This window comes from Lygodium microphyllum, chromosome 26 (genome assembly GCF_053477565.2).
Source record: "Lygodium microphyllum isolate KBCC chromosome 26, Lygodium_microphyllum_v1.1.10, whole genome shotgun sequence".
Taxonomy (NCBI): domain Eukaryota; kingdom Viridiplantae; phylum Streptophyta; class Polypodiopsida; order Schizaeales; family Lygodiaceae; genus Lygodium; species Lygodium microphyllum.
The window spans coordinates 57,964,012-58,036,100 of record NC_141160.1 but is presented as its reverse complement, the minus strand read 5'-3'; positions in this window follow the sequence as shown (position 1 = coordinate 58,036,100).

Genomic DNA, 72,089 nt, shown 5'->3' with positions numbered 1-72,089 from the left:
GCTATAAAAAGCAGAATGACATCATGAATGGAAAACTGCAACAAGGGAATTATGCATCTTCTAGTAGACAGGGTGATGACAGAAATGAGCATTTGTTCATGGTGCAGCACATGAACAATTCTATGACAAGTGCAGAAGAAAGCAATGATGTATGGTATGTTGACTCAGGTGCATCAAACCACATGACAGGTCATGCAGAATGGATGGAGGATGCAAGGAAAATGGAAAAACCAGGATTTGTGGAGACTGGTGATGATACTGCACATCCTATTGTGCAGATTGGAAAAATTCCCTTGTCTATGCAGGGTGGGAAAAAGAAATACCTGTCCGATGTATTTCATGTCCCGAATATCACCAAGAATCTGGTTTCAGTTGGTCAAATGGTTGAACAGGGCTTGCAGGTCAGATTTAATCATCATGGATGCTTTGTTGAGGATATGAAAAATAAAGGTCGCTTGATAGCAAAAGGAAAGAAGAAGGGCAGAATGTTTACATTGGACGCAGACATGTCTGAATTGAGTGCAGCAATGTTTGCACATGGGACCGGTGTAGTTGCAGATATTGATATCTGGCATAAACGCATTGGTCATGTTAATGTACAGCGACTTAAATCAATGCAGGCCCAAAATATTGTTGCAGGATTGCCCAAATTCAAGGTTGCAGAAATGCATAAGGTATGTGAAGCCTGTCAGTTTGGAAAACAGGCAAGGAAACCATTTCCTAGACATGTTCAAGAGAGTGAGAAGCCATTGGAATTAATTCACTCTGATGTGTGGACAACTAAAGCTGCATCTCTTGGAGGCTGTCATTATTTTGTCAGTTTTATTGATGACTATAGCAGAAAAGTTTGGGTGTATTTTATGAAAAAGAAAAGTGAAGTTTTTGGGCATTTCAAAACTCTTAAAGCTATGGTTGAAAAAGAAACAGGCTTGCAGATAAAATGCCTAAGGTCAGATGGAGGGGGAGAGTACCTCTCAAATGAGTTTGCAAAGTTCTTGCAGGAGCATGGCATAAAGCAGCAATATTCATGCAGTTATACCCCACAACAAAATGGAATTGCAGAAAGGAAAAACAGGCATATTGGAGAGGTATCTCGTGCCATGCTCAATGAAAAAGACTTGCCAGATTTTTATTGGGCTGAAGCAGTTGCTACAGCAGTCTACATAATGAACAGGACTCCCACTGCAGCAATACATGGAATGACTCCAGAGGAGAGGTATACTGGTAGGAAACCAGATATTTCTCATTTGAAAATTTTTGGTTGCATTGCCTATGTACATGTGCCAGATGAGCTGAGATCCAAGTTGGATCCAAAAGCTGAGAAGTGCATCTTTATTGGTTACTCTCTGCAGCAAAAAGGGTATAGATGCTATAACCCTTCTACTCGTAAGTTTACAGTGAGCAGAGATGTTGTTTTTGATGAGATGAGTAGCTGGTATAAACCAGTAAATGTGATTGATGATGAAGATGCACAAAATGGTAATGCTACACAGAATTCACAGCAGCAGTCACAAAATATTAGTGGACCTGGAGCGTCCTCTAGCAGTGGTTCACATTCTTCGCCATGGACAGGCAGATTGAGATCAGGAGAATCTTCTCAAAGCAATGCAGATAGTGGTATGCAGGTATCACGAAAAGGAAAAGAGAAGGTTGATCAGCCCATGTTTGATGTGAATGCAGGTCACTCTTATGTGGATGGTGAATCCAGTGGCTCAGAACAGAGCATTGATGATGAGTTGGGTATTCCTTCTATTGTTACACCTGGAGTAAGGAAGACCAGGGATGTTTTGAGAGCACCTGGGAGTGAACCTACTTTGCGCAGGTCTACAAGAGCTAGGTATCCTGTGGATAGGCTGAAATATGATGGATTTACAGCCATTCACTATGCATATATGGTCAAAGTGATACAGGAACCAGAACCCACTTCTTTTGAGCAAGCCATGGGAAAAGAAAAATGGGAGAAAGCCATGGATGAAGAAATGGATGCCTTGGAAGCAAATGCTACATGGGAGTTAGTACCTTTGCCTAAAGGTAAGAATGCAATTGGCTGTAAGTGGGTTTATAAGGTGAAGCACAATGCTGATGGTTCTGTGAACAGATACAAGGCAAGATTAGTAGTCAAGGGGTATGCACAAACATATGGCATTGACTATGAAGAAACATTTAGTCCGGTTGCAAGGATGGCAACCGTAAGAGCAGTCATTGCTATGGCTGCATCAAAGGGATGGTCTTTACATCAGATGGATGTAAAGAATGCCTTCTTGCATGGTGATTTGCAAGAAGAGGTCTATATGGAGCAGCCACCAGGTTATGTGCATGCTGTTCATCCTGAGTTTGTTTGCAGGTTGAAGAAAGCCTTGTATGGCTTGAAGCAAGCACCTAGAGCATGGTCTGACAAGATAGGACAGTATCTTGTCACTATTGGCTTTCAGATTTCCAAGGCAGATTTCTCACTTTATGTGAGAAAAACAGAGAAAGGTATTATGCTGCTTGTCATTTATGTTGATGATTTGATTATGACAGGTGACAGTGATGAAGATATCCTTCATGTGAAAATGCTATTGAAGCAGAAGTTTGAGATGAAGGATTTGGGAGAGCTGCGTTATTTCTTGGGCATTGAGGTGATTAGATCACCAAGTGGGATACAGCTCTTGCAGAGGCAGTATGGATTGGACATGCTGTCCAAATATGGGATGACAGGTTGTAAGCCTATTTCAGTTCCTTTGGAGCAAAATGTGAAGCTGAGCACAGATGCAGGTGACCTTCTAGAAGACCCTACTATGTATAGACGCATAGTAGGAAGTTTGATTTATATGACTATTACCAGGCCAGATTTGAGCTATGCTGTTGGATTGGTAAGTCAGTTTATGCAGGCTCCAAGGAAACCACATTTGGATGCGGCTAGACGCATACTTAGGTATGTGAAGTCCACATTGCAGTATGGACTATTTTATGAGACTGGGGTTCAGATACAGTTGCATGGATACACTGATGCTGATTGGGCTGGTAGTATTTCTGATAGACGATCTACCAGTGGATATGTATTCTCTTTTGGGAGTGCTGCAGTCACTTGGAGCAGCAAGAAACAGCCTACAGTTGCCTTGTCGAGCACAGAGGCTGAGTACAGGGGTGCAGCAATGGCTGCATGCGAGGTAGCTTGGTTGCATAAGCTACTTTATGATATGCATCAGTCTACAGATGGGCCAGTTGTCATTTATTGTGACAACATGAGTAGTATACACTTGGCAAATAACCCAGTCTATCATGCTAGAACAAAGCACATTGAGGTGCATTATCACTATGTGCGAGAGAGGGTTTTACTAGGTCTTATTGATCTAGTTTATGTCAGCACAGAGGATCAAGTAGCTGACATATTCACGAAGGCATTGGGCGCAGAGAAGCTGCGCAAGTTCAGAGACCTGCTTGGTGTGCAGGAATTGGGATTGAGCTCGAGGGGGAGTGTTGAGATATCGAGCTCCACTCGTGATACGCCAGGGTGACCGTTGTATATTTATGTCACCGACTTGTCAGTTGCAGACGCGGTTGGTACACCGCCCATGAATAATAGCTACATGATAGCTATCCTTATCTACTCTAGTTCGTGGCTCAGTTAGTATGCCACCTTAGTTAGTTGAGTTTGGTTTTGAGACCCATATATAGGGTTCTTCTATTTCTTTGTACTTGAGTTCTTTTGGCTTACACAACTAAGAAGAGGAAAACTGTTTTCAGCCTCCACCCTTGTGTGTCTTCCCCCATTGTGCAAGCAAGAAAGCTTCAAGCGAGACTCCTTCCTTCTCTCCCACAATCTTGACAATCAGAACATGGAAGATTTTATGGCTGAACATTATCTATCGGAACCAACAATGGAGCAAAAGTTGGACCTAATTATGATGCAACTTCAAGAGGAACAAAGAGCACATCAAAATTTTCAACCTCATCTAGCTACTCTTCAACGATTCATTGTCGATCAAGATAGACCCAACCCAAAGACATTATACAACGTACAATCGATGCGACACTCAAAGCACAAACTCTCAGAACAGAAGCCAAGATAAGTAAAAGATAAGTAAAAGAAGTCAGTTTGATTATTATTTCCATGAAGAGCAATATGCTACAAAAGATAAACTCAAATGTGTCACTAACCATCTAGTGGACAAAGCATCTTACTACAACTTCGAATGCTTGAAGATGTTCCTGAGGCGATCCACAAGCACAAGTATATATCTGGTTTGCTTGGTCACTTCTATGCAAAAGTGAACATGTTCAAGCCAAAGACCTTGGAGGATGGGATTTCTTTGGCTAATGATGCTGAAGACAAAATTCATGGACGAGAGAAGCAACTGCAATAATTTCCAACTAACGGTAACTTTGGTATAGAGCAATTCAATTCTAACTTTTGAAGATTCAATCAAAATCGCTTTGTTCCTTCTTCTTTCCATAAACCTTGGACTCGACCTCCTCCTTTACCCCATCAAACACAAATTCAAACTCTAAGCCATCTCTCCAACCAAATCCCAACATACCCAAATTTCCAGCCATCACCAATAACGCTTCCAAAGCAAAGTCTATAGTTTGCTACAAGTGTCATCAACCTGGACACTTAGCGGTGAACTATCAATCCAAGAAGCCAACTCTTCAAATCAACTACTTGGGAGCGACTGAAAACGAAAACTGTGAAGATATGCTAAATTTCATGGAAGATGATGATGATATCGACGATGCTTCAGATACTTTACCAAATATAAAAAATCATTATTCATTATTAACAATGAAATGTCTTGTGCATAGTCACGAAAAGATTGTTTTACATGATGATGGGAGCACACATGATTTTATTTCTGCAAAGGTTGTAAAGAATTAAATTTATATACTCTTCCAACTCATTATCACATAAAAGATACATTCCTAGGCACTAGATATAATGGTACAAAAGAAGATCATGATTTAGAAATTAAAATTGGCGATTATATTGAGTGCAAAAATTTCTTGGTTGTGCTTTTGCAAGCTAGAGATATTATTTTAGGAATGCCTTGGTGTCACATGGAACGCACACCTTTGATAATTTTCCATTGCTTAGTCACATACAAGTGACGAAGGAGATTTGGTATGGCAGCCTCTATACTATGCCAAACTCCCTTCTGCCACAAAGTGAATGAGGTAAGGGCACCACCTAGTCATGGAAGAGCGGACTAGGACGCTATGCAAGAGGGAGAGGAGCTTGTGAGGGAGAAGAGAGGAAAACACACACACACACACACACACACACACACAGAGAACTACAAAAAATAGATGAATCAATAAAACTTAAGAGGGCACAAGAGATGGAGAACCCTCAAGACATAACCAATATACACAATATGGACACTAATAGCATGGGCTTATTACACTTTAGAGCATGCATAAGCTATAGTAAGGGAATGAACTGCATAAGCTCATGAGAGAGAATGGGGAAGGTTCAATAGGGCTGAAGAAGGCCTCTTGGCTCTCTCTTTCAAATTACAAAGGAGATTGCCTCCTTATATAGGCCTTGAGGGTGTTTAGGGAGGAGGTTAAGATAGAATAGGAATTAACACCACCAAATCTGCATTAAGGCGGTTCTACCAATATGGAAGCTCCATCTAGATGTTTTGTTGGCCAATTTTGTACTTAATCAAGTTCCATCATAGGTGAGTTGTCTCCATTCTCCCCCCCATAGCTTGAGTCCAAGAGCTCTCCTATAAAAAAATATAGAGAATCTTCATAAAATAAGATCATATCTAGCAATAATGGAGAGAGAGTAGTGAGAATTCATACATTACTACTACAATCAAGGATGATTTGAGGGTGATTTAGGAGGGGAATTCTAATGGTTTATTAGCTTGAGAGAGAGGAGAAGAGAGGGGAAAGCGTTGGAAGTTTAATGAATGATATTTTATGGAAGTGTTAAGTGTGGGGAAGAAAGTGTGGGTGTGTATAAAATTGAGAGGTGGTCTCCACCACAGTTGGAAAAAGTTGGCGTCCACTGTTTTGGCCATATCTCCCGACTCGTAGCTCCAAAAAATTATTAAAAAATACCAACCAAAACTTTAGCTCACGCGCTATAACTTTCATGTTGAAATTTTTTTTTGGATGAAAGTATTTTTTAAAAATATTACAAAATCATGTGCCTAATTTTTCTTCCACTAATGCTTCTAAGAAGGGTCCCATTTGGTTGAATTATCATAAGGCTCCAAAGCCATGACATTATGAGCCTCACATGCCCTTTGGATGGCTCCAAATCTATTTCATGTCTTTTCTTTTCACATTACACATTTTTCCTTCACCTTCCTCCATTGATCTTTACTCTTCACCCCCCCTTGGTAAATCGGTCCATGAAATATTTCCATCCAGTGATTTCTTGGATTTTCCACGAGGTTGTTCCCACCCTCTTCTTTATTTCAAACCTCCAAATGTATGAAAAATCAACAAAGTGTTAGACAAATATTTTTTTGTGATTTTCTCGGATCATATAGCCCCCCCAACCTGGCTAGAGGTATTTTATGCCTCTAGACACTCTTTGGTATCTTGAGCTGACCCCACCCTGATGTGATAGGGTTTTAAGCACCATCCATTTACCCTGGTCGAAAGGCAAAACAGCCCCATGGTGTGATGAAAGTGTTCTTTTGATCCTCCTCTGCAATGTGAATCTGGAAGTAGTCAAAGTAGGCATCACACACTATATACCGCTCATGTCCCGCTGCTTCATTCAAGATTTCATCCTGAAATGGGAGAGGGAAGTGGTCTCTCTTTGTTGTAGCATTTAGTGGCTTGTAATCTATGCATACTCACCACTTACCATTTTTATTTGGCCTCACTACTACTGGGGAGACCCATTCTGAATATTCCACTGGGTATATGAATCCTACATTCAAGAGTCTCTTCACCTCCGTCAACAGTGCATCCTGTTGTCTCAATCTTTGTACTACAGGTTTGCTTCCTTCTTTGAGTTGGATGTGATGCTTCACTGCAATGACACATGTAATGTGAGTATAATAAAAAATAAACAATGATGTATGCTTCTTGAGAACATCACATAACCCTCCCTTTCTTCATCCTTTATATCCTTGGATATCATCTTCTCTAGGCTAGCATCCCACACATCTTCTCCTTGGATTCTTGGGTTGCCTTCTAATGAGGTAGGTTCCTTTAAGGTGATGCCCATAACTTCGAGAGTGCTATTACTCTCTCCACTTGAACTCTCTTCCTCTTCTACCGATGAGGAACATCCACTTGAGCTCCACTCATTGGCAGACGTTTCTAGTTCAAGGTTATCTTGATGCCCACTCTTCAAGTTTTAAACCACCTTTTGATCGTGGCCACCCACTTTACGTGGCCTCAACTCCAGATCCCCTGTTGCCCAATCTTGCCTAGCTCCGATACCCATAAGCCAAGGTCTCCCTAGGATGAGGGGATATCCTTCTCTCTTTATTGGCATCACATAAGCATCCACTCCTGCAGTGATTCTAAAAACAGAAACTCTCAAAGCTTTCACTACACCCGCACATGTGACCGCATCATTGTTGGCCATCTTTGCCCTAAAGGTTGAGGATTCTATTACTTCTAAGCCTAATTTATGTATAAGTTTTTCTGTCATGACACAAACCTTTGCTCCACTATCGATGTATGTTTTTCGAATCTGTTGACCTTTGATTTGAGCCTCCACTAAAGGCACTATATCTTTGAGGCCATACACCTTGATTGCACTAACCATTTTACCTTGCCTTGCCCTTGTGCTTACCATTTGACCATTGTCGTCGTAGCTTTGAAGAGGCATGAAGTAGTTATGGCCAAGTAATTTTTGGCCCTTGAGAGCTCACATCTGCTATCAGATCATAAGGTTGTGTCCGAGAACCCAAAGGGAAGTCGTAGATATCAATTTTAGACCTAGTTCGAGTCTTTCTCTTCTTCCCTTCATCTCTAGGTGCCCGTGATGTACTTGCCTCATTGATTGCTTCCTTACTTGCCTCAGTTTGGACATGTACCCGCTTGATAGGCATGGTCTCTACTACATCTACCTTCATCTTACCTCTCGCTATTTCTTCTTGGAGCCTTCTATCCCTATTTTTATGACATTAACATTTGGTTGAACAGCAGGGGTTTTAGCTTGAACATAAGGTGGTTGTAAAATTGCAGGTCGTGACTGCTCTTGCTCTTGAGTCCTAGCATGAGGAGGGCTTACTTGTTGTTGAGGACCTCTGGCAGGATGATCATATCTTCTAGGGTGAGGACAATTGTACATGCCATGTCCATTTTCTCCACAGTTGTAACACAACATCTCCCTTGCTTGTTGCCGCATTGGTGGTCGATTCCCACCATTCCCCTCGATAGGTCTTCTTGCACCTTGCACAAGATTCACTCTCAAACCCTCTAGTTGATTAGTAAGATTGTTTATTTGTTGGATCATGTCTTCTTGACCTCTAACAAGGCCTGGTGCATTAGATACATTTGGGGGAACTTGAGAGGCCTCCATAGTTGTGATGTTGTTTCCCAAAACTGCTTGGCTAGCTTGGGCTTGGTAGAGAATCTTTCGATTCATTTTCCTAGTGATTCTCAAAGCATCTTCAAAAGTGTTTGGAAATTTCACCTTTACCTTCTCCCTGAGCAAGGGGTACAAACCTGAAATAAATCGATCCTTTTGAAGGCAGTTTGGAGCTCTCTCACCAGGATTCAGTGAGTCTGACCATTGCCCCCAAAGCTTCAAAAACCCTTCCTCATAAGTTGCATAACCATAAGGATCACTTTGATGGAGGGCCAAAAGTCATTGCCATAACTCTTCAACTGAGTTAGTTTGTTGAAATCTCTGCAAAGAAAGCTGCCTTAAATCCCTCCCATTCAGCTCTTCGGGCCGGATTTAGAGTTTGGAACCACATTCTAGCTTCTTCCTTAAGCACCAAAGGAAAAGCCCTCAACTTTGATGCTTCATCATCCCTCCCAGAGACAAGGAAGGCCATCTCAAGGTTGTCCAAAAAATCCACTGCATTTTTTCCATTGTGCCCAAAGAAGCTTGGAAATGCCATGTTGCCTTAGTAGAGTACAAAGATGAACACATCTAGACTTAAGTTGTATTTTATGAGGAGAAGGATGAATGGGTTCACAATTGCATTAATTTCAGCAAGATGTCTAGGCCCCAATATGCTTCTAATAATGCCTTGGAATCTAAGCTTTGTGATGGCTACAATATGCACAGTTTGCATAGCAAGAGATTGGATTGGTCCATACAACTCGCAGTGATTCATGAGAAATTATTATAATAAAATAAAGACACATACATTGAAGGATGCATTGTAGTCTAGCATTGGGAAGATTATAGGTTCTGGTGATACAAGAATCTCCCTTAATCTTTCAGCCCCAAAGTACATGACAAGATGCTACTGGAAGAAAATCTTCCTACTGATGCATACATTAACTTGGATATTTTGTACAGAGTGGAAGGTGTAGAAATTCGGGCCATTATTATTATTTATAAGTGGAGACTACTTAAGGGAGTAGAGAGAATGCACTTTCTTGAATTATAAAGTATTTTCCCCAGAGTGTTTCTTTCTGGAACCCACCATCTTTGCTATACAGAGAATTTACTCACCAGTGATTGTTCTTGCCTTAGTGTATCCATCCTCGACGACATATGTTTCATAAGGTGTGATGGCCACCTTTTCAACCACACCCAACCTTCGAGCTAGCAACAGTTGAAGGTAGTCTCCATACTTTGCACCTCTACAAAACTCCACACTGTTCATACATAGTTGTCCTCCTTTGATGTGGATTAGGCTAGAGAGAGAGAGGGATTTGATGTTTTGGAGATGAGGACCTCCCGAAAGGACCCTCGCTTTGTTTGCAAAACACTCACCACAATTATGAGAACCTAGAAATTGATGGCAACATGATTTTTTCTGTGAGAGAATGGAATTTCTAAGGTGAACACCTCTTACCCGCATACGTGTCGTCATTCGATAGGCATACTTCCTTTCTTGGGCTTCCTTGGGAGACCCTTGTGGGAGACGTGGACTTTGACTAGCTTCAAAAAGAGTTGGTGAAGGCGTTGGAGAAGAGCCACTTGGAGCACTTGTTGTAGAGGATGCACCACTATGTGTTGTATTGTCCCGCATAAAAAGGTAGAGAATTGTGGATGAGAATGTCCTCAGCGGGGGTACCAATTTATGACGAAGGAAATTCAGTATGGCAGCCTCTATACTATGCCAAACTCCCTTCTGCCACAAAGTAAATGAGGTAAGGGCACCACCTAGTCATGGAAGAGCGGACTAGGACGCTATGCAAGAGGGAGAGGAGCTTGTGAGGGAGAAGAGAGGAAAACTAAGAGAGAGAGAGAAAGAGAGAGAGAGAGAGAGAGAGAGAGAGAGAGAGAGAGAGAGAACTACAAAAAATAGATGAATCAATAAAACTTAAGAGGGCACAAGAGATGGAGAACCCTCAAGACATAACCAATATACACAATATGGACACCAATAGCATGGGCTTATTACACTGTAGAGCATGCATAAGCTATAGTAAGGGAATGAATTGCATAAGCTCATGAGAGAGAATGGGGAAGGCTCAATAGGGCTAAAGAAGGCCTCTTGGCTCTCTCTTTCAAATTACAAAGAAGGCCTCTTTATATAGGCCTTGATGGTGTTTAGGGAGGAGGTTAAGATAGAATAGGAATTAACACCACCAAAGTTGCATTAAGGTGGTTCCACCAATATGGAAGCTCCATCTAGATGTTTTGTTGGCCAATTTTGTACTTAATCAAGTTCCATCATAGGTGATTTGTCTCCATTCTCTCCCCCATAGCTTGAGTCCAAGAGCTCTCCTATAAAAAAATATAGAGAATCTTCATAAAATAAGATCATATCTAATAATAATGGAGAGAGAGTAGTGGGAATTCATACATTACTACTACAATTAAGGATGATTTGAGAGTGATCTAGGAGGGAAATTCTAATGGTTTATTAGCTTGAGAGAGAGAAGGGAGGGGAAATGGGTGGGAGTCTAATGAATGATGTTTTATGAAAGTGTTAAGTGTGGGAAAGAAAGTGTAGGTGTATATAAAATTGGGAGGTGGTCTCCACCACAGTTGGAAAAAGTTGGCGTCCACTATTTTGGCTATATCTCCTGACTCGTAGCTCTAAAAATTTATAAAAAAATACCAACCAAAACTTTAGCTCATGCGCTACAGCTTTCATGTTGAAAGGTTTTTTGGGATCAGAGAGAAAGTATTTTTAAAAAATATTACAAAATCATGTGCATGATTGTTTTTCCATTAATGCTTCCAAGAAGGGTCCCATTTGGTTAAATTATCATAAGGCTCCAAAGCCATGACATTATGAGCCTCACATGCCCTTTGGATGGCTCCAAATCTATTTCATGTCTTTTCTTTTCACATTATACATTTTCCCTTCACCTTCCTCCATTGATCTTTACTCTTCACCCCCCTTGGTAAACCGGTCCATGAAATATTTCCATCCAGTGATTTCTTGGATTTTCCAAGAGATTGTTCCCACCCTCTTCTTTATTTCAAACCTCCAAATGTACGAAAAATCAACAAAGTGTTAGACAAATATTTTTTTGTGATTTTCTCATATCAACAAGCTAAAAGTGCATTAAGAAAATGTGGCAAATCATACTTAGTATGGGTGAATGAAATTGAAGCTAAGGAAAATCAGATGCATCCTTGGAATGCACAATTTCTTTCACAATTTAAAGATTGTTTTGATGTTGATTTACCCCCTGGTTTACCACCTCCATGTCATCCTGAAGACCATAAAATAGATTTAATTCCAGGTTCTTAACCACCATGTAAAGCACCTTACAGACACAATCAAATTGAACATAAATAAATCCAAGCCCAAGTTGAAGAATTTTTAACCCAAGGACTTATTAGGCCCAGTAGTTCTCCTTTTGGTGCACCTGTCATATTAGTCAAGAAGAAAAATAATACTTATAGGATGTGCATTGACTATCGTGCCCTAAACAAGATCACTATTAAGAATAGATATCCGATCCCTAGGATAGACCACCTCATGGATAAACTACAAGGAGCCACTATTTTCAACAAGATAGATCTCAAATCTGGATATCATCAAGTACGATTATATACAACTGACATTTTCAAAACTACATTTAGAACTCAATTTGGTCATTATGAATTCCTTGTTATGCCTTTTGGTTTGACTAATGTACCACCCACATTCATTCGCATGATGAATCGAATATCTTTTAAGTATCAACATCGTGTAATCGTTTTCTTTGATGACATTTTGATTTTTAGTAAAAATGAGGATGAGCATTATAAACATTTATCTTTGGTTTTCAAATTATTGAAAGAGAATAACTTATATGCTAACCTTGAAAAGAGTGAATTTTTTCAAACCCAAATTGAATACTTAGGACATATTGTTTCTTTTGATGGTATTCAAGTTGATCCTAAAAAGGTAGAAGCAATTTTGAATAAGCCAATCCCTAAAAATGTGCATGAGTTACGTTCTTTCTTAGGTCTTGCTAGCTTTTACAAAAAATTTGTGAGAAATTTTTCATTTCTTGCATTACCTTTGACAAAAATGTTAAAGAAATGTGTTGTATATCATAGGTCTGATAATCAGCAAAAGCCTTTTGATTTATTGAAACATGCTTTAACACATGCACCTGTTTTACAATTACCTGATTTTAATTGATCATTTTTTCTAGTAGTCATTGATGCTAGCAGATCTGGAATAGGAGCTGTCCTTATGCAAGATTCACATCTCATAACCTATTCTAGTCGCAAACTTAAACACTCTAAATTGAAGTATTCTACCTATGATAAGGAATTGTTAGTTGTAGTTCAAGCCTTACATCAATTGAAACACTATTTAATGGGATATGATCAAAACTAACCAACAAAGTATTAAACATCTCCTTAGTCAGCCACAAGTTTATGACCGTCATATTAAATGGGCTACTTTCATTCAAAGTTTTCATCCACTTATCCAATATCAACCCAAAAAAGAGAATGTTGTTGTTGATGCATTGAGTAGAAGACCAAGTATCCATAATATTTACTTTGATTCCCTTATCCCTATGAGAGATACTTATGACCACGACCCCAGTTTTCAAGCTGATTAGAAGAAATTAGTTGCTAATAATTGGATTCCAATTGATTCTTTATCTTATTCTGATGGATTTTTGTTTTATGAGAAAAGATTGTGTCACTATTCCATTTAGGTCATTTGTGTTGCACAAAATTCATTATCCCCCATATCAAGGCCATAGAGGTATTATTTTTACTTTATAAACATTGGTTGAAGATTTTTATTGGCCACAAACAGAATCTAATGTTTCTAGCTTTGTTTCTGAATGTTTAATTTGTCAAAGGGTCAAGCGACACCATGGTAAGCAATATGGTTTGTTAATGCCTTCACCAATTCCTGAACGACCATGGGAACATATTTCAATAGATTTTATACTTGGTTTGCCTAACACCCAAGCTAATCATGATATGATTTGGACTATCGTAGATCGATTTAGCAAACAAGCATATTTTCTTCCATGCAAGAAAACATTAACTGTATGTCAAGCTGCACAATTATTTTTTAAGACTATTTTCACTAACCATGGTTTGCCAAAAGTTATTATTTTTTATCATGATTTTAGATTTTGCAATAATTTTTGGACTACTTTGTTTGCTAATTTAGGTACTAAGATTGATTTCTCATCCACATCTCATCTTGAAACCAATGGAAAAACAGAAGCTACTAACAATACAATTCTAGATCTTTTGTGTGCATACACAATTTCAAAACCACAAACATGGGATACACACTTGCATTTACTTCAATTTTCATACAATAAAACACCACATACAACTACACAAAAATCACCTTTTGAAATTATTTATGGACATAGATTGCCTACACCTATTACATCATTGACGAACAAAGTTAAAGCTGCTGATGATATTGCCAATATGCATGCTACTATTTTTTATGAAGTCAAAGATATGATTGCGAAAGCCCAGCAATCATACACTAAACAAGCTAATAAGAAAACAAAAGCCATGAGTTTTAAAGTTGATGATTATGTTTGGTTACGCATTTAAAAGAGACAATTGCAAAGTGTTGAGAAATACCCTATTGTTAAGTTAGCTTCTAGATTTTATGGACCTTTCAAAATAATTCACAAAATCATTGACAATGTATTTAAATTAAAACTACCCCAACATTGAAACATCCACAATACTTTTTATATCAATTTGTTACGACCTTTTAGATGCCAATTACTTGTACACCCTATCTATGAAAATCCTCCTTTGTTAGAAGAAAAAACTGAAATACTTTAATCTGAAACTATTCTAGATACAGACTTTATGACCACTAGAACTTGCCCTAGATACTCTAGATATTTGGTTAAATTTAAAAATCATCTCGTTGAAGAGGCCCAATGGATGCATACTTGCGGCCCTAAGTGGTTACCCCTCACTGCTTGCTTCACATTGAGCTAATAGCAATTGAGGACAATTACTATCCCACCCCGGGGATATGATACTAGGAGGCATATTCCACGGTGGATTTCGTGAGACCACAGTGGATTCCGTGAGGTTTTTTTATTTCAAAGTGGATTCCGTGAGGCTTTACAGTGGATTCCGTAAAACTATATTTCTTTGCAGTGGTGGCATTGGGAAGCACCGGGTGATGGCATGTATTCAAATTAGCTAGAAGAAATTATCATTTTTGATGGGCACGCGCCTTATTATTTAAAGATGTGGAGCTAATATTTAATTAGGCGCGCTTATTTATTGAAGTGCTTGATAAATATTTATTATTTTGTATGCGCATAGGCGTTTGATTTAAATATTTAATTATTAGACATTGTGTTTGGGCACAGCCCGACTTTTGGGATGCCCCAACCGCTTTATTCTTTATTTAGGCAAAAGCAATCACAAAAGCAAAAGCATGCTAATTGTAAATTGGGCTATTTTTTGAGCTTGGAGATTAATAAATTTATAAATATGTGCCTTGTGGAGCGCTCGCACAAGGCATGGGGGGAGATTGTACCCAATTTGTCTTTTTGCCTCATGTCGTGCAAACTCTCTTATTGCTTTTATGAAGTTTATGTAGAGTTCTTTGTTCTTGGGGACCTTCCAGCGCTCACTATGCGCGCCTACAGTATCCGATTTGCGTACCATTTTCTAGGAAGTAAACATAATTTTTATCTACAAACAAGTTGCAAATTACATGTACCATTGAGACAGTCAATTAAAAACGCTACTTAATGTATTGTTATTCACTTGTTGTGAAAGGTTACAGAAGCCTTGCTTGCCATTTTATATAAAATTTATGATAATGACAGAGAACAATAGAAACCCCATCATTGAGACACTGGACAAGAACAATTACCCATTATGGAAGTTTCGTGTGACAAACTTCTTTATCAAAAAAGGTCTATATGAGTTCATTTCAAGTAAAGAAAAGGAGTCAAAGCTAAGTAACCTTCCAAGACTGTAGATGAATTAAAGATGTGGAAAGAATGGAATTCAAATGACAAAAAGATGATGTATTTGCTATCTATAGTCATTGATAATACTATGCTGAGACATATCAAGAATGCAGAAACTAATTCACATGAAGCTTGGACAATATTTAAAAACATATTTTCACTAAATACAAAGACACGAAAGATTCAAGTCAAGCAATAGTTGAATAGATTATAGAAATGAAAAATGTTTATCAGGGAGTATATTTTGAGGGTGAGGAGCATTGTAGATGCTTTAACAATGATTGATGCAGTGCTGCCTAATGATGGTGATTTGGTTTTATCTACTTTGGGTGGCCTTAATAATAAGAAGGCTTGGAAATCATTCATCACTTCTATATATGTACAAAAGCCACTTTTGGATTTTGATGAGTTTGCCTCTCTCATGATTATCGAAGAGATCAATATGCAAGGTGACTCATTTGTTAGAAATGGTAAATATATATTTTACTCATGTTTAGCAAGGGAACGTAGTAGATCTTATCAAGCAATAGTTGAATAGATTACAGGAAGGAAAAAAGCTTATCAAGGAGTATATTTTGAAGGTGAGGATCATTGCAAATGCTTTAACAATAATTGATGAAGTGCCTAATGATGGCCATTTATTTTTATCTACTTTGAGTGGCCTTAATAATAAGAAGGCTTGGAAATTATTTATCACTTTTATATATGTACAAAAGTCACTTTCTGATTTTGATGGGTTAGTCTCTCTCATGATTATCGAAGAGATCAATAGGCAAGGTGACTCATCTGAAAGAAATGGTAAACAAGTCTAAGCATTTTACTCAAGTTTAGCAAGGAAACCTAGTAGATCCTCTTCAAGAGGCTATGGTATAGAACATATTGGTGATAACCAACAAAATAAGTTAAATCAGCAATTCGGTGAAATGCAAGTTTTAGGAGACTGTGAAAATTCTAGAGACAGGGGGAGCTCTAGAGGTAGAGGTGAATGGTAGAATAGAGGTTCTAGAAATTCTGCTATTGTTTATCATTATTGTGATAAAACAAGTCATATTGCAACCCATTGTTATGCTAAGAAGGATTATATACACAATGGTACATTGTAGTAAGAAAACTATGTATCGTCTTCATGGCAGAATGAAAATAAAAATGGGTGTCTATTTGTTATGTAGTATATGATAAATGTTATTATAGAAAAGAGGGCACATTATTCTATATGGTATGTTGATTCACGTGCATCTAACCATCTCACTAGTTATGCTATATGGTTTGGAGAGATGTAAGATTTACAAAGTTCAGGGTATCTATAAATGGGTGATGATTTATGCCACCTAATTTTACACAAGAAAGGTTTTCTTATCCTTGCATGATGGCTAGACAAAGAGTCTATCATATGTATTACATGTGCCATCAATCACAAAGAATTTAGTGTATATTGGCCAAATGATAGAGAAAGGATTGCAAGTTTAATTTAATACAAAAGTTTGTTTTGTTTAATGATAAGTACAGGTTGGTCACAAAAGGAAGTAAAGTTGGTTGCATGTTCACTTTAGATATTGAAATTCCTACTATTGTATGCTAAAGAAAAAGGAGAGGTTGGCAGACATTGAAATATGGCATAAACGTATTAGCCATGCAAATGTGCAAAAGGTTGAAATTAATACAGTCCAAAGGATTAGTTACAAGATTGCATGCCTTTAGAGTTGCAGAATTTCACAAAGTGTGTGAAATATGTCAGTTTGCTAAGCAAACAAGACAACCTTTTTCGCATGACAAAGATGTGAGTAAAAATATACTTGATATTGTGCATGCAGATTTTTGGGGATCTACACAAAACATATCTCTTAGTGACAACAAATAATATTTTGTCACATTTATTGATGATTGTTCAAGGAAGTTATGAGTATATTTCATGAAGAAAAATGGTGATATATTTGAGCACTTCAAATCTTTCAAGGCTTCTATTGAAAAAAAATAGGCTTGAAAGTTAAGTGCTTGAGATCAGATGGAGTGGGAGAGTACCTTTGTAATGAGTTTAGTGGCTTCTTGAGGTATCATGTGATAAAGAGATAGTTTACTTGCAAGTATAATCCACATTAAAATGGAGTCGTAGAAAAAGCATAGGCATATTGTAAAAGTTGCACGGCCATTGATGGCTAAAAAAAGTATGCAAAAATATATTTTGTCTAAAGGTATCCATACTATTGTCCATATTATAAATAAAATCCCCACAATTGTAGTTCATAGGATAACCCCCATCCAAAGAATGCTTTATAGGCAAGAAGCCCGATGTATCACACCTGAAAGTGTTTGGCTATATTGCATATATTCATGTGCCAAATGGGCTATGAAAGAAACTTGATCCAAAGGCTAAAAAATGCACTTTTATTGGATACTCTTTAGAGCAGAAAGGGTATCGTCATTAAAACCCCGTTCACAGGTGAGTTCAGAGTGAGTACATATGTTTTTTTAATGAGATGAGCAATTGGTATGCATCTAGTGGTGATGCATTGGATGATAAGATGATGATCATGATAGTTGTGTGTAGAAAAATAAGAAAGAATCGTGAAGCCTTACTTAATGCTAGGGGGAATATTCCACGGTGGATTCCATGAGACCATGGTGGATTCCGTAAGGGTTTTGTGGTGGATTCTGTAAAACTATATTTATTTACCAAGGCTTGTAGACAAGGTGGATTCCTTGTGGGAGAAGTTGATGGGGATGTCTATCCTTTTCGGGCGTCATGTTAATTTAATGTGCACGTGGATGATTCCACAGCGGGTGATTTCGCAAAATACATATTTAAATTAATGGGCGTTTATGAGTTTAGAGTGCACTCGTATTAAATTAAGATTAGGACAGAGTTCCAACCTATTTATTTATTTTGTAGCTGAAGACTGCTAGGTATTCACTTTTGTCGGTTTAATTTTATTATTTTCTAACAATTGTGAATGCTTCAATTGATGTGTAGAGCAGACAGTGGTGGCGTTGGAAAGCATCGGGCGATAGCATGTATTCAAATTACCTAGAAGAAATTATCATTTTTTATAGACGCGCATCTTATTATTAAAGGCATGGCGCTAATATTTATTTAGGCACACTTATTTATTGAAGCGCTTGACAAACATTTATTATTTTGTATGCGCATAGGCTCTTGGTTTAAATATTTCATTATTGGACATTGTATTTGGACACATCCCGACTTTTGAGGTGCCCAACCGCTTTATTCTTTATTTGGACAAAAGCAAACACAAAAGCCAAAGCATACTAATTATAAATTGGGCTATTTTTTGAGCTTGGAGATTAATAAATTTATAAATACATGCCTTATGGAGTGCTCACACAAGGCATGGGGAAACATTGTACCCAATTTGTCTTTTTGCCTCATGTTGTGCAAACTCTCTTCTTACTTTTATGAAGTTTATGTAGAGTTCTTTGTTCTTGGGGACCTTCTGGCACTCAATACGCGCGCATCCAGTATCTGATTTTTCTACACGAGTGGTATCAGAGTGAAGATGAGATCAAGGGCTTCCAATTGCTTACCATCTCGCGTGAAGGTGAAGCTCCTGGAATGAACGGACTCTACAGGCAGTCTCACGACGAACAATCAATACCAGCATGTTCCTAGCGGTGAAGAACCCCCTACTGTGTTGTCAAATCACGAAGGACCGCTCTTTGGAGACAGAGGACCACTTGGGAAGCTTTTTCATAAAGTCGTTTGTTTTTTCTTCTCAGACAGACGGAGTGCCATCCTTTTTATCAATTACTAAAGCTTATTGTTTAAGCTTAAAAAAGCTTTAAATCCCAACTTTAATCGTCAACAGCAGCAGCATGTTCTCGACGGTGTCAAATTCGGTCACGACGTCCTTTCGTCCTGATTGATTAGTCAAAAAATTCATTAAGATTTTATAAGCTTAAGGTTACTAACCTTATTAAACCTCCAAAATTTCAAATCCTAAGTCTTCTCCATAGCAGCTGTTCACACTAAGCTAATCCCAAATTTGTTTCCAACCTTCAACAAGCCTATGTTCACATCTGCATCTTGACAAAGTCAATTTCCAGCAAGCAAATTGTCATATGTAGACTATACGAAAGACGTATATGCTTGAAAGAAGACCGTCATCAATTACCGTACCTGCAAAAGAAGCAAGATCGCAAAAAGCCATATTTTTTTTCAAAAAAAGCAAGCCTTGTAAACCCAAAATTCCATCCCTCTAACAAGATTTTGAGTGTGTGAGGTTGTTTGAGATTTTGCAGGATGTCCCATCAAAACATGGAAGATTTTATGGCCGAAGGTGATTTACCGAAACCAACCATGGAGCAAAAATTGGATCTAATCATGATGCAACTTTAAGAGGAGTGAAGAGCACGTCAAAATTTGCAAGCACAACTGGCTATATTTCAATGATCCATTGTTGATCAAGACGGAGAGTAACCCGAAGATGTTATTTGCCGTACAATTGACGCAACACTCAATACACAGTCTCTTAGGAAAGAAGCCAAGATAAGTAAAAGAAATTTCAAATTCCGTACTTTTAAATGGCAACATGATGGAAAATTTGTTATCGCTTTTATCAGTCAGTTTGATGATTATTTCCATGAAGAGCAGTATGCTAAAAAAGATAAACTCAAATGCATCACTAACCATCTAGTACAGAGTATCGTTATGGTGGACCGCAAGAGTATTGATTGTCCTACTACTTGGGAGGCCTTTCAAAAGAAATTTTTGCAAAATTTTCTTCAACTTCAATTCCATGAAAAAGCAATCAAACAATGGGACCTTCTACAATAAATTGTGAATCCATACCGCAATACACTGAGTGTTTCTGGAGGTCACTTTTATGTGGAAGTGAACATGTTCAAGCCAAAGACTTTGGAGGATGTGATTTCTTTGGCCCATGATACTGAAGACAAAATTCATAGACGAGAAAAGCGACCGCAACAATTCCCAACTAACGGTAGCTTCGGTACGAAGCAATTCAATTCTAACTTTCAAAGATTTAATCAAAATCACTTTGTTCCTTCTTCTTTCGATAAACCCTGGACTCCACCTCCTCCTTTACCACCAAAACATAAATTCAAACCCTAAGCCTTCTCTCCATTCAAATCCCAACATATTCAAATTTTCAGCCATCACCAATATTGTTTCCAAAGTAAAGTCCATAGTTTGCTACAAGTGCCACCAACCTGGACACTTAGTGGTGAACTATCAATCCAAGAAGCCAATTGTTCAAATCAACTACTTGGGAGTGACTGAAGATGAAGACCATGAAGATATGCCGGATTTCATGGAAGATGATGATGATATCTGTGATGCTTCAAATACTTTACTAGATATGCCAAATCCTCATTCATTATTAGCAATGAAATATCTTGTGTACGGTTACAAAAATATTATTTTACATTATGATGGGAGCACACATAATTTTATTTCTACAAAGTTAGTAAAAGAATTGAATTTACATATTGTTCCAACTCATTATCACATAAAAGTTGCATTCTTAGACACTAGATACAATGGTACACAAGAAGTTCATGATTTAGAAATTAAAAATATTGGTGATTATGTTGAGCGCAAAATTTTCTTGGTTGTGCCTTTGCAAGCTAGTGATATTATTTTAGAAATACCTTAGCGTCACAAATACAATCCCGATATAGATTATTCCACACATTCAATGAAAATTTATTCTAACGAAAAAAAATCGCATTATATGAAACGCACACCTTTGATAATTTTCCATTGCTTAGACACACATAGGCTAAACGTGCATTGAGAAAAGGTAGAAAATCATACTTAGTATGGGTGAATGAAATCGATGCTAAGGAAAATCAGATGCATCCTAGGCATGCACAATTTTTTTCACAATTTAAAGATTGTTTCGTTGTTGATTTACCCCCTAGTTTACCACCTACACATCCTGAAGATCATAAAATAGACTTAATCCCAGGTTCTCAACCACCATGTAAAGCACCTTATAGACACAATCAAATTGAACAGAAAGAAATCCAAGCCCAAGTTGAAGAACTGTTAAACCGAGGACTTATTAGGCCCAGTAGTTCTCATTTTGGTGTATCTGTTCTATTAGTCCACTGATGCTAGCGGATCCGGAATAGGAGCTGTCCTTATGCAAGATTCACATCCCATAGCCTATTCTAGTTGCAAACTTAAACCCTCTGAACTGAAGTATTCTACCTATGATAAGGAATTATTAGCTATAGTACAGGCCTTACGTCAATGGAAACACTATCTAATGGGATCTGAATTCATGATCAAAACTGACCAACAAAGTATCAAACATCTTTTTAGTCAGCCACAAATCTTTGACTGTCATATTAAATGGGTTGCTTTCATTCAAAGTTTCCAACCACTTATCCAATATCAACCCGGAAAAGAGAATGTTGTTGCCAATGCATTGAGTAGAAAACCAAGTATCCATAATATTTCCATTTTATCTTTTGATTCCCTTATTCCTATGAAAGATACCTATGATCAAGACCCCAGTTTTCAATGTGAAATTTGGAATAAATTAGTTGCTAATAACTGGATTCCAATTGATTCTTTGTCTTATTCTAATAGATTTTTGTTTTATGAGAAAAGATTGTGTGTCACTATTCCATTTAGGTCATTTGTGTTGCACAAAACTCATTGTCCCCCATATCAAGGCCATCGAGGTATTATTTCTACTTTATGAACATTGGTTGAAGATTTTTATTGGCCACAAATAGAATCTAATGTTTCTAACTTTTTTCTGATTGTTTAATTTGTCAAAGAGTCAAGCGACACCATGGTAAGCAATATGGTTTGTTAATGCCTTCACCAATTCCTGAACGACCATGGGAACATATTTCAATAGATTTTATACCTGGTTTGCCTAACATCCAAGCTAATCATGATATGATTTGGACTATCATAGATCGATTTAGCAAACAAGCATATTTTCTTCCATGCAAGAAAACATTAACTGTATCTCAAGCTGCACAATTGTTCCTGAAGGCTATCTTCACTAACCATGGTTTGCCAAACGTTATTATTTCTGATTGTGATTCTAGATTCTGTAACAATTTTTGGACTACTTTATTTGCTAATTTACATACTAAGATTGATTTATCATCTGCATTTCATCCTGAAACCAATGGGCAAACAGAAGCTACTAACAGTACAATTCTAGATATTTTGCGTGCCTACACAATTTCAAAACCACAAACATGAGATACACTCTTGCATTTACTTCAATTTACATACAACAATACACCACACACAACTACACAAAAAGCACCTTTTGAAACCATTTATGGACATAGATTACCTACACCTATTACATCATTGTCAAACAAAGTTAAAGCTACTGATGATATTGCCAATATGCATGCTACTATTTTTGCTGAAGTTAAAGACATGATTGCGAAAGCCCAGCAATCATACACTAAACAAGCTAATAAGAAAAGAAAAGGCATGAGTTTCAAAGTTGATGATTATGTTTGGTTACACATTGAAAAGAGAAGATTGCAAAGTGTTGAGAAATATCTTGTTGTTAAATTAGCACCTAGATTTTATGGGCCTTTCAAAATAATTCACAAAATCAATGACAATGCATTTAAATTAGAACCACCCCAGCACTGGAAAATCCACATTACTTTTCATATCAGTTTGTTGCGACCTTTTAGAGACCAATTACCTGTCCACCCTGTTTATGAAAACCCTCCTTTGTTAAAAGAAGAAACTGAAATCTTTGAACCAAAAACTATCTTAGATACTGACTTTATGACCACTAGAATTGGCCATAGATATTCTAGATATTTGGTTCAATTTATCATCCTGTTGAAGAGGCCCAATGGAAACACGCTCACGACCTAAGTGCTTACCCCTCACTGCTCGCTCCACATTGAGCTAATAGCAATTGAGGATAATTGTTATCCCACCCCGGGGGTATGATGCCAAGAGGCATATTTCACAGTGAATTCCGTGAGACCATGGTGGATTCCGTGAGGTTTTGCAGTGGATTGCATAAAACTATATTTTTTTGCCAAGGCTCGTACACAAGGTGGATTCCTTGTGCAAGAAGTTAATGGGGATGCATGTCCTTTTCGAGCGTCATGTTAATTTCATGTGCACATGGGTGATTCCATAGCGGGTGATTTCGTAAAATACATATTTAAATTAATGTGAATTATGAAATGGATGCTAAACTGATCAGTTGAGCTAAGAGATGTAACCGAGAGTATTGGGAAAAGATGGGCACCAAAAGTTCTCCAACAAGTCAAATGATGCTAAGGTGAGAGGGCTAAATGCCATGAGAGTTGTGGCCAGGGTTTGATCAAAGAACTCAAGGTGGTAGAGAGAAGCAGTAGTAGCGATCACAAATTGCTTTGCAAAAGCCTTTGCATAATCTCAAACGAAGGACAACAATTTGACGATGAAAGCGGGCAGATGATAACAGCAATAATGGCAAGGCAGAGGCCTACAAGCAGCCCCGACGTAGCACTTCGCCATTCTCGGGACTTGGACGCCAATCATTGGTGGACTCCTTATGCCATGCATGCACTCAAGGGATTCTGATGATCACTCGACTTCTGGCGACAATTACTTTCTATACGAAGGCAACATTCCACGACAGAAGCTCGTCGGCGGCTCGGAAAATGACGGCAGCATTCACACTGCAATTGAGCGACAATTTTTCGATGATTCTAGGATGGTGACATTCATGGCAGGCAGGATGGCGGCGTTCGAAACGCGAGGACAATGGTATTTTCAGAAAAGCACGTGTTTTTTAAGGCTTAGTTTAAAGCCTTTATGGCTTTTTGGCTTAACGATTGAGTTTTGCGAGCCTTTAAGCAAAGTTCGTGAAAGCTCTATGCTCTAAAGCCAAACGTTTAGAAATCAAAGCTTTAAAAAAACAAGAACGTGTGTATTGAAAAAACTATATGAAGGTAGGTGTGAAAAAACTATAAAGTTAGGAGAGAGGAGGGTCACGTGTGTGCAAGTGGAGACTTGATGACTTGATCGAATTGATCAAAAACTCGGATACTATAGAGTCAAAGTGTCGGCTCAAGGTTATTTCAAGGTATGATATTTTCGTACAATTGGTTGTCTTCAAAGTTTGTGTTTGTGTTTTTTTCATGCTGTGCGCAAGGTTTATCTTGATCACTGCCTCACGTAACAATGTCTCTACAAGTGTAACAAGAATAACTCATATATTAGCGGACCATCAATCAATGAGCTTGCTCATTATCTCCTCCTCCTACAAAATCTTAAGCTCGTCAACTAATGGACAGAGATAGACAATTATGTTTTTGACTTTACAGTGCCCAAGAACAAGCAAGCTAAGGATCATGTATCCGTTCTTCATAGAAAGACATGGCGTAATGTTGTAGTTTATAAGGACTACAAGCTACACACTGTAAGAAGTTGAATGGAGACCACAGGGATTCATGCTATCCATAGCAAGACCGAAGAAACGGCATAGGTTCACGAGGGTGGAGCACAGTCTGCTGAAATCGAAACAGAGTAGAGAAAAGATCTCTCCCTCTAATCGTGGAGTTTAGTTATTGCATGTTATAATTTTAAATATTGAGTTTTTGCATTGGATCAATGCTGAAAATAAGCAGTTTCATGTCCTTTCGTAGATGTGTTCTTCTCATCTATCTTGCAACGTGTAAGATGACTATGATTTATCATTCGATAGAAATCACAATGATTCCTTGGCTCTTGTGCAAAGCCTAGAAAGGTGGAGTCAATGTGTCTCCATGCATACGAATTTGCTAGTATTCATTGGACTCCATTTGTGGATCTATTTTTTGCATGCCATATTATCAAGCTCGTCATACTTATCATGGAAACATATGATATGTATGTGGTATAAGTGAAAAGTATTTGAGAAACTTCTAAGGGATATTTGTCCTTACAAGTCTTGTCGATACCTATGAGTACTACACTTTGGACATGTCTCCATAGTCTCATAATCTCCTCGTGATGGAACCTAAAATGGGCCGGCACTGGCTATATTACTAGCCGGACCTCATGCACACAACAGACAACCCCCACCACACGGCCTCGCGAGCCAAGAGCATCTGAGACTCACTCTACACTAAATGTCAATTCTGCGTTAGCATTAGATCATAGTCCAACGTTTACCATCCCTCCTCCTCACAGGGAGATCCCATAACATATAGGCATAGTACCTCGTAACATAACCATAAGGAAGCGCCTCTCACCTCACTGTCACGGCTCCACTACGACTCTCCTACACCTCAAGGGAGATTGGCCCCAAGATGCATCGCTCCAACATAAAGTACACATGATACAAGCTCCACTCTTTCATTTTGAACATATTCCAGGAGATACCATGTGTCCTTACCAAAAAGTTTCCAAAAACGATCGACTAACCTACAGATTAAGTTGTCTCACACACTCAAGCGTAGATCATCATAGCGAAAAACATGTGCTATGCATCCAGTTCTTCATATTCCGATACCATGGTTGTTATGCACATGCAAAAGTGGATGATCCTAAAGTGCTCAAACATAATTTTTAATCACAAAATGTGTTGTGCACAACCAGGCTTTCCAATGCTCATTTACTAACTCATTGCAATGATGTAAGGATAGCACCGAGACAATGCTTATGCTACTACCCTCTTAACTAAAATACAACGAACCATATATCATGATATGCATCATCAAAATCAGCAATAAACAACACCCAAATCGCATCATTCAAAAGCACCACTCCCTACTTTTAGGTATTGCTTCCGTTGCATAGATGTAGGGGTTCATTTTGTCATGTTTTAATGCATGACAAGTGATAAATCACAAACTTTGACAAAGAGATAGAGCAAATTGAGGCTAAACCTCATACTCTGCCACCACCATACATTCACAAACACTCATTATATTTTTTTTATTTTTAGGAATCACATTTCTATTTTTTTCTATTTCTTTATTTTTTAATATTTATTTGACAATAATCATCATTATTTTTTGATTTTCCTTATATCAATCATTTTAGCATATTAGAATTTAATTTTTCTTTATCTTTTTTCCCATAAGAACACATTTCACCCACCCGAAATTATAAAACCATCATTTTACCCTTAAAAACCACATTTTGGGCTTTGCGAGATTTAAATAGGGCATGTAAATCATTATGAAAATAAATTTTTTTGATAGAAAGCAATTAAACATAATGCAACGAGCACTCAAACAGTTTTTCATCACATAACAACATCATTTCCATCATAAAATATCAAAAAAGTTTCATTTCCTTCATAAAAAATAGTCATACCGTGTTTCTACGAAACCCAAGACTCATTAAATGATTGCGTGACCAGGAGATAGAGCCTTCATTGCTCTCAATTCCATGTTGCACATCAATCTTCAGCATCTCCATTAATCTCCACCATGATTTTCTTCAATCTCCTTCCCGATTCCTTCTTCAAGGTAGTGCGCATGAACATCCCATAGAGAAAAGAGAGAGGGAGGAAAGAGAAAGACTAGATCTGGCTCTGTCAAACTGGGCAGCCATTGGACGAGTGGAAAGTGGTGATGGAGGGCGAATGAAGACATAGGATTATTGATGTAATCGGTGGGGGGGGGGGATGTTCTTCAGCCCCCATGCTCATTTTTTTCCATGGAGGAGGGGAGTATGGCATCGTTTTTTTGCCACGCACAGAAAAAAACTGTCCTCCCCCCCCATAAAATCGATTTTTGGGGGGTGGCCCCAAAGGTCACCCCCTTTCACTTCTCTCTTTGGGCCCCTTCTCAACCAAGTTTGCCCATTGGCTCGTCGATCTTTGGCCATCCCACGTCTGATTCGCACTCCGAACAATCCTGTGCATCCGTCTTGAAATCCCCCACTGCCTAGCAATTCCTGAAGTCTCATCCAACATCCTGGGAAATTATGAAAATTACCCAATCATCAATCGGTGGGTCTTTAAAGCACTTTTGGAACCCGTCAGCTGCTTGCTACTTAAAATCGACTCGATTGCCTATGCCGCCTTCGAGGAAGTCTATTTTTCCCTTGAAATTAGGATTTTTTGGCTATTTTTGAGTATGTTTCCCGGGTAAAATCCACGGCTCATTGGCGACCACGGGATAGGGCGACTCAGCCCATTGAATCCCACGAACAGATCTGCACATCAACACAACCACAAAGAGCATCAAGCTGATACAACATAGATACACAACAAAACTCATCACTGCTCTCACCCTACCCCCTGTCAAAACCAAGGGATGAAATCCACGAGGAGTAGGCCCAACATAGTCTGACAAAAAGCCCAAAGCTAGTCACTAATTGCTTGCTCCAACATGGCCAAGATAAAAAGAACTATTAGAGAGGTTATCGTAAGTGGTGGTCTGAACTACCTACCTTACTAAGGACTACTCAACCAGGATCTCCTCCTAAGCAAGGACTCCTATAGCTTGATCAAGAAATATAATCTTTTAACACATGTTCCTTTTGGGCTTTCATTTTTCCATACTCGGGCGTGTAAAAAGAAGGGAGCTGAGTGTAATGACCCAAGGAGAACAGGGCATCAGCCTCAAGTCCTATCTCGGTACCCAAGCACCTGCCAAGCCCTTGCAAGGCAACATTTAATCCTTTTTTGATGCTCACTTTTATTTTCGCTCCAACCTTCTCTTAGTTTATTGGCTTTTCACCTAGTTGCCACCCTTAGGAAGACAAGGCATCGGTCCCGAGTCTAACTCGTTTCCAAGAACCTACCTGGCCTTCGCAAGGTGATGAACAACTGCTCAAGGATTTTTCTTTTGTTCTTGCTTTTTCCATTTTTATAGGGGCTAGAACCCCTTTTTACACACCTATATATATTCATATATGTTCTTTCAGATATTTAGGGTTTTGTATCATTGTGTCATCAATTTTTTTTGCAGGCTTTCCTAACTGCCTCACACTAACAAGAACTCCTAGAATAGCCGCCGAGTAGGTCCACAGAACAAGGTCACTAGAACTCCCATGTAAGACACGTCTTGTAGGGCCTGACAATGCTTTTGTAGGAGGCAATGACTACTCAGACCTCCCCCAGACATACATAACCTAAACATGGGCCTTCATGCCTTGATCACCAGTCCCCAACAAACAAAAAGAAAGTAACCCCTTGCATACACATATATCATTATTTGCTGAAGGAAAAAAACTCGAGAAGGGGAGGAAACCACCTAGAATAGCCACAAGAAGCTCCTCCTCAACAAAGGCTCTCTCCAGTGACTTCGTCAACCTATGTGATGCAATCATTAAAACAGAAAACCTTTAAACATACCTGCACCAGACATACATAAGGCCCTGTTGGCCTAAAGAGATCAAGCATTTCATTGCAACCTAATTGGCTCTCTTGGCCTAATGTAGTCTGATCATAATATCCAAAGCAACCAGCCTTCCTAGCCTAAAATAGATAGGTCATTGTAATCCATGCAATACATGTTCTCCTTGGCATATACATCACATCCTATCAAACTAACCAAGATACCAAGGATAGCATATAATAGGATGGCTAGCCCCATGCTACTCGTGCCATGCAACTCAAGGCTTGATCTTGGGCTCTTTGTAAATCCACTAGCCCAAGCCTTTCTATCGATATAACCTCGATATGGCCTATCCTTACTTGGGTACCATTGGCTAGGTGAATGACATCATTGGGCTCACATATCCCACATTTATTGTCATCCAAATGAACTAGTCGTCCAATTGGCTTAGAGACTCCTTTGCCAGAAAGAATCATAGCTTGGTGCTCATTCGAACCTTCCTTATTTGGGTTTTGACATAAGTCAGTGTTGCAACCCAAACTAGGTAGGGTTTCAATCCGAGACCCATCACATGATTGTATCCTAGGGTAGTGCATATTGTCAGATATATCATTATGGCCTTTTATCATACCTACGTGGGAATTGATCACAATATATCCGCATGGTGTTATTGACCTTATATCTAACACACCATCCACATTTTGAGAGTTCTTGGGTTTCCAAACCCATCTCACACCCCTTCTTACACTACCTCGACTGCCCACAATGGTTCAATGAACTCACTGTGGATTTATTACTATTACCAGATAGCCTCACAGTCTTATGGCTTTTATTTGGTAAAGGTGGCCCTTTGGCATGCCGCATCTTCTCTACGCGAGATGTCTTTACTTGCCTTTGTCCACTCTGCAATTGCCTATTTATAGGAACCATGCTCTTACTGATAGGAATAACATCTACTCAAAAGCATGACTCATTTAAATATGGCAAAGGTCTCTTTAGAGCCTTTCCACTGGCAAAACTAGAACCACCCATAGGATACTTATCCACACTCACAGGCCCAATGGCTCTGTCAATGTTACTGTCACAACTACCTCTCATGGGAGCATTGCAAGCCTTGATGGGACATACTGGGCTTGGAATATTTTTATCCCCCGAGGGTATATTATCCCTACTATTGCCTTTTTCTGCTTGGAGATTTTGGCTACTAAGGTTCCCCTCATAGGCTGCACTTATATCAACAAGTGAGCTATCTCCTTGTAGAAATGGTTGGAAACTAGAATGCACTTGTACTGAGCGACGAGAACTCCAAAAGTTTTCCCAACATCTCTGAGCGAGGAAAACTCTCAAAGTTTTTCCAACATCTCTGAATATGTCTCTCATAATCAATGGCATGCATCTTTGCTTCCCTTAATGACTTAGGATTCCGCATTCCCACTTGGATTTGCATGTTAATCTCTAAGCTACTCAAAAAGAGCTCACATAGCACATCACCTGGTAATGCAGTAGCTCTTCTTGGCCAAAGCCTCAAAATATCATCAAAGGCTCTAGCGTATTCTTTAACAGAAGAATAGGACTTGTGCCTAATCTGCATCAGCTGCCTTAAGACCTGGGGAGTGCATGCGAGAATTGAGCTTTTAGAGTGAGCTTTTGAGCGGACTTTTTTTGGCAACCTCAAGTTTTATTCCACATAGTCCACTTAGTCCTCTTTTTCCTTTGGGCATATATCAAGCACCAATGCTACTCCTCCATTGCCATCACCACTGCTGCCACCATCGCCACCACTAGCACCGCCACCACCAGCACCATCACATCTTCCTCTCCCCCTCCTCATTAGAGCCACAACCAATTCTTCTCTCTCTCTCCTCATATGTTGGGAACCAACCACCAACATCTCACTCCCCTTCAATAACATTACCACCACTATCCCCACCACTACACCACCACATCTTACTCTCCTCCTCCTTATCAGAACAACAATTCATTCTCCTCTCTCTCTCTCTCTCTCTCTCTCTCTCTCTCTCTCTCTCTCTCTCTCTCTCTCTCTCTCTCTCTCTCTCATATCTTGAAGACCCACAACATGCATCTCCCTCTCCTCCTTTCCCTCAATAACACCCTCTCTCTCTCTATCTCTCTCTCTCTTTCTCTTTTTTACCTCCAACTCTCTCTCTCTCTCTCTCTCTCTCTCTCTCTCTCTCTCTCTCTCTCTCTCTCTCTCTCTCTCTCTCTCTAACAACACATTAGTAGTTCTCTCGTTCATTGCTTTACATCACTATATTAAGCTTGTGTCATTATTTTTTATAATATTATCACAATGTTAGTGATTGAATTACACATATATAAGAGATATCCCACTCTGTATACATTCACATCTCCCCTCTCCCAATTATTTGTATATATGTTATAATTACACCCGGGGGGTTTACTATAGATGTTGTATGGTATCACGTGACTGCAAGGGAGGGGGGTTTTTGGAAGGGGACACTTAAGCATATACATTAGAGGTATACCCCTCTTAATTTCCTATATTGAACTTAAATTTAAGGAGGGGATAGAGGGAAAAAAGAAGGGGGGGATACATTTGATCACCTCTCTCCATAGATTGGTTTCTCCATGGCATACAAGAGACCTTGACAAGTAAGGTTAAAACCCTAAACCCTCACATAGTAGGGTTATTGAATTAATCATAGTGTGGGAGGGGGGGAGTTGGCACTCTCCCATGGTTTTGGTAGAGAGATTCAACTCCCCTTCTTCCAAAGAGAGCTTGGTGTCCGCTTGGTGTAGTCACTTCAAGTATAAAGGGGTTTGATTCCCCTACTCTCTCTCCTCATGTGGTAAGGGGGCACGCGCACTCAAAAACATTGCGACACATACTTCGATGGTATCCAAGTGCCACTACATAAATCACTTTGTGATATGACCATTTTGATACTTTTAATTGCTTAGGATGATTCCAACTTTTAAAAAGAAAGTTAGTATATGTTCTATGAAGACTTACATTTAAGAAATGGGATATATAAAAATTCATACATGTATATATCTTATAAGCTTGAATAGGGGGATATATTAGTCTTACAAGCTTCGTAAATAGGGGTTTTTTTAGAAGTCCTTGCACACAGGTGACATGTCTTCTTTACTATGAGTGAACCCCCCATGTAATTACATCATGATGTATTAGTACTTCTATTGTGCACACATAAGCAAAACCAGATGCACTTACACATTCCTCTCTCTCTCTCTCTCTCTCTCTCTCTCTCTCTCTCTCTCTCTCTCTCTCTCTCTCTCTCTCTCTCTCTCTCTCTCTCTCTCTCTCTCTCTCTCTCTCTCTCTCTGGGATCCAAGACATCCATTTCCCTCTCCTCCTTTCTGAATAACAACCTCTTTCTCTCTCTCTCTCTCTTTGTCTTTTGCAGGTCCTCCAACTCTGTCATTTATCATCTCTCTCTCTCTCTCTCTCTCTCTCTCTCTCTCTCTCTCTCTCTCTCTCTCTCTTTGTCTTTTGCAGGTCCTCCAACTCTGTCATTTATCATCTCTCTCTCTCTCTCTCTCTCTCTCTCTCTCTCTCTCTCTCTCTCTCTCTCTCTCTCTCTCTCTCTCTCTCTCTCTCTCTCTCTCTCTAACGATGAATTAGTAGTTCTCTCTCAACTTATTTACATCACTAGATTAATCTTACATGCCTATCTTTGATAATTTTATCACAATGTTAATAGTTCAATTACGCATGCATATGAGATATCACACTACATAGACATTCACATCCCCCCTCTCTTCTTTGCACATATTTTATAATTACATCTTGATGTGTTAGTGCTTTAGTTATGACACACGAGCAAACTATAGACACATTCATGTATACTTGCACATTTCTCTCTCTCTTCCTCATTTGATTAAGCTTACATATAGATTGAAGTTATGCATTCGTTTACAATAGACCCTTGCAAACAATTGCTTCACAATCTTAGTAAAATATAGCTCTCTATTGTTTCATTACTTATAGCTCTTGTTCATTTCAAGAATTCTTCATTTTAAACTCTAAACTTCAACAATCAAATATTTTAATATACTAATATATTTCACATTATATTGCATTAACTTACTACAAAAACTACCAAAAAAATTTCTAAATCCACAAATGCATTTGCAAGTTAGTGAACTACTATATGCAAAGCAAATGAACATATTTTTTACCAAACAGGGGCTGCTAACAAATATATATATATATATATATATATATATCTCTCTCTCCCTCTCCCTCTCCCTCTCCCTCTCCCTCTCCCTCTCCCTCTCCCTCTCTCTCTCTCTCTCTCTCTCTCTCTCTCTCTCTCTCTCTCTCTCTCGTGCAATACAAAAGTATTTCTACGAGTACTCTAGGTTTGATAGAACTTGTTTTACATTGGATTATGACGTGTCGCAACAAATAGTTCATTTTTTACTTGTAAATAGTTCTCTCTCTCTCTCTCTCTCTCTCTCTCTCTCTCTCTCTCATATTTACAATACAAAACAATTTCTGCACAAGCAATCTCGATCTAGATTCATATTATGGTGATCTCTGGCAAGTGTACTATTGTTTCACAAATTGACAGATAATGATAGTAAAAGATTATCATAAATTTAATCATAGCTAACCAAAGTGAGATATGTTTGTATTTTCTCAACAAAATAAAATGCATTTACTCTAATAATTAGCAAAGTCTTTGCTTTGCTGGTCACACTATAGACGACGTTGGAATAGTTCTTCTCTTTCCAAATATGAGATGTAAGTTTTCTTCGGTAAGCATGGGTTGATGTATAAACATATCTTCATTTGCATCCATTCCAAATACTCACTAAACATTTTTATTTATACATGGCTCTAGCAACCTTATTAAACGTTGGTTAAAAATAAAAACTCATTATTAAAACTTGCACATTTTTGGATTATTTATTATGGTGGCAAGAAGGGATATTGATTGGTGAAAACAAGTATAAATTTGATGCTCAATCAATATGCTTAATGAGAGAGAGAGAGAGAGAGAGAGAGAGAGAGAGAGAGAGAGCATCATCTTGGTCTCTCATTGTGCATGTCTTTGCTAAGTTGACATCATGTTGTTGAAATATTAATATTAATAGGCTATAAAATAACTAATCATATGTGTGTATATGTGTGTGTCCACGTATTAAGACTTCTAATATACACCCATAAATACATGCACACATACATATGTATATATATTAATGTAATATCTCTAGTACTTAGTTTATTTTAATAAACAATGTGCATATACATTCCAAAGAAAATTGATTTATGTTGCACATTCACACATGAAAAAAAAAACTGTAGAATTCTTACAGGATTTACAAGAAGCAAGACTGGTTTACTAGAATAGTCTGAAATCTCTAGTATCATATTTAGATGACTTAATTTTCACTTTAGATGGATCCAAATATATGCTGTGACTTATTTTGAAGAGAATAAGTCGTCCAAGACAAAAGATTGATAAAAATAACGTGATTTACAAAAATCATTATTTTTACCTATTTTGATGGATTTTCGCAATTATGCCCATGTTGGCTTGTCTACCAGATGTGTTCCGACCATTTTGAGTACCCAAACAACTATATTTGGAGTTCATACGATGAAGTTATGATCCAAACAAGTTGAGAGCAGAAAGAAACAAAAATCTTTGTCATCCATGATGTCATCAAAAATGCCAAAAGTAGACGCTCTCTCTTTACCCCCCCTTGATTACTATATAAACACGGGTAGAGCATCACATTAAAACACACACGGACACACAATGACCCATGCAGAAGTCTCTCTACTCTGCTATGGACGCAACGAAGCTCTGTTGCAATCAATCAAGCCTCTCTTTCTCTTGCTCTCTATCCACCCCTATGCAAAAGCGCTGCCTGAACCCATCAAGCTTCTTCCATGGCTCTCAAGAGATGTTGAGATGCTGAGCGAGATCATGCGCAAAGACCTCCCCAACACGAGGAAGTGGTCGCCATTGTTGCTGACAAAACTCAACACGATGCTGAAGCACAAGCAGAAATTAACCCCGAACCCATTCAAACCAAAGAACCAGCCATCCCACAACAAATCGAGGTTGCGGCTACAAACCGTAGTCACGATGGATGGCCAAACGGAGATAATCAGGTTAGTACCTAAGAAAAGGATCACGAATAGTTAGAACTTACTTAGACTTGTAAAAGTACATTAATATTATCAAGTGCTTTTTAGGAAGGAACACGGAAATTGATGAAGAGGATAGATTCTATGCATCGCATTAACAATTGTGTTAAAATGTCTTATGGTTATGACTGCTTTTGGATTATGGCTCTTATGATTCCGAGCTTGCATAGCCAGACGAATTGTGGATTGTGGTGGTTTGGGACATAGGGGTCCCCAACAGAATGCTCCCTTACACTCTACGGAGTGTGGAAAAACTCACTTGCGGGTGGGGATCCTATGCTCTCGAGGGAGGTAGGTGATTTTGATTTTGATCACTTGAGCACCTCAGAGGGCAAAGGGCCGAGTGGTAAGTGCCCCTGTTATGTAGTTTAGTGAAAAAAAGATTTAGAGAGGACTTGTGAAAAAAAATTCGCTAAGAAAGGGTTGCTGGCAACCCCCTGTTTGGCAGAAAAAAATTTCACAAGTCCCCTAAAAGAAATGATGGAGGAGACTCGTGAAAAGAAAAATCATCTCAAAAAGGGGTTGCAAGCAATCCTCTTCTCAACAAGTTGCTAGCAACCCCCTTCTCGACCCAAAAAAAAGTCAAAGCAAGTCACATAATCTCTCTCTCTCTCTCTCTCTATCTCTCTCTCTCTCTCTCTCTCTCTCTCTCTCTCTCTCTCTCTCTCTCATTTGTCTTTGTTTCTCTCTCCTCTCTCTTTATATTTCTATTTAGTAATTAACTAAAAAATGATTAGTATTTCAGCTATTACCTAAGCAATAAATTAAGTAGTGCATGTGTGTATGTGTGTGTGTCTCTCTCTCTCTATGTGTATATGTATGGCCCTTATCTTCATTTCTTATTATGTGTATCTCCTGCAACTGACTCTCTCTCTCTCTCTCTCTCTCTCTCTCTCTCTCTCTCTCTCTCTCTCTCTCTCTCTCTCTCTCTCTCTCTATTCATTAGGACTCAATAGAGTCGAGAGAGAGAAAGAGAAGAGAATACATATATATATATATATATATATATATATATGTGTGTGTGTGTGTGTGTGTGTGTGTGTGTGTGTGTGTGTGTGTGTGTGTGTGTGTGTGTGTGTGTGTGTGTGTGTGTGTGTGTGTGTGTGTGTGTGTGTGAAAAATGAGGAAAAGAAAGTTTTAAAATAATGTTTAATGAGAGAGAAGAGATAAAAAATAATTATTAGCTAGGAAGATCAAATTATGTGTATATTTATGATATGCTTTAATGTGAGACATAGTAAATTGAGACTTTTTGAATGAACTATATTGAAAAGTTTGGACCTTATGAACAAAAAACAATCCTCTCTTTTGGAAAAAAAAATTCTACTAACATAGAAATCTAATCATTAACATAACTTACAATGGCTATTGTCTTTTGTATTGTGTATTTAGAAAAATAAAGACCTTATCAAATATTTAGAAAAGTTTTACACTATTAAAACTATAATCAAAATGTGACTTTTTAGTCTAATTGTACTTGGGCTAAAAACTTTTAAATAGAGGAATTTGATCTAAGTTGGAGAGAGAGAGAGAGAGAGAGAGAGAGAGAGGATGTGTATGTATATTTTGATACATGTCCAAAGTTATTAATGTAAGAGAAGCCCAAATGTAGTATTATATTATTATAGGAGAGAGTTACTATAATTGTTTTAAGCCACACACACACTGTGTGTGTGTGTTGAAGATCCAAAGTTATTAATGTATAAGAAAGGTCCAAATGTAGTATTGTAAGAGAAAGTTAAAATAATTTTTTGGAGCCACACACACACACACACACTTAGAGAGGGAGAGAGAGAGAGAGAGAGAGAGAGAGAGAGAGTGTGTGTGTGTGTGTGTGTGTGTGTGTTTTTTTTTTTTTAACATTCAAAGCTATTAATATAGGAGAAGTTCAAAGGTAGTATTGTGATGTTATAGGAGAGTTGCTAGAATTTTTTTAAGCCACATGAGAGAGAGAGAGAGAGAGAGAGAGAGAGAGAGAGAGAGAGAGAGAGAGATTGTGTGTGTGTGTGTGTGTTTTGATAAAAATTCAAAGCTATTAATATGTAAGAAAAGTCCAAAGATAATATTGTAGTATTGAGAGAGAGAGAGAGAGAGAGAGAGAGAGAGAGAGAGAGTGTGTGTGTGTGTGTGTGTGTGTGTGTGTGTGTGTGTGTGTGTGTGTGTGTAAAGATCCAAGGCTACTAATATAGAAGAGGGTCTAAGGTAGTATTAGAGGAGAGAGTGCTAGAAAATTTGAAGCCAAAGAAGGGTGCCCCCTTCTTTGGCTTCAAATTTTCAAGGACTTTCTCCTATAATACTACAATACTACTTTTGGGCCTCTCCTACATTAATTTGAAAAAGGTACCTCTCTATCCAAACTACTTTTTACATTTCTTTCTCTTATCAATGATTTTTAAAAAGACACAACTTTCTTGTCTCTCATCAATAATTATTTTTATCTCCTCTTTCTCTCTCATCCAAAGGTTATTTTTATCTCTCTCTCCTCCCTCTCTTCTCCATTGAGTTCTCAAACCCTTCCATTGAAATTCCTTACATTCAAAGTATCTAGAATATATGTTTTATTTTAAAGACTAGGCAAACCATTGATGAATTACCTAGTTAAGGTGGATTAGAGTTTATATGAACAATAATCTTTAAAGCTATGTCTTTAGTTCTCTAATATACACTAGACAAACCTACCTTGATTGTTCTCTCTATGTGTATGTGTGTATGCATGCATGCACACGTGTATGTGTGTGTGACTCATTAAGAACTTGTTTCTATCTCTCTCATTAATATATATGCATATATATGTGTGTATAGTAGAAGTCTTAACACATGCACACACGCATATGATTAGTTCAAAGAAGTATAACTATATTTTATAGCCTATGAATATTAATATTTCAACAACATGATGTCAACTTACCAAAGACATGCACAATGAGAGACCAAGATGATTCTCTCTCTCTCTCTCTCTCTCTCTCTCTCTCTCTCTCTCTCTCTCTCTCTCTCTCTCTCTCTCTCTCAAAGACATGCACAATGAGAGACCAAGATGATTCTCTCTCTCTCTCTCTCTCTCTCTCTCTCTCTCTCTCTCTCTCTCTCTCTCTCTCTCTCTCTCTCTCTCTCTCTCTCATTAAGTGTATTGAATGAGCATCGAATTTATACTTGTTTTCACCAATCAATATCCCTTCTTACCACCATAATAAATAATCCAAAAATGTGCAAGCTTTAATAATGAGTGATTATTTTTTAACCAACGTTGAATAAGGTTGCTAGAGCCATGTATAAAGAAAAATGTTTAGTGAGTATTTAGAATGGATGCAAATGAAGATATGTTTATACATCAACCCATGCTTACCGAAGAAAACTTACATCTCATATTTGGAAAGAGAAGAACTTTTCCAACGTCGCCCATAGTGTGACCAACAAAGCAAATACTTTACTAATTATTAGAGTAAATACATTGTATTTTGTTGAGAAAATACAAACATATCTCTCTTTGGTTAGCTATGATTAAATTTATGATAATCTTTTACTGTCATTATCTGTCAATTTGTGCAACAATAGTACACTTGCCAGAGATCAACATAATATGAATCTAGATCCAGGTTGCTTGCAAAAATCGTTTTGTATTGTAAATATGAGAGAGAGAGAGAGAGAGAGAGAGAGAGAGAGAGAGAGAGAGAGAACTATTTACAAGTAAAAAATGAACTATTTGTTGTGACACATGTCATAATCCAATGTAAAACAAATTCTATCAAACCTAAAGTACTCGCAAAAGTACTTTTGTATTGCAAATGAGAGAGAGAGAGAGAGAGAGAGAGAGAGAGAGAGAGAGAGAGAGAGCTATATTGGTAAAGAGAGAATTGTTCGTTGGAACACATGTCACAATCCAATAATGTAATACAAGTTCTATTGATTTGGACTGCTTACACAAATGTTTCTATATTGCAAACATGAGAGTGAGAGAGTGTGTGTGTTATAGAATCCGAGATACACGCTCAACTTTCTTATATACTTAAAATATATATGGCGAATATTATGTTGGCACAAAGGGAGAATAGATGAGATAAAAGAAAGATGTAGAGAGAGAGGTAGAGAAATTGGCAACACACTAGGGACTGGAAGATGGGCCATCCCCCCCCCCCCCCCCTTGTGGAGTTATATTATTGACAAGGAGCAAAACTCCTCCATTACACATAAGCCAGTTCTTCTTACTTGTAGATCTTGGAAACAAGATCACGGTTCCTTGCACGGTATACAACCGGCTAGCACTTGCACAACTTGGAAGTTGGTACCTTTTGATTCTTCTTGAGTCTCCTTCTCTCCTACACAATATGTGTAGGGCTCTCCTCTTGGCGTTTGATTTCAACAGAGCTTCTGCAGCACTTGCACCTTCTCTTCTCCTCTTGGAACTTGATTTCGGCTGAGCTTCTATAGCACTTGCACCTTCTCTTCTCCTCTTGGAACTTGATTTCAGCAAAGCTTCCTGCAAAGTGTTGCTTCCTTCACCTCTCCCTTACACCCAAGGAGAGCCTCCTCTTTTATAGGCTTTCAAGAGCTTCTCTTCTTGGAGAGAGAGTTGAGTTGATCTTCATGCAAGATGTGGTTGTTCCACTCTGCAGTGCTAATTTCAAGATATCTCTTTGTGTGTTGTTTGGATGAAAAAACATCCAACACGAAAGTTGTAGATCTCGTTGTTTTCAATAATTCTCACGGCCTGTTTTTAGAGATCCTTTTTTTCATTATGAGATATTTTAAAAATGGATTTTCCAAAAAATAGCTTTTTAAACTGTACTCTTAACTTGTCGTCCATACAACCACCTTGAGTCATAGATAAGGAGAGTTCATTAGATTGCCTTGGGCCTCAACCTTAAGATTGAATTCCACACAAAAGCTTGTGTCATTTTAGACCTTAGAAAGAGAAAATCACTTCTCTCCTCACTTCTGGAGGATCACGTCTCTCGTCTTTCTTAGTGAGACAAATCAGAGGATGACCCCAAATGAATGTAATGCTCATTACACACAAGTAAACATTCCCAAGCATCCCTGGATGCACACATAAATATATATACACAATGCTAATGCACTTCCTCTTCTTAGAACTCAATCCATCTTCATTTATGTGTAACTCCTTGGTTCTTGTGTACACTCTTACACTTGGCAGACACTTCTTTCCCCCTTCATAACTTATACTGTGTGTACCAGATATCCCCGTCACAGTGCTCTGATCACCCCATTAAGTGATGCACTAGGAATAATGGTCTCTAAATGGTCTCATGGCCATGCTAGATCATCATCAACACTTAAAGAAAAGTGAGTCATTAAATTATTGACATGAATTTATTAAATAGAGAATGCGTAATAAGCAATCAATTTAGTGACAGAACTATTTGTTGAAACACCTTTCATAATATAATATAATACAAATTCTATCAATCCATAGTTTTAGCACAAATTATTTTTGGGTTGCAAGAGAGAGAGAGAGAGAGAGAGAGAGAGAGAGAGAGAGAATGTGTGTTGTGTGAGAGAAGAGAAAGAGAGAGAGACAAAGAATGAACTACATGTAGAAAGAGAGAGAGAGAGAGAGAGAGAGAGAGAGTGTGTGTGTGTGTGTGTGTGTGTGAGTGAGTGAGTGAAGGTGGTGGCAATGGTAGTGATGGTGGTAGAGCTATCGATGACAGCGGTGGTGGTGACGGTGGTAGTGGTGGCAGCAGTTGCGACAATGGTGGTGGTGGTGGTGGTGGTGGTGGTGGTGGTGGTGGTGGTGGTGGTGGTGGTGGTGGTGGTGGTGGTGGTGGAAGTGGAGGTGGAGGTGGATACATTTAAGGCTGGAATAAGTGAACTATGTGGAATAAGAATAGAGGGGTTGTCAAAAACACTCGCTCAAAAAACTCACTTCTTGCCCTTCCCCAGACCTGGGTCATAGGCACCTTCTTCTCATATTCATCTAAAAATCGATCACTCAACTCCCTAAAGGATTTAATAGACCCCCTTAGCAGGCCTAGTACCATTTTCTAGCCTCTCCCTTTAGGGTGCTTGAGAGTATGAGCATCCGATGAATATCATCATAACCACTTGCAATGCAAGTTAGGCTATATTCTTTTAAGTGCAACATTGGATCCTCATTAACCAGCCCATGAAACACTAGGAGATCCCTATAAGGAGGAGTGCATTTAGTCATTTTCTTCAGGATCATCACTGGGCCATTAAAATCCTCGTATTCCTCCTGACCTAGTACCAGCGTGTTAGGGTCTTTAATTTCTTCCACTTCCATCTTTACTGGTGTTGAAAAGTCATTGGCTCCATGAAATTCCCTTTCCACACTAACTCATAAAGTGGTTTAGGGAGGCCAACACTATGCAATATGGAATCTATCCCATCATCTACTAGTGGTGTTTTAGTGAGCCTATTCTCATGTGCCCCCACTTTGCTCGAACTTAGGATAGATCCTAATAAAGTCTTCCATGTTAACAAGGGTGTTTCACACACATAGACATCATCAAATGCTTTATGGATCTTAGCAATCACACTATGATGCCCAACTACGTCGGGCACTAGCATCGGATGTTTCTTGAGATCATAGTCAACCTATCCTCCTATGTGCATATTAACCATCATCGTCACAGTCTTTTCTTCTATGACATTATCATCATGAATGATCGTAGATGACTGTGCCATCTTAGCATTACTTTCACTTTCTTGTTCCTCTAATCCCCATGAGCTGTTAATCTTAGAGGTAGCTCCATGGATATTTTCCCGTTGTGACCCAAACTCAAGCATGGTGTCACTTTCGAGGCAAAGACTAAAATACTCAATCACATGACGCGTCCAAGATCCCACTAGACCATTCAAGATAGACAAAGTATATTTTGGGTTCTGGGGATTTCTTGGATTAATCGTCATAATGATGACCAAAGGTTTAACCAGTCTAACTTGACATCCACCGCTTCAAGGCAGCACTCAATTAAAGCATTAAGGCACATATAGGTCCCATATATGACAAAGATTCGAGAACTGCCACTTCTAGGTAGCTCCCGACAAATGCACCACTTATGGGACCTAAAATGGGCTAGCATTGGCTATAGCACTAGCCGAACCTCATACACACAACAAACAACCCCACCACACAGCCTCGTGGGCCATGAGCGTCTGAGACTCACTCTACACTAAATGCTAATGTTATAGCACTAGCCGAACCTCATACACACAACAAACAACCCCACCACACAGCCTCGCGGGCCATGAGCATCTGAGACTCACTCTACACTAAATGCTAATGCCGATTCTGTGTTGTATTAGATCATAGTCCAACATTTACCATCCCTTCTTCTCAAAGAGAGATCCCATAACATATAGGCATAGTACCTCATAGCACAACCATAAGGAAGTACCTCTCGGCTAATTGCCACGGCTCCACTACAACTCTCCTACACACAAGGATTGGTCCCAATATGTGTCGCCCTAACATAAAGTACACATGATACAAGCTTCACTCTTTCATTTTGAACGTATTCCAGGAGATACTAAAATGGGCTGGCACTGGCTATGGCACTAGCCGAACCTCGTACACACAACAGACAACCTCACCACACGGCCTTGGGGCCAAGAGCATATGAGACTCACTCTACACTAAATGCTAATGTCGATTCTACGTTTGTATTAGATCATAGTCCAACGTTTACCATCCCTTCTCCTCAGACGGAGATCCCATAACATATAGGCATAGTACCTCATAGCACAACCATAAGGAAGCACCTCTTCGGCTGACTGCCGCAGCTCCACTGTGACTCTCCTACACCTCGGGGATTAGCCCCAAGATGCGTAAAGTACACACGATACAAGCTCCACTCTTTCATTTTGAATGTATTCCAGGAGATACCATGTGTCCTTACCAAACAATTCCCAAAAATGATCAACTAGCCTATAGATTAGATTGTCTCACACACTCAAGCGTAGGTCATCATAACGAGAAACAGGTGCTATGCATCTAGTTCTTCATATTCCAATACCATGGTCGATATGCACATGTAAAAGTGGATTATCCTAAAGTGCTCAAACATAATTCTCAATCAGAAATGTGTCGTGCACAACCAAGATTTCCAATGCTCATTTACTAACTCGTTGCAGTGATGTAAGGATAGCACCAAGACAACACTCATGCAGTATCCTCTTAATTAAAATACAACAAACCCTATACCATGATATGCATCAGCAAAATAAATAATAAATAGCACCCAAATCGCATCATTCAAATGCCCCACTCCCTACTTTTAGGTATTGCTTCCATTGCATAGGTGTAGGGGTTCATTTTGTCATGTTTTGATATATGAAAAGTGATAAATCATGAACTTTGACAAAGAGATAGGGAAAACTAAGACTAAACCTCATGCTCAACCATCACCATACATTCACATAGACTCATTATATTTTTCCTTATTTTTATGAAGCGTATTTCTATTTTTCCTTATTTTTTAGTATTTATTTGACAATAATCACTATTTATTTATTTATCTTATACCAATTATTTCATCATACTAAAATTTAATTTTAATTTTCCTTTTTTCCCATAGGAACACATTTCACCCACTCAAAACGACAAAACCATCATTTTACCCTTAAAAACTGCATTTCGGGGTTTAGGGGATTTAAATAACGCATGTAAATCATTATGAAATCAGAATTCTATGATAGATAAAAATTAAACATGATTCAATCAGCACTCAAAAAAATTTTGCTCACATAAGAACATCATTTCCATCATAAAATGTCAAAAAAGCTTTATTTCCTTCATACAAAATAGTCATACCGTGTTTCTACGAAACCTGAGATGCATTAAACGACTGCATGACCAACGGACGGAGCCTCCATTACTCTCAATTTCATATTACACTTCAATCTTTAGAATCTCCATTAATCTCCACAATGATTTTCTTCAATCTCCTTCCCGATTCCTTCTTTAAGATAGTGTGCATGAACAGCCTATAGAGGGAAGAGAGAGGGAGGAGAGAGAAAGACTAGATTTGGTTTTGTCAAACCAGGCTGCCATTGGACGAGCGGAGAGTAGAGATGGAGGACAAAGAAAGACACAGGATCATTGATGTAATCGGTGGGGGGGGTTGTTTCTTCAGCCCCCATGCTCATTTTTTTCCATGGAGGAGGGGAGTATGGCACCGTTTTTCTACCACACATAGAAAAAAATGGTCCCCCCTCCCATGAAATCAATTTTTCGGGGGTGGCCCCAAAGGTCACCCCCTTTCACCTCTCATTTTGGGCCCCTTCTCACCAAGTTTGGCCATTTGCCTGCCGCCGTATGGCGTCCGACTCGCACTCCAAAAAATCCTACGCATTCATCTCGAAATCCCCCACTACTTGGCAATTCCTGAAGTCTCATCCGACATCCTAGGAAATTATGAAAATTACCCAACCGTCGCTCGATGGGTCTTTAAAGCACTTTTGGAACCCGTCGACTACTTGATGTTTAAAATCGATTCGATTGCCTATGCCGCCTTTGACAAAGTCTATTTTTTCCTTGAAATTTGAATTTTTTTGCTATTTTTTAGCATGTTTCTCGGACAAAATCCACCACTCACCTCCAAATAGCACACAATTATTAACACATGTATAAATGTTGTTATTTTCTATGCCAAGCTTTTGTAACACCAGTCATACATCATCACAAGTCTCAGGCATCATGTTTCTTAGTGGCAATATGTGATATTTTAGTAACTTGAAAAAAAACCAATCTCCTTTGAATAGCATAAAAACCATTATTATAATGAATTCAAAGACAAAGGAGCATAGTATATACTTGAACAAATCGATCACACTCACATCGCTTCATCCGTACTTTGCTTGTATACTTAGGAGTACAAGTAGCATCTTTAAGTGAGATATTCGACACATATTATATAATGGTATGGATGCTTCCTCTCTCAATGGATTAGATGGTTTGCCATCAATGGGCAATAGTCCATTGATCATTGCCTCCATCTCTCGGGCTCCAAGATTGGAGGAAGGTTTGATCATCTTTTCTAGTGTCCATGGCATAGTTAGCAACGTGCCCTTCAATGGGTTTATCGGCTCAAGCACTCCATCCATTGCATGCCTACGAACTCTTTTTATGGACCGCAATAGGTGCATTCCTTAGGATAGAACGGCACTTCTTTGTAGACATTTCTAGGACATATCTAATGTTATTGTATATGATATTCAATTAGAGTTTGAATGTGAAGCATGATTAGTACACACTTTTTTTACCGTTAGCTCAAAATCCGAGATTGCTTGGTCAATGACCTCCGATTGAAACTCGCCAAAGCATCACATCTAGTCTACAAACAAGAGACATTTAAGTGCAAGAGATGGCACTACGCAAAGACTCTACATCACCTAGCCACTTTTTAATTCGTAGTGAGAGCAAAACTAGTTCAATAGGAAAAACAACTTCTATGCCATATAGCAATTGGAAATGTGTCTCTCCTACTATGGCCTTATGGGAGGTTTTCAATGCCTAGAGGGCTTTCATAAGTTGATTATCCCAAACATGGTGATGTGCAACAATTGTCTTTGTCATCACAGAATCAAATAGAGGATGCGAATGATTACTTCAACTTGGCCATTGGCTCTAGGGTAGTAGAATATGGACTTATGATAACAGATCTTGTAGATCTTTTAGCTTTTCCATGATCTTGTTTAGAAAGTGAGTGCTTCTATCACTAACAAGCTCTAAGGGATTGCTAAAGTGGATAATAATATTCTCGTATAGGAATAGAGTCATCTATTACCATCATTGCATTTTATAGCTTTGGATTCATACCACTTTATTACATAATCAATACATACTATAATATATTTGTTTTGTTTCCTTCTGGTTGAAGGGTTGATGGGGTCCACGAAGTCAATGTCCCACTTCTTGAATAGCTTTAGGAAAAGGATAACTGTAGTGGCATGGTATTGGTTTTGGTAGGCTTTTCCATTCATACTGACAAGCATCACAATATTGACCATTAATCATAGACATCTTTGTGGAGGGTTGACCACCAGTATCCTACAAGTAGAGCTTTCTTGGCTATTACTTCTCTTGCAAAGTATCCACCACATGGCTCATCATGGCATTCATTTCTTCTATAAAGCACCACATAGCACTTCATCTTTGCTTCTTCTTCTCTCTATTAGAGATAGTAGGGGGATATTGTTATGTGGCCAAGAGGTTGGCAATGTCTACATATTGTTATGTGGCCAAGAGGTTGGCAATGTCTACATATCAAGGGGTTCCAATTTCAACTAGGAATAAGGAATCATGAAAAAGGTCCAAATCATCTTGCTTTCCTTCATCACTTTGAGGGATTCGCGATAAATAATCAGCCAAGATATAGGAAGATCAAGTTTAGTAACCACTTCAAAATTAAACCCTTGAAAGAGAATGAGCCATCTCATCATTCTACACTTGATATTTGCCTTATTCATCAACAAGACAAAGCTTCATGATCCACATAAAACTTGAAGTGTGTCGATAGCAGCTGATGCCAGAAGGCATATTCCAGGGTGGATTCCGTGAGTTTTTTTTATTCCACGCTGGATTCCATGAGATTTTGCGGTGGATTCCATAAAACTATATTTATTTGTCGGGCTCGTACACAAGGTGGATTCCTTATGCGATAAGTTGATGGGGACACCCATCCTTTTTGCGCATCATGTTAATTTAATGTGCACTTGGGTGACTCCACAGCCGGTGATTCAGCAAAATACATATTTAGATTAATGGACGTTTATGAGTTTAGAGTGCACTATTAAATTAAGGTTGTGATAGAGTTTCAACCTATTTATTTATTTTGTAGCTGAAGACTGCTAGCTATTCACTTTTGTCAGTTTAATTTTATTATTTTCTAACAATTGTGAATGCTTCAGTTGATATGTAGAGCAAGCGACGGTGGCATTGGGAAGCACTGGGTGATAGCGTGTATTCAAATTACCAAGAACAAATTATCATTTTTTATGGACGCCCGTCTTATCATTAAAGGTGTGGTGCTAATATTTATTTAGGCATGCTTATTTATTGAAGCGCTTGATAAATATTTGTTATTTTGTATGCGCATGGACGCACAGTTTAAATATTTCATTATTGGACATTGTATTTGGGCACAGCCCGCCACCCAACCGCTTTATTCTTTATTTTGACAAAAGCAAACACAAAAGCTAAAGGATGCTTATTGTAAAATTTGGGCTATTTTTTAGCTTTGAAATGAATAAATTTATAAATACATGCCTTGTGAAGTGCTCACACAAGGCATGGGGGGAGATTGTACCCAATTTGTCTTTTTGCCTCATGTCGTGCAAGTCTGTCTTATTGCTTTTTGAACTTAAGTAGAGTTCTTTGTTCTTGGGGACCTTCCGACGCTCGCTACGTATGCATCCAGCATCCGATTTGCACACCAATAGCAGGTATAGTATGGAAACTTCTCCAAGGAAAATACCATTGCAAGGCACTCTAACTTAGTCATTATATAGTTTCTCTCCCTATTAGTGACTTTTTCAACTTCTATATAATACATGGGCTAATCCAACTTTTGGGAGCCTTTTTGGTAAGGGGCTACACCTAAGCCCTCTACAGATATATTAGTGTGCACATGAAACTCCATCCAATCAAGAGGTTGTAAGATCGGTGCTTTAATCAAACAATGCTTTAGCATATCAAATGCTTCTTTGCAAATTATTTGTCCATACGAATTGTACATCTTTCCTTAGGAGCTTGTGCAAGGGGGCTTCCTTTGTTGCAAAATGTGTGATGAACCTCCTATAATAACCCACATGACCAAGAGATCTTCTCAATATTAGCAAGGTCTATTGCTATTCCTTGTGTAAAGACAATGTGGTTCAATAAAATACTTGAAGGCACACCAAAGATGCATTTTTTGGGATTGAGGGAGATTTGATACTCCCAACATCAATCAAAAAACTACTCCATGTGTCCCCATTGCTTACAAAGTGGACTAAAGATACACAAATCATCTAGATATATCTCAATGAAATCATGTAGGTGATTTTGAAGTGCGGCATCATGACTCATTGGAAGATAGCAAGGGCATTGTGGAGTCCAAATGGCATCACCTTGTAGGCATAGGTACCCTATTCTATTGTGAAAGTCATATTGGATTAGTCTTCTTCTGCAATTTGCACCTGATTATATCCACTAAAAGTATCCAATAAAGAATCAAGCTCATGTCCTGCCACCACTATGTCTAACAGTTGGTCGATGAAGGGGATAGGAATATGACCTTTCTTTGTTTTGAAAGTTCACATAGATTCGTAACTTTCCATTCTTCTTAGATACAATCACAATGGGCAAAACCTCATTCACTATTGGCCACTAGATAAATAAACTTCACATCTAAGACCTTCAACAATTTTTCTTTCATTAGGGTGGAGTCTTTTAGATTCATGCATCTCTATCAATTGATCGTGTAGGCTTAGCATTCAGCTCTAGATTGATGTGATATTGATACATAATGGAAGCAAAAACATCAAGGTTCTCCTTTAATAGATTATGAAGGTCAATAACTCCTCTTTTGGAAGGGTGCTATCGACACTAAGATATCTTTCCATGCCATCTACATCAATAAAAGTCAACCACTTTTCACCTTCCACTTCTCGAATGAAGGGAGTGTGTCCTCATCTAATGATCCACTAAAACTAGCTTCGACCTTCCATGGGGACTCATATGGTTCCTTATAGTGCTAAAATGGTATCAAGGCTATTTCAAATTTTGTTTGAGAGTTAATTACCTATTGACTGGAGAACTCATCTTTTGACTATGTATCTAGGAATGTCACATAATAGGGACCATCTAAATTCTGTTGGAGTTGCAGGATTGGTGCTTGTTGACAAGGTGCAATATCTTCATCATTTCTTGAGAAGGGTAGTTTAGAGGAACAAGAACCACTACTAAAGGAATGCTTATTTTGCTTAATCCACTTCTTATAAATATTTTGCCTATGATGAGATTCATTTACCAATCCAAAGAATACCACAATTTTTCTATCCAACAACATGATATCTTCAGCTTTTATGGCCTTTGGGACTTCAACCTCATTTGTATCTTCTTTTGATTGGGTAGCTTCTTCCACATCGCTTTCATAATCTATATCGTAGACTCTATCTCTACCTTTCTGGGAGTCATGTAGGAGAAGAACAAGCTCTCTACTTCTGCTTCTACTTTTGTATGTGGCTCTGTTATGGCCATATAGCATGGGAATTAGTACATCCATACATTTGTCTCACTGTCAAAGGCAATTTTCAAAGTCATTCCTAGTTTTAGAAGGAGGTATTCGCCCATTAAGAATGACTTTGCACCTTTCGGGAGTTGACTTTCAATGCCCATTGTTAGGGACTGTGCTTTTGATTTCTTTGGGAAATTTGTTGATGGCATTTTTTTATGTTGATGCTCCATCTACAATATCATTGGAAGAGTCAGAGAAAATCTCTACAAAGGTGGATCCATGTCCCTTTTTCAGCACCATACGGTTTCAACAACACTTTATTTGGTCCCCTATACCTAGTGTTAGGGTTCCTTTAAATCAATCTATCCTTGCCCTTGACTCAAATAGCCACAATCTTTCCAACAATAATAAGATATACCATAAGAGTTTGGCTTCTCCATTAAGTATGCCATCCAGTAATCTCTACTAGCAATTGTGGACTTAATGTATGGGAACGTTTAAAGGCTTGATTTTGCTTAGATCAGTCAATCTGATGAGCCACCACTAAGTGGATTGCATGTCTTACAGGCCTACATCTTTCATCATCACATCAGTCATTATATTCACTAAAGAACCTCCATTTATTAATACATTTGCAATGAAACAGCATTCTTTCTAGATGCAAGTCTTTGGTGTGCCAAGATATAGTAAAGCTTTGGCTACATCTACTTCTTTTATAGGCTCTGGGGCTTTGTTGGATTTTGTAATAGTTGCAAGGTTGGCAATCCTTAGGCCAAGTTGTGACATGAGAATACTTTTAAACATTTTTCTAAAACTAGGGGACAACATTAGCAATTGACAAAATGTCAAGTTAGGATGGAAGGTATCTAGATCCTTGAATAAATCATATTTCTTGATTGGATCCACTAGCTTTTCCAATTGATTGGGGAATGATGCTATATCCACTTTCATTTTTCCTCTTTCTTCAAGCAAGGATTTCATCACCACGTCTTCTATCACAAGAGGCACATCCACTTTTGTCTCTTGGACTTTGGTCCTCCTACTTTTGCAACTATCTCTATATCCTTCTGTAGCACTAGACTACTCTATACTATATTGCTATATGGCTCTGTTGTTGGGATCTTGAGCTTCACAGCTTGGGTAGGGAAAATTTTCTCTTTTGAAACTATTGGTTCTCTTTTGTTGGCACAAATTATTGTGGGAACTTCTATTTCTAGCAAGTTGGAGGCCTGTTCTTGGGCCTTTTGTTGGTTGTTAGTGTGGTGTTGGCCTTCACAGGGACTAGACTAAGAAAGTCTTTGGAAGTGTAGCCTTCCCTTTTGCATCAACTACGTAAGGGCTTATAGTCTACTAACCTTCTAGGCTTTGGATAGTTTGGGGAGATGTGACCCTTCTCTCCTCCACATTTGTAGCATTCCACATCTAATCTCTATCCACCACCATATTGTCTTCCTCTATAGCTTTTGGCAGGGAACCTCCTTGGGCCAAAATTAGGACCAAACTCTCTGAGATTTGGGATAATATCTTGGGTTATCATCTTGGCTTCCAATAGGTTGAACCTTACTTCCTCATCTTTCTTCCTTCTATCATACATCTACTTTAAAGAGCGGATATCATATGTGTGGTTCTTCCTTAGGTAGTAGGATAGAAGGCTCTAGGAATAGTTGGTTTTCAAGTATATTTAGTGGTAAATGTCCCATTTGATGGCACTTTCCGCACCATGTGTTTAATCCTATCACATCTCTTTCATCTCCTGCAATATGCTAGTAGTATTCACTTTCAGTGTCTGCAGCTACTCTATAATCACATCTATCAACTCTTTCTTAGTGCTTGCAACAACTGAATTGGACAAGTAGTCCTTCAAATTTTCTCCTCGTGGAGTACTCATAGTAGGGTTTTGAGAAGACTCTGTAATCACTACATAGACTGGTTTGGGTTGGTCTAGAGGGTCCTCTATTCTAATTTTGATTCAAAGCTCCTATCGGGACTGGTTTGAGTTTGTATTGTTTTGTCAAGTAGCCATTAGAAAAATTGTTTGAGGTCACTATTGTTGTGGTTGAACAATCATTTGAGGCATGGTTGTCTATGGTCACTATGGATTCGGTACACTCTACTGCGACAATGTTTGCATCTAAGGGTAGGGGTAGAGAATAATCCCTTGGACTACATTTGGTGGGTATACCATTCTTGGCATGGAAGGAGGTAAGACTTCTCTCCCTAAGGTCATCGATAGACTTGCTTCAACTTCATCATACAGCCTTGCACCTTTCATTGCAACTTGCAAGTCGATTCATCTTCTCAACTCCACAAACTTATGAACTTCTAGTTGTAGGCATTGAAGGAAAACTCCCTTTTGGATGCCTTCATCCAAGTTATGGTTTGTCCATCTCTTTAGTATGGATTTCATTCTAGAGGCATATGCTTCCACTCATTCTCCAGAGGATTGACTTAAGTTTATGAACTCCTCTCACATCCACTCTTTAAAACCTTTGTGCCTAAATTTGGCGAAAAAGGCTACCTTCAGGTTCTCTCATATGCACCAAAAGTTCCTAGTACTTATCTCTCGTACCACTAAAATGCCGCGCCTTTCAAAGTGGTAAGGAACATCACGAATCAATGCTCTAGGATTCTGAAATTATTGGCTACATATGCTATCATGATCTTGGCTACATGAAGATCAAGGTCTTCATTGTATTCTTCCTTAAAGATTGGCAATATGACTACATTTGTTGGTGTGTCATCAATATTTCCAAGAAGGATCTAACTTGGAAGGGGACCTTCCTTTGCCATTGGGACTTCTGTAAAGAGTACCACAAGGGTTTCAAAAGAGGCTTCTATTGCTAGCTTATTCTTGGCTTTGATTTTTTCATTTTCTCTTCCCACGTGCCTCTGGATTTCTTCTAGTGCTTGCCTCTTGATTGCATCATTCATTAGAGAGTTGGGTCAACCTAGTTTGTCTATACTCAATAGAAGGGAACCAAAGGGACTTCAATCTTTGGAGGAATCTCTTGCCAACATTTCTTCTACTTCCTTCTTTTCAACATCTCCGAATCCAACTTTCATTCCCATGCAGAAGGGAAGATATTCAAGGTATCAAAATGCATTCTTTGAAGAATCACCATTGTCTTGATAATACCAACTTTGCAGGATTTCAATAGCATAGATTGTGAAGAATACTCTATCCACTAGCTTCCATTGGTTTACAAATTGGACAAAGATAAGGTCAATACACCAAGCATCCCGCATATCTTGCTATTGGGTATCCATGAATAAATTCTAACTTTCTTCCTTCTTATTGATGTGAACCTCAACAAACCATGACTCCTGAAGCTTCTTTATAATCTCCCACTTAATGATATCTAGAAATTTTTCAATGAAGGCAAAATATTCCATTCATACTCATGCTATCTATTTTTCTCTTTATTTTTGTGGGAAACAACTAGCTATAGTGATACAACTTTGTGTAGCTTCAAAAGGCAATGAGATCACTTTGTCACATAGAGGCTGCATCAAGATAGTGATATGCTTCTGCCATTGAGAAATAGACTTCTTGTAGAAAGTGGCTTTGACAATAAAGATATCCAATTATTCAATAGTAGCAAGGATTTTATAATTTTTCATTGCTTTTCTTCCTCTTCAACAGTTCCACTGCTTCCATTTTCAGCCCGTGTTGGTGCTTATTGATGTGGTAATTTCCCTCACTGTGTACAAAAAATATGGATTCCCAAGAAGAACACAAAAAAAAGGAAACTATTGCAAGAAAATTTATCTTTTCACACTAATAAGCATGTTCTTCATACTTTAATCAACACATGAAGAAAACCAAGAACAACCAATCTTCATGCAACATCATATAGTAGATCTCTAGCGGATCTATCACAACAAATCCTCAACATATTCTTCATAGAAACCATCCAAGAACCAAAACAACACAAAGAAACTATCAACTTTGAATGAAATTCATTACATATTATTTATATTTTAACATTTTTATCGTGTTCATAGTCTTTCTCTCCATCTCTCTCATAGTTTCACTCATAAATATATTGTATTTCATAGAAAGTTGACTATCTCTCATACATTATCTCTCTCACATATGATCTCTCTTAATACTACATTGGAATAACAAAAAATAATACTCAATAATCCTCTATTGTTAATGGATACCCCACCCAAAGGGTATGTTTTGTATGAAAGGTCACTAGAGACACTACAGTGATCCTCGGGAGCTCCACTACTATCACTATCACTTCAATCTTCACTTCAAATCCTCATCAACTACAAGTTCTGCTTCTTCCACCTTCAAAGACCTTCTATTCATCTCTTTCCAAGATTATAGAACATGTCCAAGCTAAGCATACATCCAAAAAAATGCTCACAAAAGCATACAGGACAAAACAAAAGATTTATAGAAGTTCTATAGAACACTTCAACACCATATTGGAGAATATGGGAGTTTCCCATAAGTTTGGGACATGTGGTCAAATCTTTGGATCTTGAACACTATAGCTTCAAATGGAGTTGTATATAGCTCAATAGATTCCATTTTTCAAGTGCTTTCCAATGATAGGTCACATCATATAGGGGGTGAGGGAGGGAGAGGAAATGAGAGAGGGAGAGGAAGAGAGAAAAGGAAAGAAGGAACGAGAGAAAGAGGGAAAAAATATTAAACATAATAGGAAAAGAGAGAAAGAGAGGGAGGAGAGAGAGAGAGAGAGAGGAAATGAGAGAGGGATAGGAAGAGAGAAAATGAAATGCGAGAGGAAGAGGAGAGAGAAAAAACATTAAACTTAATAGGAAAAGAGAGAAAGAGAGGGTGAGTTAGTGTGAGGGACGGAGAGAAAATGAGAGAGGGAGAGGAGAGGGAAAAAATATTAAACATAATAGGGAAAGAGAGAAAGAGAGGGGGAGGGGGAGGGGGAGGGAGAGGAAATGAGAGAGGGAGAGGAAGAGAGAAAAAACATTAAACATAATAGGGAAAGAGAGAAAGAGAGGGAGAGGGTGAGGGAGGGAGAGGAAATGAGAGGGGGAGAGGGAGAGCGAGGGAGAGGAAAGAGAGGGAAACATTAAACATAATAGAGAAAGACAGAAAGAGAGGGAGAGGGTGAGGGAGGGAGAGGAAATGAGAGAGGGAGAGGAAGAGGGAGAAGGAAAGAGAGAGAGAGGGAAAAAACGTTAAACGTAATAGGGAAAGAGAGGGAGAGGGAAAGGGAGAGGAAATGAGAGAGGGGGAGGGAGAGGGAGAGGAAATGAGAGAGGGAGGGAGAGGTTGTTGTTTTCTTGTTTGTAGTAGTAGTAGTAGTAGTAGTAGTAGTTTTTTTTATTCGTGGTCGTGGTTATGGTCATGGTCGTGATCGTAGTCGTGGTTGTAGTAGTAGTAGTGGTTTTCTTGTTTGTTGTTGTTGTTGTTGTTATTGTTGTGGTAGTAGTAATAGTTTTTTTTGTTTTCTTGTTTATTGTTGTCTAGTTTTCTTATTTGTTGTTGTTGTTGTAGTAGTGGCAGTAATAGTAGTTTTTCTTTTCTTTTCTTGTTTGTAGTAGTAGTAGTAGTAGTAGTAGCAGTAGTAGCAGTAGCAGCAGTAGCAGCAGTAGCAGCAGCAGTAGCAGCAGTAGCAGCAGTAGCAGCAGTAGCAGCAGTAGCAGCAGTAGCAGCAGTAGTAGCAGCAGTAGTAGCAACAGTAGTAGTAGCAGTAGTAGTAGGAGTAGTAGTAGTAGTAGAATATATATTTTGTTAAAGAAAATGAGAGAGGGGGAGGAAGAGAAAAAGGAAGAAGGAACGAGAGAGAGGGAATAAACATACATCATAATAAAGAAAGAGAAAAAGAGAGAGAGATGAAAGGAGAGGAGATAATGAATAGATAAAAAACAAAGAGAGAGTGGTGGCAAGGTCTGGTGCAACACCATGAGACGGAAAACACTTCGACATACGTTAATGTGGGAGCTTTCACTCAACCGCCAAGACCCATGGACCGCTTATTGTTTCAAGCGTTCCAAGACAAGCACTAATGGCTACCTCTCACATAACCGACGCGCCATCCATATCTACGGGTGTAGTGAGCTTACCTCCATGCCGTTCGAGTTACCTCCTCTCCTGCACACTCCGGTAGCTCCACGATCCAAGTGCAAGCTCCATCCTCAAGCTCCACGCTCCAAGCTCCATTGCCGCGAGCAAGACAAGAGAAGAGAATAGAAGAGAAGAAGAGAGGAGAAGATGGAGAGCTTCTCCTCCTCGGTCCCTCACCCTCACACACTCACTCCCTCACACTCCCTCTCTCAAGCACAAACTCAAGCAAGCAAGAATAAGAAGAAGAAGAAGAAGAAGAGGAGAGCTACTTTTGGCCACACACAAGAATGAGCTTCTCATTCACTTTTCAACTTTATATACAAAACCCTAAATCCCTTTTGGGCGATCATCCCCTTTTTCCCTTTTTTACATGGCCGGCCATAGCCTGCGCCCTTTTTCCCATTATCATTCTATCTTCCTAGCTTCCTTTCCACCGTCCATCTACATTTACAAATTGCATGGGTGAGAGCCCAGCGCTCCTTGAATTAAACCATGATGCACTTGCGCTCTTTTACAAAAGTTTTGACTTGCGCTTTTCCTTGTGTGCCTTTCTCCCTTATTTAGGACTCTTCTCCTTGTGCGTCTTTGTCTTCCGTTTCTCTTTGCCTTGGCCTTTGTCTTTGTCTTCTGCTTTAGCTTTTTCGGATTTTCCACCTTTGTTCGTTTGAGGGTTAACATTACCCCCTCCTAGATGAGTGCCAATCCCATGGCACTCACCGTCATCGGTAGCAGGCGGTAGCATGCACCGAAGACGTGGGTGACAAGGACGCTTGTGGTTTCCGTGGAGGAGTGTTGGTGGCGGTGTGAAAGAAGGTCCTGGGGGCCTGTTGGTGGCCAAGGTGGCAAGTGGAAGGGTTGTTGGAGTTGGTGGTAGGGATGTTCTGTGTTGGGGATTGGATTGATGGCCAGCACAAGTGTAGGTTTGTTGGGGATTCTGCACATGACGATTCTTTGCGGGCTTGTTGGATGGTAAGGGATAAGCATTCAAAGTTGGGTGTCACTAAGGAGCGATTGAATTTTTCGTTGGAGGCTTCAATACCTGCAATTTGAAAACCTGTCGTGTGGTCTCTCCCTAAGGGGTAGTGCTAGTCTTCTTATCGTGCACAAGACATATTTGCTTAGTTTGGGAGACAGGTCGAACTCTAAGCAAGCTGAGAGTATTGTCCTGCACTTGAGGACCCAAACTGTGTATATACTTCGGTGCAGATACTATGTAAGTGCTCGTGCATACTTAGATATTACGTAGTTAGAAGACCGCGGGCTAGTTTCTCATAACAATGCGTGGATGAAGCAAAGTTGTCCATGTGGAGAAGAAGCACACGTGAAGGTATATGAGACATCCTTTGCATTGTGACTGCACGACGTAGCATAATTGAATACAGGGACACCGCACTTTCAGTAGCTGGAAACTATTGGACTTGCTTGATGAGTATGGTGTACTTTTCATGGCCAATCGTGCGGTGCTTACCACCACTGATTGCAATGGTACTAAGGCAGAGTGCAAGAGAGAATTGTGCAAGTGGGTCAGGGTGACACGTCTAACCATAGGCGAGACAGGCTCCCTAGGTATGTCCTACCCTTGATGTGCCCTGAACAATTGTGGGTGATGCTAAAGGGCTAAGGGAATAGGGACGGAGCCAGTCGACCAAGGTCACTGGACCTACCTAATTTGAGGACCCCTAGGTGCTGTGCTATGATCGTGGGTGCTTCTTATCTTTTCGTTCGTTTCTTTTTTCTTTTCTTTTCTTTTTCTTGTGCTTTTTTCTTTCTTTCTTTCTTTCTTTCTCGTCTCTTTTCTTCTTCTTCTTTTTTTGGACTTGCCTGAGTACAACCATTACAATATGTTAGTATATGCTCGCTTGTGTTAAGTGCATCGAACAAATGCAATCATGATAAGACATAATTTTTCAGAATTCTATGATGTCTATTGGGATGCCTATTTCATAGCTTGTTAAGGTCGCATACATTAATGAGAAGTAACGGGAATGTGTACAAGTGGGGATCTTGCCCCTTTACTCATCAAAAAACAAAATGTTTTGGCATGCTGACTTGTCAAGCTACTTGTACATCATAGGGATTTAGTCGATAGGTATGAGGCGGGGTGAGTCCGGTTGACTAGGCGACCGAGGCGGTGCTAGTGCGGGGCTTCCGTTAGGCTGGGCAAGGAACATGTCGGCCGGGACATGAATGGTGTAGTCCCGGGCCGCTATCGTTTCCAGAATGTCTTTAAATAATTCATTAAATTCTGCCCTATCCCGAGCTGCCCTTTCTGCCCTTGAGCATCTAGTGCTCGAGCGTGCGTTGGGGGTCTATGCAACTGGCATTGCCACATTTTGTGTGCCTCTCTGAGCGTCCGCCCCCTGGCCCGTGGGTTCTTTGACCTTCATCCGGGGCAGAGTCGCTTGGGGCCGCATTTCTTGGCGTACCTTTTAAGAGTGGGCACGTAGCGCACTAGTGGAGGGGCGTGTGCTGCATGTTCCCATCGGCTACGGAGAGCGTCCTTGCAGACTAACTGCCCTTGGTTCTCCATGTTCTTCTCGCGGGGGGCCTGTAAGATGCGAATCAAGGATTAGGATTTTTCACATGATAAGACCATTCATATGTAAGGGATTATAGTGCAGATTATCAAGCGCATAGGACGAGAAGGGGAGGGGTAGGGCATGCAGTGCTTGTTGTAGGGGGATGGCCCCCGTGATGTATATTTAGCCTCCTGCCATTAGCAAATCTTGGTTCACGACGAGTTACCTCGGCTGGCGGTCATGGATTTAGGCAGGGCTCCTCCTCGGAAGGATAGACCGGAAAGGGAATAAGGTGTATAGAAAGGGACTATACCATGTCTACACCATCAGAGTTGTTGGTCAAGGCTTTGTATGGCAGTAATGTGGGTTGCATGCTCTTCACTTGAAGGTGGGGATGATCACACGGCTTTTAAAAGCGTGATGAGAGGGGGATCTGAGGAGCTTAGCCTATCAAACCCAACTCTTCTCCCTGCGCTTGACTATCATTGCTTGTGTGTGTTGATAGTATCTATACAGGGTGACACAAAAATCATTGTTTATATATACATCTATACATATATGAATCCATGTCACCTCACGAGGATAGAAACCAATTGTAGAACTCAGGATTGTACTAGAGCGTGGCACACGCATCTAGTATTCGTGGGCAGCTTACTCAATACCGATAGATATTTTGCCACATCGAGTAGCATGGAACCTTGTCCGAGTCTACTAGCAATATGTAACTCCTCCTCAGTGAGAACCTTATCAAACAGAGCGTTCTCTTGGCTAGTTCCAGCTAAGTCCGTACCCGAATGGCAGTCAGCACTCGAAGGGAAGTTGGTGCCACATAGGTTGGGTCCCTTTGGGATCGCCATTTGGCCAATCGCTCCTCAGAGACTGTCATGATCTGAGCCCCTAGTTCGACCATTACAATGCGGCTTTCGCACCAACGCTGCTCAAATTGACTCTGGCCTACTGACAGTCGCTTTAGCTGCTCTATGTCTACGAGATTCAGTCGGCAGAGCACTTCATTGAACGTGACGATTAAGCGCTGTTCATTAGCCTCCTCGTCAGAGATGAGTCGCATGCGTTCACGTGAGAGCTTGTTATAGTGCTCGTCAAGATGTTCTTACTCTTCCCAAGATAAGGGGAATGGCAAGTAATCTCCAAGCTGCTCCTTGGGGATTGTGCCCACGTCCGCAAGGACGTAGACACGTGCGAACAACTTGAGCTTAGCATCCAACTCAGTTAAGCATTCCGTGACACTTCTATGTTCAACGAGGGCTTGCTCGGTTGCCATCTCATGCAAGGTTCTAGGAGTTTGCCTAGGCTTTAGCATAGCTGGGGGTTCAAGCCTATGTGAGCAAGATTGGTCAACGCTAGGATTTCTCATGCTCTTGGGGTTTCCTTGTTTCTCTTGAGGCTTCGTTATTGCATCATGGTTCTCCTTGGGTGTGACTGGTATGACCTTGTCACCCTGTTGTGACAACGTTGTATCCACTCTTAATTGATCAATGTGAGTTCTATTGTCGGTGGATAGAGTGTTGTAAGCAACTGTTGATAGCAACGGTTACTTTGGTTTTTTAGAGCACACAGATGTGTCTGAGGGTTCACCGCTATTAGAAGAGTCATTAATGGGTTCCTTGGTGGGTGGACTTGATGCTTTATTTATCGGCTCTCCAGTGCTCTTCATCTCAATGTTCTTGGGGTCCACAACCACCTACAATTGCTATTATTTTCGTTGTTTTCTCCTTTGTTTCCTGGTCCGTGAAGGTGCATCTCTCGTCGACTCAGGATTCTGGACTAGGCCAACCGGTGATGTGCTTGGTTGGGCCTCAGCATTTCCCTTCTCTAGTGTATCCTCATGGGACACAGCTATGGCCTGCTGAATAGCCTTGCCCGGTTGTGAGGATACAACTGCCTCCCTTTTTGGAGAATCTAGCTCTTCAGCCAACTCCCTTGTGTTTAACTCCTCCAGCCTAGGCTTTAGGCACTTTGAAAGTGCTGGAGTTGTCAATGAAGTTGGTTGTGACACCTCCTCCACAGGTAAATCACTAAGGACACATTCCACAAGGGGCATTGTCATGGCCAAGGGCTGTGATTGCTGTGATCCCTGATTGGAAGTAGTGGTGGCTAGTTCAGTGGACTGGCTACCATTGGTAGACTGTGGTGTCAAGTCCTTAGGCAGATCAGAAGTGGTCGTGCCTTTTGTTGCCCTTAGAGCATTCACTTGAGTATCAGTTGAGCTAGCCACGGTGGATTACACAAGCATATCCTTAGGTTGAGAGCTAAGGGTGGTGTCATGTCCTGCCTCTTAGACATTTGGAAGCTCTGATGTAGGTAGATATTGGGATCAAGTAGCCGCACTTGACGATTGTTGTGCTTCCTATGTCCGTTTAGGGGAAGAGGGTGTAGGAGACTTGGGATTCCTAAGTGGTTTTGACTCTGGCTGGGAGATTTGCTCGTACTGTTAGATGATTTTGCTATTTGCTTTGTTGAGCATTTAACCTTGCCATGAGCAATGTTGTGCCTATGATGCTTGCTATCCTCTTGGGGAATCAAAGGCTCCTTGGGCACTAGCGGCTTCTACGTATCCTCAATGATTACAGCTGGTATCTGCTTGTCAAGCACGCAAGGCTGAGGATCTACCCTCCGATTGGTCCCGTTTGGTTTCTTGATTCCAATCGTGAGAGGCTCAATCACTCCAATAATATTGGTTCAAGACTTGGATTTTCGTTTAGGTTTCCTCCTATGCCTCTTTGCTTTTGACATAATTTGGGCTTCTGTCAGAGGTGGTTTAGCAGGGGGTTTTGATACCCAAATCCATCGGTTGCCTGCATAATACCCTTGAGCCCGAAGCAACGCCTTGGATATCCATCGTGGCGTTGTACTGGCTCTCCATCGACGCCTCCGTCTCTAAGGCTTGGACTTCTTTCGTGGTCTTCTACGATATCTGTAAGACCCAACTCCATCCTTGGCCTTGTCTCCTAACCTTTTTGTTTCAAGCGTGGCCTCACTCACTGGCTCTCGTTGTTCGAACTGTGCTTGTATCAACTCTTCCAACAAGTCCTTGCCCTCGTTTGTAGGCTTGACTATTATGTCATCACCTTCCTTGCCTTTCCCTTGAAGTTTGATGAGGTCACCCTTGCTAAAGGTGGTGACTATCCTCACACCTGGTAGTGTCAGGTGTATCCTTTATGCTACATAGTCAGCCTCACACTTGGTCGCTCTTTTGAAGGGTCTTCCTAGGAGGGTTTCTTTCCTGCAGCTAGCACTTTTTGGAGGAACATGAAATAGGATAGGCAAGCTTTCCGTTTCAATCGTTGCAAGGATTTTGCACTTCCCTATGAGTGCTTGTGGATGTCCCCCATAAGGGCTAAGAGTTTCACTAGTCGGTGTGAGCTCTGGTTGGCCTAGTAGGGTCCATGATTCATAGGTCAAGATATTAAAATCTGCTCCTTCATCAATTAAAGCATCAATAGTATGCTCTCTTTTCGTGGTGAGCTTGACCCTAAGATAAGTAGGTGGTACTATGTCTTCTTCTTTCAGGTCTTGGCTTGTAAATTTAAGCCTTCTGGCAAATGCCCTTGAGTTCTCGACTGCACGACCAGATGTGGATTCTCCACTGCTGTCTTGGATCATCAATGTAGTGCTATTCAAGGTACATCTCTTGTCAAGAGTGTCATGTCTAGTCATCTTCGCATTTGTAGCTTGCTGAAGTTGCATTTTTCTCTGACTAGACATGGTCTGAACACATTGTCTTTGTGTTCTCGTGGTGTGGCCTTTTTGCCCTTGATGGCTAGATTGGCCCATTGGTGTTCTAGGGTCTCTGTTTCTCTTTGTTCGGGTATGGGCTTTTGGTTGCTCTTTTGCAAGTGAGAATCCATGCTTGTGTAGAGCCATTACTACACTAGGGTCCAATTTGGAGGACCTGTCACAGCATGCGTTTTCTCTCCAACCTACTTGGGGGAGGTGCGGAGGGAGCCCCCTCTGTGAAGGTCCAGGGGGGGCAGTCCCCCCGGCTCCCAGGGCCGTTACGGTAAAATCCATGCACAATTTGGAGGACCGTTTATAGCCAAATTTTGAACCACATGCTCTAAATTTTAGCCCAATGATGGATCTGTGATGTGCCTTTAGCTCTACGTAGCTTTTGGGTCAATCTCGGGGTTTAGATGTGTCAAAATTTGTGTTCTAGACACGTGTCCGATTTTGACAGTTTTCTGTCCGATTATCAGATGTCCGATTTTTAGGAGACCGATTATCAGAATCGAACGTCCGATTCTGGTTGGTCCGATCGGCCCAGTGATCCGATTTTGGTCACGTCCGATTCTGGGAGTCGGATCGAAAAAGTGGTCCGATTCTGGGAATCGGATCGGACAGAGTGGTCTGATTCTAGTAGTCCGATTCTGGACTGGTCCGATTCTGGACTGGTCTAATTCTGACTGGTCCGATTCTGACTAGTCCGATTCGGACAGGGATGGGTCCGATTTCCTCGATCGGAGGAGGTGTCCGATCGGACAGGTTGGTCCGAGTCCGAGTGGTCCGAGTGGTCCGATTGGACAGGATGGTCCGATCGGACAGTTGTTCGAGCGTCCGATTATGGACTGGTCCGAGTGTCCGAGTATGGACTGGTCCGATTCTGGGGCTCGGACGGCCTGGTTCGACTACGCGGCCGACGGCCCGCGAGTTGCACGCGATGCCTCTAGAATGACGTCTACTACACCAAATCGTCCAGCGCCTTCCAGATAGGTGCAAGTCACTACAAGGGAATGCCAGACATGCCTAGAACCATTATGGTACTCAAATCGAACGACACTCCAAGGATCTATATCCCTATTTTCCTGTTTTAGCCTGTTATACAGCAACAAAGAACCCTACTGTTTGTTTCTTTTTCTTTGTTTTTTCCTATTCTAAATGCATCCAAATCACAAAGTAAATACCTACACTACTCCATCTCATAACATAAATCTCAAAAAATCAAAAAACCTACTTGCCAAGGAGATCAAATACCATCTTCAATCCCCTCAGTTCCTGCCTATCTCAAGCACCAGTTCGGGGGAAACCCCTTACTTTGATGCTCGATTCGAAGCACGCAAGCGCTCAAGGCTTGAATCCGTTGGTCCCGGCAACGGAACCAAATGTGGGAGGTTTCACTCAATCGCCAAGACCCACGGACCGCTTATTGTTTCAAGCGTTCCAAGCCGAGCACTAATGGCTACCTCTCACATAACCTACGCGCCATCCATATCTACGGATGTAGTGAGCTTACCTCCGTGCCGTTCGAGTTACCTCCTCTCCTGCGCACTCTGGTAGCTCCACGATCCAAGTGCAAGCTTCAAGCAAGCTTCATCCTCAAGCTCCACGCTCCAAGCTCCATTGCCGCAAGCAAGACGAGAGAAGAGAAGAGAAGAGAAGAAGAGAGGAGAAGATGGAGAGCTTCTCATCCTCGGTTCCTCACCCTCACACACTCACTCCCTCACACTCTCACACTCCCTCTCTCAAGCACAAACTCAAGCAAGCAAGAACAAGAAGAAGAAGAAGAAGAGGAGAGCTACTTTTGGCTACACACAAGAATGAGCTTCTCATTCACTTTTCAACTTTATATACAAAACCCTAAATCCCTTTTGGATGGTCATCCCCTTTTTCCCTTTTTTACATGGCCGGCCGTAGCCTACGCCCTTTTTCCCATTATCATTCTATCTTCCTAGCTTCCTTTCCACCGCCCATCTACATTTACAAATTGCACGGGTGAGAGCCCGGCGCTCCTTGAATTAAACCATGACGCACTTGCGCTCTTTTACAAAAGTTTTGACTTGCACTTTTCCTTGTGCGCCTTTCTCCCTTATTTAGGACTCTTCTCCTTGTGCATCTTTGTCTTCTATTTCTCTTTGCCTTGGCCTTTGTCTTTGTCTTCTGCTTTAGCTTTTCCAGATTTTCCACCTTCGTTCGTTTGAGGGTTAACAGTTAATTTGTGGGTGGGTGGGTGGAGACTTTACATACGTTAATTTTTGTTGAGTTACAAGAGAAGAAATCCCTTCTCAAACAATTTAAGAAAGAAAAAAAGAATGATAACAAAAACAAATTGTTTGTCGTAACGTAGACAAAATGGAAAACGATGAAGGTCTTGATGTTCAAGATCGCGAGGCGTATCTTAATCAGTGTGTCCCATGTCCTTACTCTTAATGTAAGCTGGCAATTAGACAAAAACATCAATTGTCTATAGAACACGTAAGTACGACGCTTCGGCAAGTTTTAATCTGAGATCATTGATTAGGCGATCTTGGATTTTCAGCAAACAGTAAGAAAAGCTAATATCAATCATTCATTGTTAACGCAAGCTAATTGAATACCATATACAAAAAGATTAGGTGTGGCTAGCAAATTTTCTATCCAGGGAGGTGGCGTCTCGTCCCAAGGAGTGCACCCTTTGCGGCGGCCAATTAGAAGAGTTCGTGGACGTGCGATGGATGGAGTGCCTGAGCCAATCCACCACTTGGAAGATACTACCCAATCTATACTGTCAATACCAGAGAAGATAGACAGCCTTCGAGACTTACCTACAATCTTGGAGCCTGAGATGGAGGCAATGATCGATGCATTGATTCCCATGGATCTCGAGACTTTTGATCTGCTTAGAGAGGAAGCATCCATACCATTATATGATGGGTGCCGAGTATCTCGCCTGAAGACACTGCTTGCACTCCTAAGTGTGAAAGCAAAATATGGGTGGAGCGATGCGACTGTGACTGAGTTGATCAGGTACCTTATACGTATGCTTCGTTGATTTCTTTTCGGCACTATCATTAAAAACATTTGTGCTTTTTCAAGGTGTTTTATGATTTTTTTCAGATTATTAAAGTATCATATATTACCACTTGCAAATACCATGCCTGAGTCTCATGATGATGCATGACATATTTTACGAAGAAAAAGGATTAGAGTGTCGCCTTGCGAGAGCTTGGTAGGTTCTTGGGTACTGAGTCAGGGACCTAAGATCGATGCCCTATTCTCCTTGGATCACTATGCTCAACTCTCTCCTTTTTACATGCTCGAGTATCAAGTCTTGAAGTATTCAAAAGTGCTAAATCAAAAGTATTTGGAAATGAAAGACCAAACTATTTGGAGTCCTCGCCTAGTAGGAGTTCCTGGTCCAGTTGTCCTAGAGAGGGCAGGTAGGTAGTTCAAACCACTACTCAAGATAACTTCTTTGGTAGTTCTTTTCAAATTGTCTGTGTTGGAGCAGTTGGTTAGCGACTAACTCTAGATCTCTGTCAAGTTATACATGGCCTATCCCTTGTGGATCTTCATGCCTTGATTTTGTCAAGGGATAGGGTGAGAGCTATGTTTGTGTTTTGCTGTGTATTCTTCTTGGAAGTAGCTTGATGCTCTTTATAGTTTCTTTATGTGCAAATCAGTTTGTGGATTTGATGGACTAGGTCAACCTATCCTTTGGTCACCAATGAAAGTAGGATTTTAAGCTAGAAAAAGAGCTAGAGACATGCCAAAATATGTCCTTTTAAGGCAGAATTCAAAGACCGATGGAAGCAATAGGCACAGATTCGACAATTTTAAGTGGTCGTAGAATATGAGACTTCAAATTATTTCAAAAAACCAACCTTTGCAATGGTTGCAAAATTTTCATAATTATTCCATGTGTCGGATTGAAGTAAGACAAGTTTTTCAGACGTGGACAGATGGGGGAGGAACTAGAGGGGCTCGGCACTTGATAGGTCAAATAGTGGCCAAGATTTAAAAGGGCATGATCCTTGGGGGTCCCTTAGGCCCCAAATTTTTCTTTTGAAGGGGGGCATTTTTTTCAATGTGAAGAAGAGAATGGTGCCATCCCCACACCATGTCAATTGATGAAGAGAGGGGTTGGGGGTCAACAAATAACCCATAGTTTTGAGGACAGGGGTTGACTTCTTCATTTTTTTGCTCTCTATCACTGGTCTTCGCACGAGGAATGGTGGCTTGAAGAGAAAATACCAAATTCAGTATTTCTCTCTCCTCTCTCTCTCCTCCAAGAGACCATTCATGCAGGTGAAAGAAAGAGAAGAACAGGATAAAGAATGCGTGTGTCCGACATGCACCGCTGAATTGATGCAAGATTGAGAGGATGCTAAGAATTGATGCCAACTGCTGTGTGGAGATCAACACGGTCCGATGGCTATCAATGAATTCAATTTCTATGACCCGAAATACACAATTAGCATGGTATGTCCATTTTATAAAGAAAAATTGCTTGTTTTTTACATTTGATGATCCAAATGTAGTGCATATTGTATGAAAATTTGTATAAAACTTGTTTGATATTTCTTTGAGGGTTACAAGTGATAATACATAGAATTTGTAGTTAAATGTGGTCATTATTAAAAATTTAAAGCCCAAAATATGGTATTTAAGTGAAAAAATAAGAGATTTTTTTGTTTCGGGTGAAAAAATCATATTCTTGTGGGATAAAATAAAAGATAGTGGTAAATCTTAGTAATCCTAATTAGGTTGAATTATAAAATAAAAAATGACATCAATTTATTAATAAATCAATCAATAAAAATGAGTTTTAAATGGAGAAAAAAATGTTTACACACTAAAAATTTACAAAATTTTATAAATGTGACTGTGAATGTATAGTGGGTCTAAGGCATGAGTTTAAGACTCATCTTAGCCCCATCTTCATGCTATAGCATGTGATTTATTGCTTTTTGAACAAGAAAATAACATGAAAATATTCTCTACACCTACTATCGCAAGCATAACATTAAACGATAGGGAGAGAGAGGGATTTATGAGTGTTGATCGTGGTTTTAAATCTGATTTATTAGTTGCATTTTAGCATATAGAACACATTTATTTTAAAAGTTAAAGGGTCTAGTAGCACGAGTATACTTGGTGATGTCCCTATGCAACATCACAAGTATGCTAGCAGTATAAAGATCATGAAAATTTGGTTATGCACATCCATGTTGTTGATTTGATTAAATAAATATTTTGTACACTTGTGGGTATTCACCTTTGCATTCCATATCCATGGTGTCAAAAGAGTATCAGCTCTTGGATTGCATAGCACTTGGTTTCCTAAACCTTGACCCACATTAAGAGTGAGAAGATCCAAGCTATAGAGTTTAGTGCTTTCGTTTCTTTGGAGACTAATAAAGTGAGGATACAAACTATCTTTTGGAATGATCGATGATAAGAGAGAACTATGTATTGTGTGTGTTATATGTTTAAATGGTGCATCTTGGGGCCAATCCTTCCCCGAGGTGTAAAAGAGCCATAGTGGGCCGTGGCAATCAACCAAGGGGGGATGCTCCCTGTGTATGTGATACAATATGTTTGGGTACTCACTGTGAGGAGTTGGGAAGGGATCTGTTGGACTATAAATGATACAAACACGTGTTTAGGTTAGATCAGTGTTTGTAGCCTCCAGATGCTCTTGGCTGCGAGGCCGTGGGGTATTTTGGTTGAGCATAGAGGCCTGGCTAGAGCCTTAGAGCAACTGCCCAGCCCATTTTTGGTCTTGATAGAGGCATGATCATTGTGACAAAGGTTCTAGTCGTGGTAGGGAAACCCAACACTATGCACCTCAACATGGGCAGAGTCAACAAGGATTTGCTAGTAGAGGTGATGGATCCTTCCATGTGAGGGGGAGATCTCAGTCTAGGGGCAAAGGATCCTAGCACACTCAATCTACTCATGAACACGTAAACAAGGATAAAGATTGCCATTATTGTGGCAAGCATGGTCACATTGCAAAAGAGTGGTAGAAAAAGTAGGCTAATCAAAAGGGTAGATAGCAAGGTCACTATGCATCTTCTAGTCATGCAAACCTTGAGACTGGTGAGAGATGGTTTTGCTATGACCTACATACACAAAAAGAGCAATCAGTAAGAAAAGACTGATGATGTCTAGTATATAGATTCTGGTGCCTCAAGCCACATGGCAAGTGGTTTGATGAGCTTAAAACAAGTGCTAATGGCTATGTATGTACTAGAGATGATTCTTAGCATGACATAGTACACACATGGATTGTTCCTCTGGTTATGCCTAATGGTAAGAAAAAGAAGTTGCATGATATATTGCATGTTTCATCGATCACCAGGAATATGTTATATGTTGGTGAGATGGTTGAGCAGAACATGTAGGTATAATTTAATAGAGATGGCTGCTTCATAAAGAAGTATGGCAGAGGATCTAGATTAGTTGCTAAGGCCAAAGACATGGTAGGATGTTTACACTAGATGCAAACATCCTTGCATTGACTATTGCCATGTTTGCTCATAATGGGGAAAATATCTAAGACATTAATATATGGCATAAGTGGATTGGATGTATAAATGTCTAAAAGCTAAAAAATATGCAACATAAGGACCTTGTTATAGGGCTATCAAGGTTTAAGTTTGTTGATTTGGGACATGGTCAACATGTCAGTTTGGGAAACAAGATAGGTTTCCACTTGCTAAGAATACATGGAATAGTGCAGGGCTTTATAGCTTATGCACTCATATGTTTGGGAACATGTGCATAATGCATCACCTAGTAGATCTAGATACTATGTGACCTTTGTGGATGACTATAGCAGGTACACATGGATATACATTCTAAAGCATAAGGATGAAGTTTTGGAGAGCTTTATGGATTTTAAAGCTCATGCTAAAAAAGAGTTTAACTGTTATGCCTCATGCTTATAGTGGTGATCAGAAGTGATGATATATAGGGGCATTGATGATATAAAAGCCATGTTGTAGAAATAATTTTAGATCATAGACTTGGGAGAGATGATATTTTTTTCACAGATTGAAGTTATGTGTACACCTCATGGAATCTAGATGCTTCAAAAATAGTATGCATAAAATATGTTGGAGAAGTTTAGCATGTTGGACTATTAACCCATGGACACACTAGTAGAGTAGAATATAAAGTTGATTGTTGATACAGAAAATGTGATAAAGAATGTGACTATGTATAGACAGATGGAGTTTGATCTATCTAACTATCACTAGACCAGCGAACTTCAGTTGTGCAATTGGTTTGATCAGCTAGTTTATGTAGTAGCCAAGGAAACCTCACCTAGATGCTATGAGATAGATCTTGAGATATGCAACGGGTACATTATTGTATGGGCTATTTCATGAGCATGGTAAGTCTATTGAGATTATAGGTTATAGTAATGTAGATTGGCTAGCTATATGTATGGTAGAAGATCAACTAGTGGATATGCATTTGGTCTTGGAAGTAGCATGCTCAGAGTAGTAAAAAAAATAACCTATTGTGGCTCTCTCAAGTATAAAAGCAAAATACAGGGGTATATCATTGGCTACATGTGAGGCTGCTTGGTTGTTTAGTTGATGGATGACTTAGGGATTCATGTGGATAAACTAGTCAAGCTCTATTATTGTGATAACATGAGCAGTGTGCTCCTAGCAAGCAATCTAGTCTATCATGCCAGGTCAAAGCACACAGAGGTCCATTACCATTTTATCAGGGAACTGGTGCTTAGAGGCAAGATAGATCTCATACATGTGAAGACTGAAGATCAAGTGGTAGATTGTCAAGAATTGCATAGTGGGGGGACTTGCTTGAGCTGCTATGCCAAACATACACCATACACATATAAGAGAAAGCTCGTTCAAAAATACAATAAGAGAGATGGAGGCTAAAATATTTTCTTGTCGGTTTTTTTCTTTTTCTTACATAATACAATATGCACAAAATATAGATAAGATACAATATAAAGGAAAGTAGCATACTAAGTCAAACAATAAATAATTCACTATACTAATCGACTAGCACTATAACTCTACCAGTTGTAGTGGGTAGGTTCAACAAACTAAATGTAATAAGTGATAAGTCAATGACCATGTGAGGATCATAATGACCACTAACGTGCTAAGTGTAGATGTATGGACCCATCTAACTAAGTGATCCATCATCAATGTCTGCACATGTTGAGCTTGCCATCTCAATACTCCCTCTCAAGCTCAGTTGTATTTCTACAACTCCAAGTAAGCTTCAAAACTTTCGAAGCTTCTCTACACCCAATGCCTTTGTGAAAATTTCAGTTATGTGATCCTATGTGCTAACATATACTAAGTCAATCTCTCCTGCAAGTACCTTCTCTCTCATAAAGTAGTGCACCTCAATGTGTTTTGTCCTAGCATGGAACACTGGGTGCCTAACTAGATGTATGTTGCTCATGTTGTCATAATAAATGACAATTGGACCATCTCCTTGTACATCCAAATTACCCAATAACTTTTGCAACCATACCACCTCACATGATGCTGCCATAGAAGTACCTCTATACTCAGTCTCTATGCTTGATAAAGCAATTGTAGATTGCTTTTTGCTACTCCATGTAACTACTATACTACCAAGGAAAAACATGAATCCACTGGTAGATCTTATGTCTGACATGCTACCAGCCCAATCTGCATGTGTGTATCCAAACACTCGTATGTCCTTACCTACCTCATAAAAAAGTTCATAATGTAAAGTGAACTTTATATACCTCAATATGCATCTAGCTACATCCAAATGAGGCTTTCTAGGCATCTACATAAACTGACTGACAAGGCCAACAACATAGCTCAAGTCTGACCTTATGATAGTCATGTAAATCAAACTCTCTACTATCCTCCTGAACATAGTAGGGTCTTCTATCTCATCCCCAATATCAGCACTTAGCTTCACATTTTGCTCCAATGGTACTAAAATATGCTTACATGCAGTCATACAATACTTGCATAACATATCCAAGCCTTTAGGATAGCCATGTACCATCAGCACATCCAATCACCTCAATACCAAGAAAGTATCTCAACTCACCCAAATCCTTCATCTCAAACTTTTTCTTTAAAAACTCCTTAGCTTCAGCAATCCCATTATCACTGTCACCTGTAATAATCAAGCCATCCACATAGATGACTATGATGGCCAAACCTGCATCTCCCCTTCTCACATAAAGTGAGTGATAGCTAATATTGATAAGATACTCTTCAATCTTATCAAACCATACTCTAGGTGCTTGCTTCAGCCCATAGAGTGCCTCCTTTAACCTGCACACATGTGTGGGATACTCTAAATCCTCACAACCTACTAAATACTCCATATACATCTCTTCTTGCAATTCACTATGCAAGAAGGCATTCTTAACATCCATTTGCTAGACTCCAACCTTTGGTTGCTGCCAAAGTAATCAAACATCTAACAATTGCCATCCTAACAACTAGATTGAATGTATCTTCATAATCTATGCCATATGTTTGATCATAGCCTTTTGCAACCAGCCTAGCCTCATACCTACTAATCAAACCATTTGCATTATGGTTGATTTTGTAAACCCATTTATAACCAATAGCTTTCTTACCTTTAGGCAAGGGTACCAAATCCTAAGTCTTATTGGCTTCTAACGCAGCCATCTCCTCATCCATTGTTACATCTAAATGAGCGTGACCAATAGCATCCTCAAAGCAAGTACGCTCAATATCCTCAACTACCTTTACCATATACACATAATGGTGAGTTACATAACCTTGAAAACCAAATCTTTTAACAATGTAACTAATCTTGCTAGACATGTGTATCATTGGATCTGTTAATGGAGTCTTTACATTATCATGTGCTCTCTGTACACTTGGTGTCTTGACTGAAGGAATACCAAGCTCATCATCCAAACTAGAATTTCCATCAAATTCCAAATGACTAGTAGATGCATCGTTACCATCCAACACTTTCTTATTTCATTTGTCTTTAGTTGCAACACTTGTAGATCCACTTGAAGTTGTGGGGCTACTCCTTAGTCTCCCAGATCAAGGGCTAACTGTAGGTGTAGTACCAAATGATGTTTTTGGTCCACTAATTCTCTGTGATTCTTGCTTTTTTTTTCTACACATAGATATCATGATCATTATCATCATCTAATACATCACTAGTAGATGCATAACAATTGCTCGTCTCATGAAAAATAACGTTCTTGCTCACTCTAAACTCACCTATGAGACATGGTTCTAACAATGATATCCTTTTTGCTCTAAGAAGTATCTAATAAAAATACATTTTTCAACCTTTGGATCAAGCTTCTTTTGTACCTCATTTGGCACATGAACATATGCAATATAACCAAACACTTTCAAGTGTGACACATTGGGCTTCTTGCATGTAAAGCATTCCTCGAGGATCATCACATGAACTATAGTTGTGGGAGTTCCGTTCATAATATAGACATCAATATGAATAGCTTCAGACAAAAAATGTTTTGGAATATTCTTTTCATCCCATCAATGCATGTACAACTTCTGCAATATGCTTATTTTTCCTTTCTACAACCCCATTTTCCTGTAGGATATACCTACAAGTACCATGAGAACCACTAGCTTGCATGTTGACCATCTTACCACTTGATGGTGGACTTTCTCTTGCTC